Source organism: Lutra lutra, chromosome 17 (assembly GCF_902655055.1).
Source record: "Lutra lutra chromosome 17, mLutLut1.2, whole genome shotgun sequence".
Lineage (NCBI taxonomy): Eukaryota > Metazoa > Chordata > Mammalia > Carnivora > Mustelidae > Lutra > Lutra lutra.
In genome coordinates, this window is record NC_062294.1 from 56,423,158 (window position 1) to 56,485,203 (window position 62,046).

Below are 62,046 nucleotides of genomic sequence, written 5' to 3' on the forward strand. Positions count from 1 at the left end.
GGAAAGACTGTGCCGTGGGCGCTGGGCGTGCAGAGTAGCAAACACGGCCCACGCAGTAAATGGAGCCTTCATGACCGAGCCACCCAGCAGGGTCCTTGTGGCTGGTGGCTTTTCCCTGGGTTCTGCTGCATTGAGGCTCCTTGACTCGCTCGTCAGTCCGTCCGTCCGTCCATCCATCCATCTGTCCACTTCCAGTCAGCTTTCTGCCGACCCGTACCAATGCTAAATGACACCAGGGATGCGTCCGAGACCCTCCCCGGCTGAGGGGAAGGCAGCCACAGCCCAGGTCACAAATGACACTTCCGAACGCAAGTCCTCACCCCAAGAGGGCCTGTCATTGCAGATGTGCATCTTTCTGGGGGCTGCTTTCTAGTCTCCAGCAGCCTCGGTCCCGTGCGCACCCAGATGTGCTCGCTGGTCCCTGACGGGAGATGGCAGCTGGGACCTCACACCCTCCCTGCCGCCATCTCCGTGAGCCCATCTGCAAAATGGGGACAGCGACCGACCGTCTAAACAACAACATTGTTTGTTGAATTCCAGCTGACCCACAATTTAAAAAAAATAAAAGCAAACTGTAGGATAATATTCATAAATGACTCATCAGATGGCGATCACAGACGCAACTGTGCTGGAACGACCCCGGGCACTCCTTCAGGGCTGACCGCTGCTCTCACGGGGTTGCTTGTTTACGAGACCAGGTTCCTGCTGGAGGCTGCGGCCCTGCTCGCGGGCCTCACGACTCGTCCCCCAGTCTCGGAAGTTCCCCCCCAGAACTCTCATCCATCGCCATCGTCCTTGTCCTGTTTCCTTGTGATGAGGACTTTGATATCCAGTCGAGTGTGTGTAACCACAGTCCCCGTGCTGTACAGGACATCCCCATGACGGACTTTGTCCTCGTTAGCCCCTTTGCCCCTCCCCCACCACAGCCTCAGATCTGCTGTCTATATTGAGGAGTTTGGGTTGTTTCTATTTTTAGCTTTTTTTTTTTTTTTTTTTTAAGATTCCGCGTGTAAGTGAGACCATATGGTATTTGTCTTTCTGTGTCAAACTTATTTTACTTAGCACACTGCCCTGAGAAACACCCCGGTCTTCCTGAACCGCTCTTCATCCCGCGTGTGCAAGTGCTAGCAGACCGGCCGTCCGTCCGAGCACACCTTGGTTCCCGTCTCTCCAGGCTCAGAGGCAGGGACCCACGTGGAGCCCAGAGCTGCCATTGGGATTATTTTATCTTTGCCCCAAACATCAGAGCTAGATAAGATGCAGAGAGAAATCTTAGATGAACCTCCCGCAGGGGGTGGGTGGTACGACAGGGACAGCTGCCCTCAGCCCCCCTCTGGGGGAGTTTCCGGCAAAGTCGCCTGCCTGGATGGACTTGTCAGCCCGGATGGACTCCTCTGCCCATTTCCCTTAGCATCAAAAAGCCCCCCAAAGAATCTCCATCCTCTCCCACCGAAGCCCTAACAACCTTCCTTTTGTTACGCTGATACACATCAACGTTTCTTCGGGCCCTTCCTGCAGTTTCCCTGGAGGTCCCACATCCACGTGTAAATAAACCTGTCTTTCTCCTGTTAATCTGGCCATTGTCAGTTAATTTCCAGGCCCCCCAAGCACTGGACTCGGGCTGGAAGAGGAAAGTTTTCCCTCCCAACGTTTTCTAAGGAACGCCTTCCATCGCTTCCCAAACGGAGGGAGGGGGGAAGCCAAACCAACCCCCCCCAACTGCCTCAGTTCCCAGCCTTTTCCTATTCTGAGCTCTGGACCGAAGCCCCCAGCTAGGAAGGAATTCCATCTCCCCTCCTTACTGTTGGACCTGGAAAGTGGCAGGTGTCGAGGGATACTGGTTGAATGACTGAGATTCACAGGAATCACCAAGAGGGAGCTCTGGAACCTTAAACACAGTCCTTGCCTAGCAAATCCTCAAGAGGCAGAAAGATTTCTGCCCCACCTCAGTCCTCTCGGGGGTAGTGCGGTAATCCGAAAGGAGCTCCCTGTGGGGAACAGACCCGATCCCTGACCCGTGTCACTTTAAAAAAAAAAAAAAACACAACAAAACACTAATTTTGCATCAAGGCCATCAGAAGCTACTCTTAGGACGAATGCACCAGCCCCTGAAATTTCTTTTTGCAAAAGCAGCGAATCTTGTGGTTCAGGCCTGGCCGTCTCCTCCCATTTCCCAGACCGCCGTCAAACCCGCCCTTCCTCCTGGCTGGCTCCCCTCAGCCCTGTCGCTCCAGGTCTGCGTGTCTGATGGTGTGCACGCCAGCCGCTTTGCACCTCCCTGCCCAGCCAGACGCCCGGCGAGGACGCAGGTGTGCGTCTCCGCTGTCCTGCACAGGGACACAAGGTTCGGGTGTCCATGGACCCTGACGGGCTACCGTGCTTGAGGACGGCTGTAAGCTTTAGGACACACGAACGCGGGGCACCCAGTAAAACGTGCTCCACACTCCTTGGAACATCTGGGGACTAAAAACTAACAGCGGGGGCGCCTGGCCGGCTAAGTCAGTAGAGCGGGTGACTCTTGGGGCCATGAGCATGAGCCCCATGTTGGGCCTACAGCTTACTTTAAAAAGTGGTAAGAAAGAGTGTATTCAAGACAAATGACTAGGGATTGTTAGGAAGAGGAAATAATTCCAATAATTGTCTAGGACCCTTTTAGGGTCTGGGCCAAGACCTCCCCCAGCCAGGCCCCCCTTCCCACACATAATAAAAAGATGAGCAGGGGGACGCCTGGGTGGCTCAGTTGGTTAAGCAGCTGCCTTCGGCTCAGGTCATGATCCCAGCGTCCTGGGATCGAGTCCCACATCGGGCTCCTTGCTTGGCGGGGAGCCTGCTTCTCCCTTTGCCGCTGCCTGCCATTCTGTCTGCCTGTGCTCGCTCGCTCTCCTCTCTCTCTGACAAATAAATAAAAAAAATCTTAAAAAAAAAAAAAAAAAAAGATGAGCAGGGACAAATTTGACTGTGCACAGACATACGTGTGAGAGGCTCCCAAAGATACTAGTTAAGACTGTAAGGTGACCAGAGTAGGAGGGTTCTAGACCTTTTAGAAAAAAGTCATGAGGGCGCCTGGGTGGCTCAGTGGGTTAAGCCGCTGCCTTCGGCTCAGGTCATGATCTCGGGGTCCTGGGATCGAGTCCCGCATCGGGCTCTCTGCTCAGCGGGGAGCCTGCTTTGCTTCCCTTCCTCTCTCTCTGCCTGCCTCTCTGCCTGCTTGTGATCTCTCTCTGTCAAATAAATAAATAAAATCTTTAAAAAAAAAAGAAAAAAAGAAAAAAGTCATGAAGAATTGATAAAAGAAAGGGGTTTGGCCCTCGGGTAGTCCACAGGAGTGGTTTACACAGCCCCCTTGGCCTGCGGACCCCCTCTCTGGTGAGGAAGGTGGCTGTCCACCTTCTGGCTGCTGAGAGGCATCTTCACATGAGAAATTGATGTCCTGCTTTCAAGGACAGAGGAAGGTCAAAATGGCCTCCTTGCCCCTGTGGTCGCTCATGTCCCTTAAGCAGCATGCTGAAGTGGCCAGTCTTAGGGTGCTGCGTTCCAAACCCCTGCAGAGTCATGATGATGGCAGGAGTGGGGAGAAGATACCAGGCTCAACTGCGTAAGGAAGGCAGGGAGGGAGGTACAGACAAGGTGCAGAGGAAGGGGTCCGTGGCTGGGAAATTGCAGAGGGGGGCCACGGGAAGGGCGATCCTACTGGACTGGCCTCAGGCTTCTCCAGGAGGGTTGGCGAAGACGTGGACATCAAAGGTGGAGGATGAGAAACTTGATCAGATATCAAGGGTGTGAGAAGGTGACAGCAGGATTCCTTGTTAAGACCCGCAGGGCAGGCCCCAGACAGGTCGGGGCCAAGGTCAAGGCCTAGTTAGGGCTGGGGAGCGTCTGGGTCAGGATGTCCCCTCGGAGCCTGATGAAAAAGGCATACACGTCCCTGCTCTTTCTCCCCAAATCCCACAGTCCCAGGCTAATAGGACCAAAAAATGAGACAAATCCCAACGGAAGCCCTTTCTACAAAGTCTGACAGGATGCCCCAACCCAGCCATTGCCATCGGAGATACATGAAGTCTGAGGAGTCCTGGTGAAGACGGAGCATGTGGTCTCCTGGGTGGGAGCCAGGGCCCCTAAGGAAACTGAACGAACTGCAGCCTGTGGGGAGTAACATTGGTAATACTGGCTCTGGAACTGTAACAAATACCAACGCATTTATAGTAGGAGAAGTGGGCCTACAGGGTACCATGGGAACTCTGTTATCCTCCCAGGTTTTCTATAAATCTAAGCTTGTTCTAAAATTTAAAGTTTTGTTAAAGAAGAAAAAAAAAAAGTGCGAGGACCAGCCTGGCTCGGTTGGCGGAGTGTGAGACTTGATCTTTGTGAGTTCGAGCCCCAGGCTGGGTGTATGGACTACGTAAAGATAAAATCTTTAAATTAAAAAAAGAAAAAAGGTCTCTGGCTTGGCAAATTCCTAGAAATCCAGCGACTGGACTGGGAGCGTGTTCCATTCCCCACGCCCAACCCCCAGGGCTTAGTAAACAGAACTGAATTTGCCACTATTAACTGATGCGTGCCTACCCTTTGTGTTCCCTGGTATTCAAAATATTCCCTAAACCGGCCATCAAGTCTCATCCTTTGCAGGGGAGGAAGGTCTGCCAGTCTGCTAAAGCCGGTGGAAGGAGGAATTCCTGCCTCTGGTTCCCAGTCCCGTTTAGATCACCCTGCCCCGACGCCATCAGTCTTGGCCGTCCATGGATTCCTGAGCCCCCACAGATAGGACTTTGGGGGTGAGGAGATGGACGGTCACAAACGGTTCTTTTTTTTTTTTTTTAAAGATTTTATTTATTTATTTGACAGGGAGAAATCACAAGTAAGCAGAGAGGCAGGCAGAGAGAGAGAGGAGGAAGCAGGCTCCCCGCTGAGCAGAAAGCCCGATGTGGGGCTCGAACCCAGGACCTGGGATCATGACCCGAGCCGAAGGCAGCGGCTTAACCCACTGAGCCACCCAGGCTCCCCTCACAAACGGTTCTTAAGGCTCAACACCCACTTTGCTCCCAGCCCAAGATCTCAGATCATTTCCTCCTTTGTGATTTGTGTATTTTGAGCGTAAGATTCTGTCCCTGACCAGACTGTGGCCGGGCTCCCCTGACCTCGACCTTGGCCTTCGACCTTTGAGGCCTGCCCAGCCCAATCTTGATAAAGAATCCTGCTGTCACCCCACCCTTGGTATCTCATGATCCTTGATATCTGATGGAGTTCCGGTCCCGGCTCTCAGATATCCCCGTCCTCTGCACAGAACTTGAGCCCAGGTTAGGAGGAGCCCCATACCCGAGGTGTCCCTCTTACTAATTTCCACCCACTGTCCCCCTCCTTCAGCTCCTCGGCTGCAAATCCCCATTTCCCCCTGTTACCGTGGTCGTTGAGCTCAATCAGTGCACCCACCGACAGTCCGGACCCTAAAGGATTTCAGGACTTAAGAACATGACACCCCAAAACTATACCACTCTGCTCTGACAGATTGGCTTTTTGGAGTGAAAGACACCTGAAACACAGCCAATCCACAAAAAGCACTCCTTTTTTTTTTTTTTTTTTCTGAAAAGCAAGGGATGGAATTTCCAGATGAAAGACGTCCTCCCTCTGCAAAAGAAAGCCATACTGTTGTCTCACGGGAGAAGCGGGACTGGCCCTACTTCATGGATGGGGACGTGGAGGATGAAAGTCCCACAGGTGGTCAGTGCCAGAGCCCGGGTTTTTTGTTTTTTAAGATCATGGGGCACCAAGGGGGCTCAGTGGGTTAAAGCCTCTGCCTTCGGCTCAGGTCATGATCTCAGGGTCCTGGCATTGAGCCCTGCATCGGGCTCTCTGCTCAGCGGGGAGCCTGCCTCCCCGTCTCTCTCTCTCTGCCTCTCTGCCTACTTGTGATCTCTATCTGTCAAATAAATAAATAAAATCTTTAAAAAAAATTATTTATTTGAGAGAGAGAGAGAGAAAGCCACAAGCAGGCAGAGCAGCAGGCAGAGGGATAGGGAGAAGCAGGCTCTCCCCTGAGCAGGGAGCCTGACTCAGGGCTCGATCCCAGGACCCTGGAACTATGACCTGGGCTGAAGGCAGATGCTTCACAGACTGAGCCACCCAGGTGCCCCCAGAATAGCCATTTTCTGACGACATTTTGGTTGTCGGGCGAGAAAGTCAACAAAGCAATCACGGAGAAGAGCCAAACACAGAAGGAAAGAGTGTGTATTCACGCTTTTACAGCTGGGAGAACATTCCAGACCATTGCTGACCGAGCAATGATCGGAGCATCTGGGCAGAGCTGCTCTGTTGTGGCCGATTCTTAGAAAGGAATGAGCAGGACAGTATGATCACCGGTCTGAGGGGGCCCCTGGCCAGGGAGCATCTCTCTCTATAGTTCCAGGATTTTCCCTTCAGCTAAAGCATCTGGGAGACACAGAACAGGGAGCCCAGTTTCCGGGTCTGGGCTTGTCAGCAGGTGCAGGCATAAAGGGCAGAGGTCAGTGTTTGGCCTTGTCTCGGGACAGGGGAGTCGCCTGGGCATATGTAGAAGGGAGCGATTTACAGAGTCTTTTCCTGGAACCCGGAAGGGTCCGGAAGGGACTTCCTCACCAGTGCTGCTTTCAGGACGCAGGAAAAGCCCAAGGCTGGCCAATAAAACAAAAAAAACGTACACTTCATCTGAAGGTCACAAGGGTATTGAGGAGAAATCAAGTGGTATAAGGTGGCGGGATGGGGGTGGCAGGATGGGATCCTGAGGTCATGGACATTCTAAGGAAGGTATGGGGGGGGCGGGAGAGGGAGAGGCTGCAGCGCAGTGAGTGAGCAGACCCCAGGAGGGTCTCTGCAACAGGACTGTTAGAAGACCCCCAGACCACCTGCGGAATATCATCACTGGCTTCCTCAGATGAACACAGACGTCCAGGGACCTTGAGTGACCCTGGAGGCCAGATCCCTGCTGGCCCCAAGCTGAGGCCTTCTGGCTGATGACCACAGAAGGCACTTGCTTCAGCCAACTCCCCCAAACCAGGGGGCAGGACCACCACGAACCCTCCCATTCTAGCACCAGAAACCCCAATTTCCTACCAAGTCCACTACTCTAAGCCTAACCCTACCTCCTTCGGCCGGGGATTGCAACAGACTTTACAAGGCGGGGGTCATGACTGTTTTTTAACGTCAGCATTTTTCAGTTTAAGAGCAACCCCTGGGGTCCGGGGAGGGCGGTCCTGACATTACAAGTGCTGAGTTTCCTTCCCTAGGCCCTTAGGCACATCTGGGAGAGACCGAAACTCACCCCCTTTCCTGGATTTCCTAACAGCACATGGTATGCGAGCACCCTGAAGGAAATGGAACTTATCGAGGTGAAAACCAGCACAGAACTTGCAAAGATGCGTCAGAGGGGCTCCTAGCCAGCTCGGTCGGTGGGGCTGGACTCTCGATCTCGGGATCATGAGTTTGAGCCCCACAGACCCACAATGGGCATGGGGCTTACTTTAAAAAAAAAAAAAAAAGCCTCAGAAAATGTTCCACCCTGGGGTCATTTCACTCAATGCCCACCCCACCCTGAGCCCTTGTGCTTGTGAAGAACGAACATCTAAAATGTCTCCCAGGGGCGCCTAGGTGGCTCAGTGGGTTAAAGCCTCTGCCTTCGGCTCAGGTCATGGTCCCAGGGTTCTGGGATCGAGCCCACATCGGGCTCTCTGCTCAGAGGGGAGCCTGCTTCCCCCTCTCTCTCTGCCTCTCTGCCTACTTATGATCTCTGTCAAATAAATAAAAATCCTGAAAAAATTAAATAAAATATCCCCCAAAGTCTTCTGCTAGCTGCTCAGCTGGGGTTCCCAGAAGTGAAGGTTTGCTTATACTTTCCAAAGACAAAATGATCACAACACAGCACATTCACCAGGATTCCCCCAGTTTCTCAAGTGTCCCCCACATGTGACCTTTTTTTTTTCCCCCAATTGAGATTCACTGACTGAGTAAATACTTTGAGCCTCTGTGGGACATACAGCCCTGAACAAAACAGGAGAACGTTCCGCCTTCAGCAAGCTTGCCTTCTAGTCATGGAGACAGGGCCGTAAACAGACAAGTGGAGTCATCGGACCTATTATGGCCTCAGTGTGGGGGAAAGCATCAGGGATTGCTCCTCTAGAAATCCCACGGGAGGAAGCTTTCAGAAGGAGGCATGATTGGATCCGTGGCCTTGCATGGAGCCCTGGGGGCCACGTCCGGGCTCATGGACTCTTCTGCGTTTGCATGAGCTCCGTTCCCGGCCTCCTGGTTTCCATTCCACGGTGTGACTTCCTAACGTGACCGCACATTCTGCTGGTCCATGATGTTTCCTTGCCCTCTCTCTTCCCCACTCGAATGCAAACTCCCAGCGAGTCAAGACTCTGCTTCAGTGTTTCCTAGCCAGCACTTAGCCTTGCCAGCCCCCACTAAGTCTCCCGCCATATTAAGGGATGTGTCTCGAGTCGTGGGAGGTGCTGGGCACAGATAGGCATCAGGGTCGTCCTCTATGCTCTTCAGAAGCATCTCAGCTACTCAAGAAAGAATCCTTTCCCCATTTTTTCTCCCAAACCTCCTCCCAAAGCGGGACATTTCAATAAAGTGGCGGGATTCTCTCAACGTTAAAAATAGGATTATCGACCCTCCCCACCCCCGGGGCTGTAGGTATCACGCGAGCAAGAGAATGTGGGATTAGAGGGAACAATACCTACCTAAAAGGATTTCAAAAAACTGTTGGGATCCTCGAGGAAGAACCTATTCTCATTGGTAAGGAAACCATCCAGAGAGTGCTGAGCCCTGGGCGGGGAGGGTGTGCGTGTGGCGGGGAGGGGAAGGCTGTCTAGGGAGATTGTAATGACAACAAGGTCTAGTGACTTGCAAATGAAGATCTTCCAATTCCGCAGGAAGAATTCCTGATTAGGGAAAACTCCTGGATGTCTTCCTAACCTCACGCAAAGACCTCCACCTCAGGCTATCAAATCAAGTCTGTGGAATTTTTGATTCTTTCCATCAGGAATCCAAAAAAAACAAAAAACAAAAACAAAAAAAAACCCCAAACCCAAAAATCTTTAGAATATTAATTTGAGACTTAAAGTCAATACACCTGGAAACAAAGAAAGCGGAACACTGGAGGAAAAAATTAATAACAATGATATCGACTTGAGACTCAACAGATGTGTTAAATTGCCAAAATGCAAGGTTAGACCAAGGTTGGAATTGGCGAGTCAGAGGAAGGTGAGAGGGGTGCGTTCTCTTTCCTGTCTCAACACAAACATCACAAATCACTGAGAAAATATCAAATTGGGTCCTTTACTATCAATTTACTTAAAAGCATCTTTGCATCTTTAATGTTCCTTAAATTCAATTGCATTGACCACATTTATTGCCCTGGGGGGCACGGGGGTGGGGGGAGAATGCTTGCCGCACCTCTACCTTGTGTCAAATCCAGGACAGGTGTGGGGGTTGGGGGCAGGGGGAGGTGGGACGATGAATACGACAGACGAGCCATCGCTCCCCAAGAGCTATGCTTGAGAGGCAGGTAGAAAACTGGGAAGTAACCAGAGCTGGTCAAGAGCTTCATTAGAGCAACAGACAGAACTCGTAAGCAGGAGCACACGGTCAAAAAGGCACACAGGACATTGTCTCTGCAGTGCCCATGGGAACCCCTAGACAGGCAACTTATGGGGGTCAAGGGCGGGAGAAGAAAGCTGCCGCTGGCCCAGAAAGTCACAAGGACCAGGTGCGGTGATGGGAGAGAGCTTGCTGAGTTTGGAGAAACGCCTGAAGGTCCAGGTGTCCAGGTGTGGTGGGGGGCAGGGGGAGAGGACCAGTCCAGATCTGAATCTGGAGCAGGAGCCCCGTCCAATGCACGGCTCTCCAGCAACTCAACAAGAGCCAAAGCAAGAATTTGGACCCTGGACTTCTAAACCTTACTTCTTTCTGGCCCTTGTTTTCCCGGGGAAATCGCTGCATCTCCATGGTCCCGTCTGTCAACCGTCCACAGCCTTTGGAGGGTTAACTTGGATTCCTAAATGATGTCAGAAATGCCCGCACTCTTAGAGCTGCCCTCAGACAAGTTTGGGACGATTTTTTAAATTATCCTAAAATTTAGGGGTGCCTGATTAGCCCAGTTGGTAGAACATCCGGGTCTTGATCTTGGGGGTCAAGATTCAAGCCCCACATTGGAGGAGGAGCCTACTTAAAAAAAAAAAAAACCTGAATATTTTTTTAATTGAAAACGTCTAACTGTAGAGGATTCATGAAATTATGATAAAGCATTCTCTGTGTTGTCCTTCGGCCTTTAAAACACATTTTACCTATTGCTCAATGGCTTTGCTTATATATCCTAATTCCCCCAACCTCCCTTATCAGGTCCCAAGGACTTAGATACACCTCCAAGATCTATTACGGGAGAATTCCAGTAAGGCCTCTGACCTCAGCAAGATGCATGAATTAAGTAAAACGGCACACTTTCAAAAGTATCATACTTAAATGGTTGTAAAAACACGTTTTAAGATTTTTATTTAAACGTAATCTCTAGGGGCGCCTGGGTGGCTCAGTGGGTTAAGCCTCTGCCTTCAGCTCAAGTCATGATCTCAGGGTCCTGGGATGGAGCCCCGCATCATCGGGCTTTCTGCTCAGCAGGGAGCCTGCTTCCCACCCCCCCCTGCCTGCTTCCTCTCTGTCTACTTGTGATCTCTGTCAAATAAATATATAAAAATCTTTAAAAAAAAAAAAAGTAATCTCTGTACCCAACACGGGGCTCAGACTCAACAACCCTGAGATCAAGTCATCTGCTCCACCGACCCAGCCAGCCTGGCATCCCTAAGATACATTTCTTTTTTAAAGATTTTATTTATTTATTTGACAGACAGAGATCACAAGTAGGCAGAGAGAAAGAGGGAGGCAGGCTTCCCACCGAGAAGAGAGCCTGATGCGGCACTCCATCCCAGCACCCTGGGATCATGCCCTGAGCTGAAGGCAGAGGCTTAACCCACTGAACCACCCAGGTGCCCCCTTAAGATACATTTGAAATACTTTGTAACACACTGTTGGATTTAAAAAGCACTGAGGCCTGCTCCCTACACAGACGATTATGAGTATCCTGCAACATTGAGATGGAGTCATTTGAACAGCAATTACACGTCTGTGTGCTTATTGGCTGCGGGGGAGGGGGGGAACCGGCTTTTTTTGGGGGGGGGGGGGGCTCTGCAGCCTCGTGCTAATCAGTTCCTCGTCTTTAGGGCCGGGGATCCTTCTTCACCAAGAAGGGCTGCCCACGTTGGAGGATGCTTACAAGCAGTCCTTGACCCCCAGGCACTAAATGCTGGAAGCACTCTGTCCCCCCACCCAGCTGTAACAACCAAAAAGTCCCCCAGACATTGCCAATTGTCCCCTGAGGAGAAAGCCACCCACCTCTGGTTGGAAACCCCTGTTCTAGACAACACAACCCATGGTCTTCCTCATCCTCTCCCCACCCACCCCCCACCCCCGCTAGAGCTTAGCAAAGCCTGGTAAATCTTGTCAACTCCATAAACGTAAAACAGATCATACATAAGTGTTTGCTGAGTGAATCTGCATTTTCCCCAGGAGAGCCACCCTGCCCGGAAGGAAACAGTTTACCAGGTAAGGGAGTGTCTGACCCAGACCAGCTCCAATCAGAGGCACTCAGGTGGGTCTGGGCGGAGAAGGGGAGGGGAGAAGGGTCCTCCCCCAGGGATCTGGGGGAGAGTGGGCCATCAGCTTATATAAGAGCCCAGCAGCACGAGGGCCGCTATCTGCCTCGGAAAACGTCGTTTTTCTTGTATTTCTTTCTGTGAGTATGATCTAGCTCTTTTTGCGTCTTTCACTTTCGGCTTTCCAGAGTCTTCCCCCCCCCCCCCCCCCCGTTTTGTAGGTCTGAGGTTGTTGGAGGATTTAGTCCTACTTTCTCTTTTTCCTAGAATCTCCACTCTCTCCAAGCGCTTTCGTGTTCTGAGGGCTCGCCCTGTGGGCTGGTGTGGGGAGAAGTGGGTGTGAGTGCGGTTTTTTCTGGTGGTTGAGTGCGTAAACTCATGTTCTAAGTTTTTTGAACTAAAACCCATTTCTTTCAGAACTCCGGGCTGAAGGGTCAGAGGAAGAACCACATTAACTTGAATTGAAGGCTGTTGTCCCCTGAGAGTCCTAAGGTCCCCGTCAAAAAGCCTTTAAGTGTTTCTGTATCCCCGCTTTCCGTTGACTATATCGTCCTTCACTTTCCGGGCAAAGGTCTAATTTCGGTCTTGTCTGGTAAGTGCCTCCGCTGGTGTCTGGCTGTGCAGACTCGGTCTGTGCCACTCAAACTGTGGGGGCACTTTCTGTTCTGAGTAGGGAAGTGCCGCCATTTTTTGAGTGTCACCGACGGAGAATGTCTCGGAGCTGAGGGACGGGTCCCTGGCCGTTCTGAAGAGCCACGTGTTTGGGTGGAGGGGGCCGAGGTTCTGTCTCTGCAGGGCTCCCCCGTGGCACTCAAATGTGGAAGCACTCTTCGGACAACCCAGTGAAAAGTGCTACAATATTTGGGTGTTGCTGGAGGGCACCATCACGGAACCCCGATTGGGCCCTAGTCCCGGGCTACACTGGACTACCTCGTCAGTGGCTGAGTCCTTTGAGGGAGCTGGGGTTAAATGGGATTCATGCGGTTTGGGAATTTCCGGGGATACCTGGGTCTTGGAAATATTTCAGTGCATGTTAACCTACATCGTTTATTTCCATATTACCCTCTGTGGTGCCATGTGTGCTCATTGCCCTTCGCGGTGCGGTGACAGCAGGAGCAGATTCCCAACTGCTCACGCTGGGATACACAAAATGAGGGCACTTCCTGTTTTCCGTCTGGAAAGTGCTCCCATTTTTGTGTGTCCTTGTCTGAGGAAAGCAGCTGCATTCTTGGGCCCGACTGGGAAGCAAGGGCTCTTGGTGGGTGTACTCCAAAGGTGGCATCCATGCATTCTCCAGCCTCCAGTTCCAGGGTCTGAGCCTCGGCCTCCAGCCCAGCTGTCCCCACAGCCCACGTCCATCTGCTCTGCCCAGTTCTCTTAACTTCATGGGGCTTTTTTGTAACTTAGTTTTTTCCATAATCTGGCCCTTAGCATCTTTTAGTAAAACCTAGGATCGACTTCCCTTCTGACTTCACCTCCCATTTCGAGGTGTGCCTTTTCTGGCTGGCTGAAATTCTGCGGACTTCAGTCTTAACTATCTAGGATACAAAGCATGCTGCTTCACCTGGTGTTAAGGGCTCTGGGACACCTGGGTGGTTCAGTCCTCGGTGCCTTCAGGTCCTGATCCTGGGGTCTTGGTATAGAGCTGACTTCCCCTGACCAGGCAAGCCTGTTTGTCCCCCTACAAACTGATTGTTGTCCTCTTGTCAAATAAAATCTTAAAAACAAATCACGGTCGTGGTTTTTGCGTGAGGGAAGGGCCTGTCGTGTACAAGTTTGGGAAGCTAATTGAACCCCAGTATGGCCTGCAGCTGTCTCCATGGTCGTACCACGTGCTTCACCCCTTTATTAGAGTCCCCCGCTAGTTAAGCATGGTCCTTCCCGTAGTTGCAAGCTCATGGAACGCTGTTGAGATTGGAGAGAGGCCTAGCTCAGACTCCCGCAGAAAAAGGGCGCAGAATACATGGCTTGGCGGTTTCCCTCTGTGGGGGAAGGGCTGAAACTCCCTGCCGGGCCTCTGAAGCAGGCTGGCTTGAGCGGCTGTGCACCTGCATTTGTTGGATTCCCCAGGCTCCCTCAACTGGCTTCCCCGCCTTTGAGCATCCCGGGGTCTGCATGAGGACCTGCTTTTCTCCGAATTCTTGGTGTAGGGTTTGGGTTGTGACGTGTGGGGGTAGAGCGTGCTTAGAGGCAGCTGGTGAATGAGCAGCTGAACACGGTTACACAAAAGAGCTCGTTAACTGAGTTGCAAGTCAAAGTTAATGACAGTCGGAAGTTTCCAGTCTTCCAGACACCACCTATGGTTACAGTTGGTCATGATCACGATGCGAGGAGTGTTACTGCCCATCACTGGCTGGCGCCTGAGGTGCCCCGCTTCAAGTTCTCACCCAAAGCATGGTTACTGGGCGGCCTACAGTAGGTTAACCATGGCAGGGGTCCAGCTGCGATGCGCCTGCTTCCAGCCAGTGGCCAGAACCATGTGCGTGCAGAACAAGACAGATAGGGCTTGGGGCTGTGGGCGTTATGCGTCCTAAGGCACGCCAGCCTTCAGGGATCCTTGAATGAGGTTTCTCAGGCTTGCCCCAAATGTCACTGCAGTTCAGCACTTGGGTGTTTCAGAAGGACCCCTGGCTTCGCCTCACTCCAGCAGCTCCCGGCACCACCCCAGTGTCTCCTGACCTTGCAGTGTCCTGGGGAGGGAGGGGGTGCAAAACCACCCCCTTCTGAGAGTTCTCAGGGCCCTGTCCTAAGTTCTCCCCAGGACACCCACATTCCCAAAACTAACGCTCCAGGGCACACATGGATGTCCTAAGTCCCCAAGGGATTCATCCTGTGTGGGAGTTTGCAGACCAACATGTTGACTGGCGGGTCCCGGGATCGCCTTCCTCTGCCCCGCCAGCAGCTAGGATGTTCAGCAACCGATGTCCAGGTAAGGTTTCGTTAGCCGAAGGGCTGCCAGCCTTCTGTGGGTCATTTTGTTCAGGTCCATTCCAAACAACCTTAGGACACAGAGTGGGACACATTACTCCAGGGCACTGCTGCGACATTGGAATCCATCATACCTCTTGCCTTATTACCCTAAGTTTATTGACTAGTACTTTGTTGGAAACCTCAGATCCCATCGGGGACCAGGCTGGGCCTGACCTGTGCCGACCCTTTCAATCTGACAGATACTGAAGAGCCCGAGAACGTGCAGAAACCCATCATGAAGCTGGCAAGTGGCCAAATTAGAATAGGAAAGGAAGGCCACCTCGGCATTCCATGCTAATTGCATACATTAGTGCACGGAAGAAACGTTAGTAAATTTTCTAGCTGCTTTGTCCATCCCAACCATGGATCTCCATCACTGACCCTGACTCCCACCTCCAAGCCCCATCTCCTCCCTCCTTCTGAACCAGAAACCAGAAACCAGAAACCCGTCTCTCACCAGAGGACTTGAAGTTTGCAGCCAGGATGACTCAGCCCCTTGCAGAGAAGCCTGACACCTCCGTTCCCCAGGGCGTTGTGGATCAGATAAAGTTCCCTCAGGGTCTTGTTGACCTCGAGGGCGGAAGAAAGATCCTCACAAGCTTTGGCTGTGAGGCCACAGCTATCCAGCCTGTGGAAGACAAGGAACGGTGGAAGAAACCTAAGGAGCTATTTTGGGAAGTCTTGAGAGGGATTCAGGATGATGTTTTTAGGGGACCAGTTGAAGAGACAGCAGAGTAGCACCCAACTGAGAGGCATTCAAGGATGCTTGTCAATTCGCAGCTCCACGTCTCTAGGACACCCACTGATTTTGCAGTCAAGTACCCACTTCCTTTCCTGGTAGTTCTACCCCAATTTCTCCTTGAAACCCCAGTCTCAGCCCATCGGGGGTTCACACTGTCCTTAAGCTCAGGGTCCAGGCCTGAGTTGGTTGGTTGGTTTCCATGGCTCCAGTTACTATGTTTTGGTTGGACAGAGGACCCACCCAAAACCAGTGAATCAGAACCTTACTCAATTCCTGGAATTTTTCTTTCAGAACTTAGACCTGGTAAGAAGTCCTCTGTAGAGCTGCAGGTGTTTTGCCACCAGGTAGGATCAAGGCTAAACTTTTTCCATAGAGGAACCAAGGCAGGAACAAGTACGTTAGATAATAAACACCAAGACTCCAGACACCTAGATCAAGCCATGCCTGAAGCCATTAGTGTTCAGTTACACATATCAATAAATCCCTTTTTTTTTTAAAGATTTTATTTATTTATTTGACAGAGAGAAATCACAAGTAGGCAGAGAGGCAGGCAGAGAGAGAGAGGAGGAAGCAGACTCCCTGCTGAGCAGAAAGCCCGATGTGGGGCTCGAACCCAGGACCTGGGATCATGACCTGAGCCGAAGGCAGCGGCTTAACCCACTGAGCCACCCAGGCGCCCCTAAATCCCTTTTTTTTTTAAGGAGCCAGTATGAATTGGGCTGCCACCTGCCCAAACCGTATGCCTTCTGATTCTCTCTGACTTCCAATCTGCCTCCCATTGTGTTTCTTTCCTACATTCTCTGCTGTTAGAATAAGAACAGGTCACATTTACTGAGGGCCAACTGTGTGCTGAGCACCTTGCTAAGGGCTTTGTTTGCTTCATCATTTATTCCTCACAGCAACTGTCTGAAAGAAGTACTACCACAGCTGGGATGCTAAGTGGAAATATTTAATCTTGATTTGGCTGAGGCTGTGAGGCAGGAGATGCCAGCTTCGACAAGGAGGTACAAGACAACGGCCGCGAACTTGCAGAGGAAGAGGAAAAACCAGCTTGGGGCTGAAGAGCCACCCACATCACGGGTGCAGAAGGGTCAGGAGAGGAAGGTTAGGGTGAGACCCACAGTGGGGGGGTGGTGCTATATGAGGGGGTCGACCCTGATTCCATGTCAGGAGACTGGGCAGTCGGGGCACCTCCCAGGGGTCCCGTAAGAATTCCTACATGGTCCCCATGACAGAGTGGCGTTTGGATGCCGGCCAGATGGGGAGAGATACCGACATCCAGGGACCCCAGCAGCACAAATAAGAGGAAAGTGCTGTCCCTGAGACCCCATCTCTATGGCCACCTACCCAGGGCCCCAGATAATGGAGAGACTCAGAATCAACCACAACAGAAACAGACAGTCCTTCCCTCAGGGTGGGGGCCAAGCGGTTCCGGGGAGGAAGGAGGAGGAGGAGGAAGGGACAATTCACATTTGCCCAGAATTCACACTGGAGCAGACTGAGTTTTTATTCTATAAAGGTCACTGAAGAGCCACGCAGCTGCGCAAGTGAGTGTCGACAGAAAAGGGGAATTTTACAGAAAATGTTCACGGGCAAGGAGCCAAGAGAAAGGGAGGCATTTTATGTTTGCATCCCACAAAGAATGAACTCTTCCTCCGGGAGCTGTTTGTGGCTTTTCCTTCCACCTCTGGGGGCTCCTGGGGGTGTCTGCCGGAGCCACGGAGGGATGGCCGTGGGACGAGGATGCACCTCACCCGTCCCGGCGCCCCGGGCTCACCACAGTTTCTCCAGCCTGCAGGTGGGATGTCGTAGCCCCTCACACAGCGGCCACATGCCCGCGTCCCCCAGGTCATTGAAGCTCAGGTCCAGCTCCTGAAGGTGGTGGTTGATCTGGAGCACCATGCAGACACCCTTGCAGGCGGCTGAGCTGAGCCTGCAAATGCCCAGCCTGGAAGACAGGATGCCCAGAGCCCAGCTGACTCAGCCTGCAGACCTCCCTGGGGAGGGCTCCCCAGCTGGGCGCCCCCATCAGAAGAAGGGAGAAGCAAGGGGCAGGCAGAAGGAAGAGAGAGACCAGAATGGAAGGGGGGAGCGGGAAGGGAGGAAGACAGGACTGTTTGGAGTGAGCTGGTTATCGGACGGCTGTCGGAGCACGAGCATCCCCCAGCTGCTGTAACGAGTACCACGCTAGCAGCGCCCAGGGCAGAAATACCATCTCACTGCGCCGGGAGCCTGCTTCTCTCCGAGGCCCTGATGACCTGCTCCAGCCTCCGCCCCAGGGAGTCCTCAGTGTTCCCTCCCCTGTAGAAGCATCACCGCTCTCTCTGCCCCCATAGGGGCACACTGCATCCTCCTGCCTGTGCACTGTGTCCAAATGTCCCTTCTTCAGGAGGAGGCCTGAAGGCCACCCCACTCCAGCAGGCCCTCACCTGAACTAGTTTTTTGTTTTTTTAAGATTTTATTTATTGGGCGCCTGGGTGGTTCAGTCATTGGACATCTGCCTTCGGCTCAGGTCATGATCCCAGGGTCCTGGGATCGAGCCCCACACTGGGCTTCCTGCTTCTCCCTCTCCCACTTGTCCTGCTTGTGTTTCCTCTCTCCCTGTGTCTCTCTCGGTCAAATAGATAAATAAAATCTTTTTTATTTTATTTATCTATTTGACAGAAAGAGAGAGAGCTCAAGCAGGGGAGCAGCAGAGGAAGAGGGAGAAGCAGGTTGCCTACTTTTCCGACTGCGCCCGCCAGAAACCCGGGCGGTTTGTGATTCGGGACAGCAAGCAATGCCTAAGCCGAACTTCCTCTGCTCCTGGCGGCAGCGGCTGGGAGGGAAATGCGACATGTCCTACCATTGTTAGGAGACACCTGTGAGCTCCGAGGCCCCAACAGACAGATGCCATGCACCGCTCAAGGTCACAGACCTAGGGACACTCAGCCACCGTCCTCGCCATTAATGTAGCTGCCCTTACCGCTGGGAGACCATGTGGGGGCTTGAGAGGGTCAGAAGTGCCGTATTTCAAAGGACACCCCAGAGCTCTTCTGCAGGCACCCCTGAACTGTCCTTTGAGGGTGACCCGCAGGGTCTGTGTAACGTAGACGTCTGGCTGGCCCGCTGTGTCTGGACCAGAGGAGAAGCCCAGCCTCAGTCCGTCAGTACGAGCCACGCTTGGTAATTGGACCAATGCACTCTAAAAAGACTTGGGTTTTGTTTTGTTTTTATGCATCCTAAAATTTAATGGCAGAATAAATGTCTATGAAGAACTGAAAATCTGCTAAAACAAAAAGCAAAAGACAGACTCTTCCTCACAGTGGAGCATGTGACAAGCTACAGCAATTACAACAGCAGGAAATTAGATTCCAAGCCCAGACACAGGGAGAGCAGAGGATGGGGGAGGGGCACTTGGTTGGCTAAGGCGGAAGCGCTCGGGATTCTTGATATCAGGGTCATGCATTGGAGCCCCATGCTGAATGTAGAGATTACTTAAATAAATAAACCTAAAAAAAAAGAAAGAAAGAAAGAAAGAAAGAAAGAAAGAAAGAAAGAGAAAAAACTACAATATGTGGAAATAGTTTGCAACAGGACTGCCATTACAAATCAGCAAGGAAAGCATGGGCCCTTTATTAAACGGCAGCACAAAAATTAGAGGAAAAAAACTGAACTGTGCTTAACCACATATGTAGACACAAAGAAGAAAAGGAATACACCTGGGATAGTGTACTAGCAAAGTACTTTTTTTTTAAGTTTTTTTTTTACTTATTATTATTATTATTATTATTGTTATTATTTTAGTAATCTCTACGCCCAACATGGGGGGTTTGAACTCAAAACCCCAAGATCAAGAGTCACCTACTCTACTGACTGAGCCAGCCATGAATCAGGGGCGCCTGGGAGGCTCCGTGGGTTAAGCCTCTGCCTTCGGCTCAGGTCATGATCTCAGGGACCTGGAATCAAGTTCTGCATTGGGCTCTTTGCTCAGCGGGAAGCCTGCTTCCCCCTCTCTCTCTGCCTGCCTCTCTGCCTACTTGTGATCTCTCTCTCTCTCTCTCTCTCTGTCAAATAAATAAATAAATAAAATCTTCTAAAAAGAGAATGTAAATCATAGAAACACATATGGATTTGACCTCAAAACATAAAGATTAGAGTTTGATGAAAGCAACCACAGACGACTTGACAGATTGGTGACCCGCTGAGCAGACCTTTCCAAGGGCTGCCCTCAACAAAAGATTGATCCCTGACACAGGGAACATCTGGGCATGAAGACCAATGTAGGACACACACCAAAGACATAAATAGATTATACGAACAGGCAATCCACAGAATGGAGGAACCAAAAAAGTGGGTAAGCACAGGAAGAGCTACTGAACACTGAAATTCCACTTAAGAATGGTTTACACCGACCAGGGTTTTACAGATAGAGAACTGAATAACCATCCAGATCCCCGCAAAGTAGCTTTCCTAAATTGCGGGTGGAAGTTTAAATGGCCCATCTTTCTAGAGAGCTATTCAGAAGGGTTGCGATCTCAAGGATGCAAATTCAGGCTGAGTGTGCGACTCCGCTCCGGGGTGGGATCTCCCTGGGGCTCAGAGAGAAGGAACTGCAGGGGAGGGTAGGGGCATGGCTCCGTAGCCTCTGGGGCATACAGAGGAAGGCGGGCCAGGCAGGGCAAAGGAATGCAAATCAGTGCCTCGGGAGGTGTAGAGCTCAGTGGGGCTGGTGGGGGGAGAGGGAGCCAATGGCGAGATGACAGAGGTGCCTGCAGAAGAGCTCTGGGGTGCCAGAAGGAGATAGAATTCACGCACAGGTGTGTGTGGGTCCGTAGTGATACCAGATGCAGTGGAGAGAAGAAGGTGAAGAAACAGGGCACGTCTCCAAACGCAGCAACAGCAAGAGAAAGCCTGCTGTCCACAATGTCTTGAAAGGAAAACAAAACAAAACCAAAAAGCCTGAGGCTTTTGTGGGACAGACAGACTCTGCTTTAGGACTACAGAGAAAAATGACTTTCTTTTTTTCTTTTTCTCTTTATGATTTCATTTATTTATTTGAGAGGGAGAGCAAGAGAGAGCACCAGTAGGGGAGGAGCAGGACTCGATCCCAGGACCCTGGCCTGGGATCATGACCTGAGCCGAAGGCAGATGCTTAACCCACTGAGCCTCCCAGGAGCCCCCAAAAAATGATTTTCTGAAAATGAACAGCCCTCTGTGTTCTTTTTAATCCTTGGGTGTATTTATGTGTTCATTTATTTAAAAACATGTTAACTAATCTGGAATTAAAACAAAAACTTAATAAACTTAAACTTAATAAATAAATAACTTAAATAAATTTAATAAATTCAATAATAAATTTAATAAACATAATAATAAAATAATAAATATCAGGGTCATGAGTTGGATATTATAATAAATAATAAATTTAATAAATAAATAACTTAAATAAATAAAATAAACTTTAAAAAACTTAATAAGAATAAATAAAAATAAAATACACAAAGTTTCAAACACCCCTCCCTGAGCCAGGTCTTACACCAGCCATCAGAGCATGGAGCTGGCACAGCTTCTTCACTTTTGGAAGTGCACACCCATGCACACAAATGGCAAGTTTTAATGATGGATGCTGAGAAGCATAAGATCAAATTAAATCCTACAACTAGGAATCTAGACCTTATTTAGGGGTCAGGGAAGCCATGCAGGGGGAAGAAGTGTTTGTTTTTCCTCACAGATAAAACAGATGTCACCAGGGTGAAAGGGGGATCGGCAAAGCAGAAGAGCATCCCAGGAAGAAAAAAACGGCTTGTGCAAAGGCCCTGTGGCAGAAAAATCTTTGCAGCAGAGGTAGCTAGAGGCTAGGAAAAGAGGGGAGTGAGCATGACCCCAGTGAGCTCAGACATAAGAGCAAGGATTGCAGACTTGAACTCGGATGACGGTGAGCAAAACAAGACTCACCGAAGGGTCTGGAGCCTGCACTGGTGACACCTGAGGCCCTCGCACAGCAGCAGCACCCCAGGGTCCCCCAGGTCATTCAGGCTTAGATCCAGCTCCATCAGGCTATGGTTCACACTGAGGGTGGAGGCAAGGTCCTCACAGGCCGCTGCAGTGAGATGGCAAATCTTCAACCTGCCGGAAACCCAATTCAACACGGATCAGGGAGTGTTCTCCACACAGCGCCGATTTTATCCTCCCTACCCCCACTCGTAATGGTTTTCAAACAAACAACTCATTTTTTCTTAAACAGGCAGCAGCTTTTTTAATAGAAGTTTCTCCATGGAAAATAAACACAGGGTCCAAAATCAGATGGAAAGATGCCCATCCCCACTCATCATTCGGAAAATGCAAATCAAGACCACCCTGGGGTTCCATGTCACATCCACTAGGAGAGCTATTATTAAAAAATAATAATAAAGTTTTTTAAGAATTAAAAAAAAAAAGAGCCCGAAAATCACAAGCATTGGCAAGGACGTGAAGAAACTGGAAACTTTACGCACTGTCGGTAAGAGTGGATAATGGTACGGTGGCTGTGGGAAACAATATGGCAGCTCCATGAAAAATTAAAGAAACCATAGGATCCATCCATTCCACTTCTCGGTTAGATAGTCCAAAGAATTAGAAGTAAGGGCTCCAAGAGACTTTTGTATTCCAGTGTTTACACCATTATTCAAAATAGCCAAAAGGTAGAAGCAACCCAAGTGTCCATCAGTGGAGAAATGGGTAGACTGTGGTGTATCCATGCAATGAGAGGTCACTCAGCTGTGACAAGGAAGGAACCTCAAACACACCAACACATGCTACAATGTGGATGAACCTTGAAAAGATACTGAGTAACATAAGCCAGTCACACACACACACACACGCACGCACACACACACACACACACACTCTTTGTGATTCTACGTATAGGAGGTACCTACAGCAGTCAAGTTTGTAAAGACAGAAAGTAGAATGGAGGTTATTCGGTGCCGGGGGAGGAAGACAGGGAGTCCGTGTTGAACAGACACTCTCAGCTTTGCAAGAACTCTACACCTTGAAATGGTGAGATGGTGGGGGCGCCTGGCCACTCAGCTGGTGGAGCATGGGACACTTGATCTCTGGTTCGTGAGTTTGAGCATCCCATGTTGGGCGCAGAGACTACTTTAAAAAAAAACTAAGGGTGCCTGGGTGGCTCAGTGGGTTAAGCCGCTGCCTTCGGCTCAGGTCATGATCTCAGGGTCCTGGAATTGAGTCCCGCATCGGGCTCTCTGCTCAGCAGGGAGCCTGCTTCCCTCTCTCTCTCTCTCTCTGCCTGCCTCTCTGCCTACTTGTGATCTCTCTCTGTCAAATAAATAAATAAAATCTTTAAAAAATAAATAAATAAATAAATAAATAAAAGCTAAGATGGTCATTTTACGACACGTGTATTTTATTTTATTTATTCATTTGTGTGTGTGAGCAATGCCTTTTCTTGGCTGACATAACCAAGAAAACACAGAGCAACATTTCCATGCCCGTCGTGTGTGATTCCTCAACCTCTCTTGGATGTGACACCCTAAATTTGTAGTCACGTGTCCGGGGTTCAGTTAGAACCGCCTTCACTGATAGAAATATAGAGCAGGGCAACACTACTGTCCCTCAAAGATGTCCTCTGTTGACATTTAGCATAGTGTCTGCCTATATATAGAAAGGGAAGACAGGGACAGAGTCCTGATTTTACCACGTGAGTCCCTGGATTCAGCCGTGCTGGAAACCAGTATTTCCCTCTGGGCTTCTTGGTCACAGAGGCCAACAAATTCACTCTTATCGTCAAACACACTGAGATGGGGTGTCTGTCGCTGGCGACCACAAGCATTTTGGGGGAGGTTCTTTATTTTAAGGGGCTTTACGATGCTTGCCACTGATGCTTGCCACTGATGCTACTATCCCCTTGATGTTTATTTATTTATGTTTTATTCTGGTAAAATATACATCACATGACATGCCTGGCTGGCTTAGTCGGTAGAGAGTGCGATTCTTGATGGGGGAGGGGGGCTCTTGAATTTGAGCCCCACATTGAGCATAAAGCTTACTTTTAAAAAGTATATACAGGGCGCCTGGGTGGCTCAGTGGATTAAAGCCTCTGCCTTCAGCTCAGGTCATGGTCCCAGAGTCCTGGGATCGAGGCCCGCGTCGGGCTCTCTGCTCAGCGGGGAGCCTGCTTCCTCCTCTCTCTCTGACTGCCTCTCTGCCTACTTGTGATCTATCTCGCTGTCAAATAAATAAATAAAATCTTTTAAAAAATAAAATAAATAAAATAAATAAAAAGTATATACATAAATAAAGATATAAAACATAACATTTACCTGTGTAACCTTTTCTGTTTATTTAGGAATCTCTGCACCCAACCCAACATGGGGCTCGAACACACGTCCCCGAGATCAAAAGTCACACCCTCTTCCAACTGAACCAGCCCCCGTTTTAACCATTTTTAAGTGTACAACTCAGTGGCCCTAAGTACACTGGCAGGGCTGTGCAACCATCACCACCACCCACGCCCAGAACTTTGCATGGTCCCAAACACAGACTCCGCATAACTCCCCATTCCCGCCTGCCCCAGTCCCATGGCAACCAGGTCCTACTTTCCGTCTGGACTGGATTCTTCTAGGGGTGTCGTAAACGGAACCATATTATCTTTCTCCTTCTGTGATTGACTGACATTTCACTCAACACCATGTCTTCCAGTTTCATCCACGTTGGGGCACATGTTAGAATTCCACCCTTTTTTCTTTCTAAGATAGAATAATTTCCCATCATGGGGCTGGGCCATATTTTGTTTACCCGTGAACCTGTGGATGAACATTTGGCTGTTTCCACCTTTGGGCTCTTGCGAATAAGGCTGCTATAAACACAGGTGTACAAGTAATGGATGCATTTTCATACCATCCCTGCATATGAGGAGACTCGCATCTTTTTAATCTTTTTTTTTAAGGATTTTATTTATTTATTTGAGAGAGTGTGCCGAGGGAGAGGGAGAAACAGACTCCCTCTGCTGAGTGGGGAGCCCGATGCAGGACTCGATCCCAGGACCTCGGGATCATGACCTGAGCCAAAGGCAGATGCTTAACGACTGAGCCACCCCGGCGCCCCGGGAGACTTGCATTTAAGTCGGCCGCATGAAGAACTCACCGCAGGATCCGCAGCCGGCACATGCGGTGCTTCAAGCCTTGGTATAAGAACCTCAGACCCGAGCCCTGCAGCGCGTTTCCCGTCAGGTCCAGCTCCACCAGATGTTGGTTGATGCAGCGCATTTCCCGTCAGGTCCAGCTCCACCAGATGTTGGTTGATGCAGCGCGTTTCCCGTCAGGTCCAGCTCCACCAGATGTTGGTTGATGCAGCGCGTTTCCCGTCAGGTCCAGCTCCACCAGATGTTGGTTGATGCAGCGCGTTTCCCGTCAGGTCCAGCTCCACCAGATGTTGGTTGATGCAGCGCGTTTCCCGTCAGGTCCAGCTCTACCAGATGTTGGTTGATGCAGCGCGTTTCCCGTCAGGTCCAGCTCCACCAGATGTTGGTTGATGCTGAGCACGGACGCGACCTCCTGGCAAGCCCCAGCCTCCAGCTGACACTTCCTCAATCTCGGGAGGAAAGAGACGGTGAAGAGGGTGCCGTCTTGCTGTCCTCTATCCTGCCCGCTCATCCCCTGGGCCCTCGAATCACCCGATACGAACCCACACGCGTGTCACTACAGCTCACGGATGAACAAGACTTCATCATTTCCAGCAGGGAGCGTCCAGCCCCATGAGGCAGGGGGTACGCGAGGACCCTCCAGGGAAGGCAATGCCAGTGAGGCCGGAGCGCACCATAGCTCAGGGTGAGGTCCCTAGAGCCCCGCACCCTCAAGCAAGCTGTCAGCAAGCGCGTGTCACATTTCTGGGAGCTGCCGCTGTGTCTGGGGCTCACTACCTCTATGGAAAGGACAATAATCACACACTGCAAAGACCGCGTACTTGACTAGAGGGACAGGGCACACAGCAGGTGCTCGGACAGTGAGCTACTGTTGATGAAAACCACCCCGGGGAGGGGACGTCTAACTCAGGTTTGACACGCTATGCACAGTTAGGAAGGGCTCTCTGGGTCATCTGAGATGGTGCTCGAAGGCTGAGTAGGCATTCACGGTCAGGAACAGGACGAGACGCGCGGCAGGAGATGGTAGAAAACACACATGCTAGTTTCTGCCTCACCACCCTCTGTTCCCAACACAGGCTCCTGAAATCCCTGCATTTCCTATGTGACAAGAATGCCAGGAGAGTCTCTGGTTCTAATGGGTGGGCCACGTGGGGCCGGGCGCCAGAGAGACCGAGCCAGGATGAGAGGCAGGCAATGCGCAGCCCTGCCCCCCACCGTCCTCCAGAGTGGGGAGGGGCTGGGAATGGAGTTAATGATCTTTGGGCCACAAGGGGAAGGCTCCATAAACTCATAACACCCCCCCACACACACCCCCACACGCCACCCCCTGCCCAGAGCATACAGCTCAGAGGTTCCAAGCTGGTGAACACGTCCACGCTGGGAGGTGACGTGCCCCAGCTCCGTGGGGCAGGAGCTCCCGCTCTGGGACCCTCCCAGACCTCACCCCATGGGGCCCTCCTCAGGCTGATCATCTGCTTCCTTCGCCATATCCTTTACAAACCCATAAACCTAAGTGTTTCCCTGGGTTCTCTGAGCTGCTCTAGGAGAGTAATCAAACCCGAGGCCGTTCAGAAGCCAGGTGACCACAGGGACTTGTAACTGATCTGAAGCTTGGGGGGGGGCAGCAGAGGGCAGTCTCGGGGGGACCGAGCCGTCACCTCCTGGCAGATGGTGGCAGAATGGACTTGAACTGTAAAGGAACTGTAGGGCGCCCCACTGGGGTGCAGAGTTCCTTGCTGTGGGAAACTCCACACATTTGTGACCAGAAGTGTAGGGAGTGAAGCCAGCCCCCTGCCCAGGGGATGCTGGGGGGCTTGTCTAGGGCAGTGGCCTTGCAGTGAGAGGGGCAGAGACTCACTGGATCACCTGCAGCCTGCATCTGGGATGCCGGAGCCCCTCACAGAGCAGCCTCACGCCCGGCAGCCCCAGCCCGTTGCAGCTGAGGTCCATCCTCGTGAGAGTCCGGCTGGCCATCAGGGTGGCCGCAAGGTCCTGGCAGGCAGAGCTGGTCACACAGCACCTCTTCAGGCTGGGAGGCGGTGGGGAGGAGGGGAGAAGGGCCAGGTCACCACGGTGGTGATTCTGCCCCTTGTCCTTTGTCTCTCCCCTTCCTTTGGTCTACACCTATTCCCCCTCCTTTTTTTTTCTTTTTAAAGATTTTATTTATGTATTTGTCAGAGAGACACAGCGAGAGAGGGAACACAAGCAGAGGGAGTGGGAGAGGGAGAAGCAGGCTTCCCGCCAAGCAGGGAGCCTGACGGACGTGGGTCTCAATCCCAGGACCCTGGAATTATGACCTGAGCTGAAGGCAGACACAACCGACTGAGCCACCCAGGTGCCCCCTATTTCCCCTTTATCTAAAGTAAAAGAAAGGAGATCAGGGGGCACCAGGGGCCAGGGGAGAGAGGGAATTGGAGAGTGCCTGCTAAGGGCTAGGGTGTTTGTTTGCCCTGTGGGGAAAACTGCCTGGAGTTCATGCTGACGTTGGCACAGTGCATACACTGAAGGAAAAACACCACTGAAGGGCGCCTGGGTGGATCAGTGGGTTAAGCGGCTGCCTTCCGCTCAGGTCATGATGCCAGCATCCTGGGATGGGTCCCGCATTGAGCTCCCTGCTCAGCAGGAAGCCTGTTTCTCTCTCTCTCTGTCTCTGCCTGTCACTCTGTCTGCTTGTGCCTTCTCTCTCCCTCTCTCTCTGACAAATGAATAAATAAAACTTTAAAATATAAAAAAAAGAAAAGAAAAAGCACCACTGAGCTTTCCAGCCTGTCAATGATATGTCAATAAAAGAATCAATAAAAAATAAATAAATAAAAGCAACAAGAATAACGTAAGATGTCCCAAGGCACCCACCCGCCTGTGGAAGCTTGCCCATCACGTCTGTCCCTGAGCCGCAGGAAAGTAAGTCTGATGGCACTGACTCGAATGAGCTGGTGACATATATAACGGAAGTTCTTGGCGTGGTTCCTTGCACTTGACACAGGTTCAAGAACGCACAGTATTATTTATTATTATGTCTTTGGGATCCAGCCCATGTTCTGCTCACAAAATGGTAGCTTGCTTTTCTGGGCCTCCATCTCTGTGTCCGCCCTTCAGGACGCTCCCCACAGGAGCAGGGCTGTGCTCTGGGTCAGGATCCACACACTCCTGGTTCCCTCAACCGGCTGTCATCTAACTTCTGGAAGCCGAGCCTTAATAGTGCCACGTTTGGTAACAAGGTGGTAGAATATGCATAACGTAAAATTTACCACCTTCACTTGTTGTTTTTGTTTTTGTTTTTAAGTAATCGCTGCCCCCAGTGTGGGGCTGGGACCCAGGAACCGGAGGTCAAGAGTCCCCTGCTCCTCCCACTGGGTCAGCCACGCGCCCCTGGCACCAGACTGCTTTAATTACTGCGGCTTAGTGCACTCTGCTTTGAAATCAGGCAGCGTGATTGGAGGTAAGAAGCCTGGAAAGGAAGAGATACAATAAGAGAAGCGGGAGGTAATGAAGCTGGGCTTTCTGCTGTCTGCTTCCGGTAGGCATGGGCTGAGTCGTGTACCCCCACATTCATTCATACACTGAGATCCTAACCCCTGTATCTCGGAGTGTGCCCGTTTTTGGAAATAGGGTCTTTAAAGAAGTAATTAAAATGAGGTCACTACTGTGACCGGTGTCCTTACAAAAAGAGGAAAGGACACAGATAACGCAGGTGTGAACGCACAGGGTGGAGACGGCTGAGGGGAAAGCAGCCCCGCCCACACCTGGACCGGGGCCGAGCGGCCCCGCCCACACCTGGCTCTGGAGCCGAGCGGCCCCGCCCACACCTGGCTCTGGAGCCGAGCGGCCCCGCCCACACCTGGCTCTGGAGCCGAGCGGCCCCGCCCACACCTGGGTGCGAACTTGAGGAAATGAATTTCTGTTGTTTAAGCCCCCAGTGTGTGTGCGGTGCTTCGTGAGGGCAGTGAGAGCGAGCACCACCGCGGGTCTTTCTGACGCAGCCCCCCTGCCCCGCGAAGACTGGGTGCAGGCCCGCCCCGACTCACCTCAGGTTCTGAAGTTTGCAGCCGGGCTGTCTGAGCCCCGGACACAAGAGCCTGACGCCCCGGCTGCCCAGCGCGCTGCGGGACAAAACCGGCTCGGTCAGGTTGCGCTTGGTGCTCAGAGCGCCGGCGAGCTGTTTGCTGTAGGCCTCGGGCAGCAGGTTCTTTTCGGCTCTGCAAGGAGGGACACAGGACAAAGCCGCGTTGTTCCCCACGCTGTGCAACGACTGCGTGCGGACTGTGTCACCTCGGGCTTGAGGAAGCATCTGTCATCTTTCTTACTTTTACAAAGTGGGCTCCGCTCCCCACTCAGGGCTTGAACCCCCAACCCTGAGATCAAGAGTGCCACACTCCACCAGCAGAGCCCACCAGCCCCCCACTCCTGCGTGTACTTTAAATATCCCACTGTAGTCATTATTATTAGTTTTCAAGAGCATTAGCAGCCAACTCAGGGCAGAAAATGTTGGGGCTTTGCTTCTTGTGGATTTAACACCAGGGAGCCCTTCTCTCCCCTCTCTCCTCTTCCCTCCCCCGCCAGCAGCAGCAGCCCCCAGGAGCCTGCCAGAAACAGGAACCCCGCTGCATCAGACATTCCCCGGGCGGAGGGTGCAGCCCCGAAATCTGTTTCCGACAGCCTCCCGGTGCTCTGCTCACGTTCCAGAAACACAGATGAACCTGGTGGCTTTGCGGTCTCTCCCTTTCTTCCCAGCTAACGAATGTACAACGCTCTCCCTGAAGATCCAGAGCCGGAAGTACGAGCCTGTGGCCTGGGAGCTGAATTCCTCCAATAATTTCTCAATCAGGAGACCTCACACAAAACAGGGGTTTCTACACTTTCTTGAAAAACCAAGCCCAGCTGCACAGGGACCTCGTGAGCAGGAGGCTGCCACCAGGTCCCAGAGCTGGGTGCGTGATGACCTTGTTCCACGAAACCTGAATGCGCCAGGTGGCCCCCTGCCGGCATCTGATGCCGATCTCCCCCGAGCATGGCCACTTGAAACAGCACAGTCGGCTGTCTTCTGGTTCTGGAGGTCAGAAATCAGAACGGGGTCTCCCAGGGCGGGCGTCAAGGCAGACTGTTTTCCTTCCAAAGGCCTCGCATCCCTTGGCAGGTGGATCCTGAATTTAATCACACCTGCCAAGTCCCTTTTAACCTGGGAGGTGACATACTCACGGATTCCAGGATTAGGGCACAGGTGTCTTTGGGGGTGGGGGAATTATTCCGCGCCCCCCTCCCCCACTCTGACTTCGGCAAGCATTTCCATTTGTGGTTCCCGCTTTCGAGAGATTAGAAAGTGTGTATATTGGTTTCTGCCCCCGGTTCCTGGCACAAACCCCCTAAAACCTTAATGATTTCCTAAGTGGTAAGAGCACTAGGGCCCGTCTCTTGTTCCAGCACGTGGTCTCTGACCCCATCCCTGACCCCCAGGGCTCTTAAGTCCTTTGGACTCTCTGGGGGACAGGAGAAGCTTTTGCTCTCCTGAGGAGACTCAGGGTGAGCCTCTGGGTTCGACTGGTGGCCAGAAAGACCGAGGTATAATTAGAAGCTCTTCACTTTCTGGTGAATTTTGGGAGATACTGCAGTTTGGAATCTCTAAAGTCTTATGACAGTCCCTTCCTCTGAATCAGCCTGGGATGAAGAACAGGCTGACTCACGGCACAGGGCATGACATGCGGCCCACGAGGCCTCCTGATTTGCTTCCAGTTACACGGTCTGTCTTAGAACCCATGTTTAGGGTCTTTCTTCTTTTAAGTAAACCTCTGCGTCCAGTGTGGGGCTCAGGCTCATGACCCCAAGATCAAGAGTCACATGTTCCACTGACTGAGCCAGGCACACCCCTCATTTCAGAGATCTTTCATTTTGTTTATTTTTACAGATTTTATTTAATTTTTTTTTAAATTGTATTTATTTATTTGACAGGAGACAGCGAGAGAGGGAACACAAGCAGGAAGAGAGAGAGATAAGAGGAAGCAGGCTTCCCGCTGAGCAGGGAGCCCCATGGGGGGCTCGATCCCAGGACCCTGGGATCATGACCTGAACTGAAATCCAGAGTCAGATGCTTAATGCACTGAGCCAGCCGGGTGCCTCTCAATTTCAGAGATCCTTTAGTGTAGCTCTCTCTGTAATGACAAGATAACGTTGATTCGAAATTCAGCCTGATGTGCCCTCAGATGGCCTTTCAGTTCTTCACAAATTGTTTTTATCAGAGTGGATGAGAGCTTCCTGCTCTGGTGTAGGCTCCCGGGCATATGTGAAAATTCAATAAACTGTGTCTGCTTTTCCCTGGAATCTGTCATATGTCAGTTTGATTCTTAGGCCCAGCCAGGGACCCAAAGAGGGAAGAAGAGAATTTCCCTCCCCTACAGCTCCAAGACAGACCTGATCAAACACGTCAGTCCATTAGCCTCCCCCACACTTCTGCCTTCCCCCAGTTAACCTCCGGAGAAACGCAGTGTCCTTTTCCTTTGTCTTGCCACTTCTCTAAAAATGTATTGCACTTTTTTTTTTTTTAAAGATTTTATTTATTTATTTGAGACAGAGACAGAGAGAGTGCAAGAGCTCGTGAGCAGAGAGGAGAGGCAGAGGGAGAAGGAGAAGCAGGCTCCCCACTGAGCAGGGAGCCTGAGCTGAGCTCCGGGATTATGACCTGAGCTGAAGACAGACACTTAACCCACTGAGCCACCCAGGTGCCCCTAAAAATGTCCTGATCTTGTGTTAGGATGCTATAAAATTCCAGATTCTAACAGCCTTTTGAGTTACTCATCTCTGGGGACTCCCAAGTGTTAAGTGAGAACAACCAATAAACTTCCTTTTTTTTTTTTTAAAGATTTTATTTATTTATTTGTCAGAGAGAGAGAGGAAGCACAGGCAGACAGAATGGCAGGCAGAGGCAGAGGGAGAAGCAGGCTCCCTGATGAGCAAGGAGCCCGATGTGGGACTCGATCCCAGGACGCTGGGATCATGACCCGAGCCGAAGGCAGCTGCTTAACCAACTGAGCCACCCAGGTGTCCCTAAACTTCCTTTTTTTATGCCCAATGTGGAGCTTGAACTCATGACCCTGGGATCAAAAGTTACATGCTCTACTGACTACACCAGCCAGGCACCCCAGAACTAATAAACATCTAATAACGTCTTTGTTCTTCTCTGTTACTCTGTATTTTGGCTGTTTAATTTACAGGCCTCCATGCCAGACCTAAGAGGGTAGAAGGGAAAAGGATGATTTTCCTCTTCTATTTTAGTGACATTCAACTCTTCACGTCTACGATTACTCCTTGCCAAAAAGCCAAAAGAATCCTCTGAGCTTCCTTCCTCCATCCCCCCTTCAAGCTCCCCAGCCCTCCAAATCACTGTCTCTTACACCACTCTGTTGTATTTTCTTTATAACGCTTCTCCCTATCTGAAACTACCCAAATGATCAATTTTTTTTTTTGCTTGTTTGCCTGTTCATTTGTTTACTGTTCATTGTCTCTCTCTCTCTTCCCATTAGGATGTCCGGGCTTGCAGGGGCACTGCTGGCCTACTCCACTGTCTGCGCTTTGCAGAAAAGCACCCTTGATAATATTTGTCAAGTGGATATGCTCTCCTTGACCGGGGCCCCAAATGAGTCCAAATGGGTAGTGTTTAGAGCAAGACACTAACCTGGACAGTGCTGACACTTGGGGCCAGACCATCCTCTGTGGTGGGGGGGCCATTCTGGGGACTCTGGCCTGCACCCCCCAAATGCCACAGCAACCCCCATCTCCTCTAGCTGTGATGACCCAACATTTCTGCAGATCTTGCCAAGTATCTCCTGGAGTGGCGGCCACGTTAACCCCAGGTGAGGACATGGACGTGGTTGAAAGCAAGAACTTGGAGAGTGAGCCCCACCGAGTACTTACGACTGTACCGGTGGCATCTGGGGCCCCGAGGCCCATCTCCCCGCATCGTCCTCATCCGTGCTGTAGGCGGCCCCATGCAAATGCAGCACCAGGGCGTTCCTGCAGCTCTTCACGCAAAAGGAGGCGATCAAGTGCTCCATCCTGGTGGCCATGTTGCTGACCACCACCACCTGGAAGGGGCTCAGTGCCTGCTGGATGAAATCCTCCTCCTGGATCTCGTAGAGGCAGCTGAAGAGCTCCAGGGAGCCCTGCTGCAAAGTGGAGCCCTTGCTCTGAGCTTTCCTTCGGATCCACCGCAGCAGCTCTGCCTTGACGTGAGGCGAGACCGTCCAGCAAAGGCTCTTCTCCACGTAGCTTCTCGTCTCCTCGTTCAGGAGTCCAAACAGGAAGCGGACGGTGAGGGCCAGAAGCTCCGTTCTGAAAACCCATACTCCGCCAGCAGCCTGGCCACAGTCTGCTCGGGGCCGGCCCCCGCCTCCCCGGGATCCAGGAGGTAGTACATGGCAGCGAAGAATTCCTGGAAACTCAGGTGGATGAAGCTGTAGAACTTTTCACAGTTGATATCCTTCTGGAAGATGTTCATGTTGAGGAAGGAAGACACGTCGGCCCCATCGAGGCCGTGCTTCCGGAGGTCCCGCTCCTCAAACAGGATTTTCTGATTCCAGAGGCCGTCGGCCGCCAAGGAGCACAGCCCTCTCTGGTTGGGCGGGGGCTGGAGGGTGGGGCTCCCAGGCTTGGGCTGCATCAGACTCAGGAGGTAAAGCATGTATACTGCGGTCGTGGTCCTGGACGTCTGTCTTAGAAGCCCCCCATCCTCCAGCTGCTGCTTGAGGCAGGTGCAAACAACCCAGCACACCAAGGGGACAAAGCACAGAGTGAAGAGGGGCTCGTTGTCCCTCACGAAATGGAAGACTTGGGCAGCTTGCTCTGCGTTGTAGAAGTACTCCTTCCTCTCTGCCTCTGAGAAGCCCAGGATCTCCACATGCCTGGGGTGCTCCAGCCAGCGGTGCAGTTTCTCCAAAGCCGTGGGCCTGGTGGTGATGAGCACCGACAGCTTGGGCAGCAGCTTCTTCCCAATCAGGCTGCAAAGGAGAAGCTCTGTGGGCCGCTTCTCCTCCCAGCAGAGGCACCAGGGGCCCCGAGGGTCGTGGAAAGAGGGTTTTAGCTCATCAAAGCCATCAATGATGAACAAGAGGCGCTCAGGGACTCGGACAAGCTCCTGGAGGGGCACGCTGGGCTCAGGCCAGCAGCTGAAGATGAGGTCTTGGGCGCTCTGCTCGATGGTGCTCTGGTTCATCTCCCTGCAGTTGATGTAGAAGACGTAATCAAAGCTGTCCTGGAAGAGCCTCCCGTCGGCCCAGTCCAGCATCACCTTGTGGGCGAGCATGGACTTGCCCATCCCCGCGGCTCCCTGCAGGACCACGGTGCGCGGCGGCTCCGGGCGCTCTTCGTCGGGCTCGAAGAGGGTCTCCAACTGGATGAAGCTGGCCTGGTGTCCCACGGTTCTCGCCGGTCCCCAGCCTGTGTCCAAAAGCTTCTGCTGGGCCCACATGGGATTTGAGTGTTCCTTCACCAGGAGGAGGCGGGTGTACCTGTGGCTGAGGTTGACGCATTCCCCTAGGCGCGCATTGCGGTCTTCCATCAGCCGGAACTTCCTGCGCACGTAGTCCCTGTAGGTTTCCCGGGGATCTAACCCGGAGGAAGGAGGGGTCCGTGAAAGAATCATCAGCAACGGTTGACCGACTCATGACTTAAAGCAAACCACGGTCTACTGCCTACTTGTTCTAAAGTATCCACGGGAGGGTTTTCTGGATGGAGCCTGGGAACCTTGGTACTTCTCTAAAAAGATCTCTCCCCTGTTCTTGGGAAGTGGAGACTAACATGGGAACTGTCCTTAGCCAAGAGTATTCATTCTATCCTTGCTATTCAAACAGTGGTGCACGCCCAGGAGCTGATGGAAGGCCACGAGGGCACCTAAAGAACATGTCAATCCCAGCCACCGGTTCCCTGGGGTCCTCCTGGTGAAGAGACACTGAAATCCCCTGTGGGCTCACAAGGAGAGGGCCGGAAATGGGAACGTGAGCCCCAGTCCCCACCTACTGTGTCAGAAACTGCATTCCTAACAAGAGCGCTGCATAATTTACAGGCACGTTTAAGTCTGAGAAGGCTGTGCCGCCAAGTTTTCTGTGCCCGCTTTAAAAAAAAGCCAGAAACGTTATCTGCCCCAGAGAACTTATCCCTCCCATAAGTCCCGTGCTTGAAGTCTCTTTGGGAAATCGACTTGGTATAGAAGTGAATGCCTAATCTAGAACAGGAGTGTTCAGCCGGGTGACAGTGTCCTCCCTAGGGGATTTCTGGCAAGGTCTGGAGATATTTTGGGCCACAGCAACTGGGGGATGGGCGGGTGGGGGCAGGCTACTATCCTCTAGTGGGTGGAGGCCAGGGAGGCTGTTCAAAATCCTGTAGTGCCCAGGACACCCCACAATAAAGAATTATCCAGCCCAAACTGCCAGGGGGCCGCGGTGGGGGAACCCTGATCCAGACTAAAATGCATCCTGTCTTACTTGGATGTCAGCAGAGGCTCATACTATCTGCCCAGAGGAAGGTGAATGAAAGATCGCAACGTGATCCCAGGACTCTCTCAAAAGGAATGCACGTTCTCTTTTATTTTCAATTGTAGTAAAACATACATCATCTAAAATTCAGCATTTTAACCCTTTTTTAAGTGTTTGACGGACTCAGTGACATTACACTGCATTCACGAAGTTGTGCAATCATCACCCCTATCCATTTCCGGGACTTTTCCGTCATGCTCAACAGAAACCCTGTGCCTATGAAACACTAACTCCTCATTCCTCCCCCTACCCCAGCCCCTGGCGGCCACCATTCCACTTTCGGTCTCATGAACGTGACTACTTTAGGCTCCTCATGTGAGTGAAATCACACAGGATCTGCCATTTTGTGTTGGCTCTTTTGACTTGGCCTAATGCTGTAGCAAGTATCAGAATTTCTTTTCTTTTTTTTTTTTTTTTTTAAAGATTTTATTTATTTATTTGACAGAGAGAGAGATTACAAGTAAGCAGAGAGGCAGGCAGAGAGAGGAGGAAGCAGGCTCCCCGCCGAGCAGAGAGCCCGATGTGGGGCTCGATCCCAGGACCCTGGGATCATGACCCGAGCCGAAGGCAGAGGCTTTAACCCACTGAGCCACCCAGGCGCCCCAAGTATCAGAATTTCATTCCTTTTTAAGTCTATTATTCCATTGTATACAAACAGAATACATTGTATACATGTGGAATACATATATATACACCATATTTCGTTTATCCATTCATCTGTTGATAAAGATATTTCATTAGCTCTCTTAATGTGTACTAATAAATATTGAGGTGCCTGGGTGGCTAAGTTGGTTAAAGCCTCTGCCTTTGGCTTGGGTTGTGCTCTCGGGGTCCTGAGCTCAAGCCCCACATTGGGCTCTCTGCTCAGCAGGGAGCCTGCTTCCCCCTCTTTCTCTGCTTGCCTCTTTGCCTACTTGTGATCTCTGTCAGATAAATAAAATATTTTTTAAAAATTAACACTTCTAGGCTCATAAATACACCCATTGTCCTTCCCTTTTGTCAACTGTGATTCTATATTAATCGAACAAAGATAACTGTGACAGTAATGTTTGGATTTTGTAAAATTCTTTGTCTTCTCCTGAGAAAGTGTTCTTATTTTGAGACACAGAACATTAGGAAAATAGAAAAGCTTAAAATAAGGATGAGAACAAAGAGGGAGTTACGATATATTGGCCCTGTGCTATGCCCCGTGCCTTCAGGCGCCTTGAAAGGTGTCCAGAATCATTGGCGTTATTGTTGACAGTGGCGCTGCCTGTCCTGCAGCCCATACTCACTTCTTCCTTGCCAACAGTCCTGACTCTATTAAGGTAATGGGTGCTGATCCCTTGATTCCAGGAATGCTGTCCCTTCACAAGCCCCAGAGGATGAATGTTGGCTCAACCAGTCATGAACAATCTCATTCCCTGTTGCCAGTGGCTGGTCTGGGAATGGGCCCCAGTCCCAATCAAGAAGGTATATGGGGATGACCACTGGGAAGGGGGAAGCTTGTTGAACAGATGTTTTCCTGAAGGAAACGATACTCTGTCGAGGAAGAGAGCCTTCCGTCTCTTTTCTCCCTAGCTTGGAATTCACTTGCATGGTTTGGCTGCCATCTTGTAACTATGAAATGGCAAGTGTCAGGACAAATGAACCAGCAAGAAGTTGGGGCTTTGACAGTGTTGTTGATCTACTACATCAATCAACTCTGCAACCACCCCACCCAAGATTTTTTGTTATATGCAAACATTAATTTTACACGTCCCTTTTTTTTTTTTTTTTTTGGCCTGATGGACTCTGGTGGATAGTCTGATGCGTGTGGCCTTGTGCATTCTACGAGATACGTGCCTGACAGCTTACCTCTTATTGGAGCTCCAGGAAAGACTTCGAGAGAACATGCTGACTGGCTTCCCAGTGAGGACGGGCCACCAGGTGCAATATCTGGAAGAGACATTTTAGGAGGTCAGCTAGCATCTACCGTGCACACCTGAAACCAACATAACTTGTATGTCAATTTAAAAAATAGTAGTTACCATTACATCAAGCTGTGCATATAACTCCGCCCACCCCCGCCGCGAATGTTTGGCGGTCTCCTCACATATGCATCGCTGTTGAAAGCATTCATGCTTCATAACTTGCTCTCCTTTCTGGGGGCCCATCATGGTGATTGGCACCTCCATCCACCCAAGAATTCCCCCAGGCAGGAAGGTGTGAATCAGCTTGGATTCCCTCCCTCTCCTTCCATCCTTGGCCATGTCTCATCCAGCCACCCGTCCATCCACGCACCCACCCACACACCCACGTATCCATCCAACCAATACACATACATTGGCCACCAGCGTTATCCAGGCAAATTTTGCTAGCACTGGATACACAGTAATAAACAAGGGCTCTGCTCCGTGGACCTTACATTCTAGTGATGTGGGGAGCTGAGCACATAAAAAAGAAATATTTCAGAGGTGCCTGGGTGACTCCATCAGTTAAGTGTCTGACTTTGGCTCAGGTCATGATCTGGGGTCCTGGGATCCAGACCCATGTCCCCTGCTCCGGGCTCAACGGGCTCAGTGGGGAGACTGCTTCTCCCTCTCCTTCTGCCCCTCCCCCTGCTCATGCTGTGTCTCCCTCTCACATAAATGAATAAAATCTTTAAAATAAAATAGATTAAATTAAATAAACACTTCATGATAACTCCAGATAATGATGAAAGTTTACTTAAAATTGAAGAAGGGGGGGCGCCTGGGTGGCTCAGTGGGTTAAGCCGCAGCCTTCGGCTCAGGTCATGATCCCAGGTCCTGGGTTCAAGCCCCGCATCGGGCTTTCTGCTCAGCGGGGAGCCTGCTTCCTCCTCTCTCTCTGCCTGCCTCTCTGCCTGCTTGTGATTTCTCTCTGTCAAATAAATAAATAAAATCTTTAAAAAAAAAATTGAAGAAGGGCACACAACAGAGTGATTAAAAGTAGTGTTTGAATTTGGGTTGCCGGGAAAGGCTTTTCTGGGGATGTATTGTAGAATCAGAGATTCCAAGAGCTTCCTGGGCATCTCTGAACTCCACAGGACCCTGAAATGTGAGCCTAAGTGTGAGTTCTGGTGCTCTGACCAGGTATAGTCCCATCTAGTGGGACAGGCTCCCCAGCTGCCTAGTTTTCCCTGTAAAGGTAGACCAGCGGCCCCCCACCTCATCCCCATCTCCTAGACCTTACTCCACCTCACCTGGTCCTCATTCTCAAAGGTTCCAGTTCCCTGCTGGCCAGTGAAATCAAACAAGTCAATCTCATCCTTTTTTCAGGAATCACAAAGCCCCCATGCTCCTGTGTCTACAAAGCCTGCCCCCTGCAGCCCCTGCAGATTCACTGTATTCCAAGAGCAACCCTAGGAGACCTGCACGGTGCCTGGGGTCTCCTCCCCTGGGCTGAGTGCGTGCTCCTGCTGTCAGTCTCATCTCTCCTGTGTTTGGTGTCATGTGCGCAGCCATCTAAAACCATTTAGGGTGGGATATCCCTCCTTCATCAGTGGGGTGAATGGGGGGTAAACAGAACAGAGTATAAGACACTTAATCCAAGATCTGAGTGGCAAGGGGCCAGATACTTGAGTAAAGGTGTTTTTTTTTAATTTTTTAAAGATTTTATTTATTTTTTTGACAGAGAGAGATCACAAGTAGGCAGAGCAGCAGGCAGAGAGAGAGGGGGAAGCAGGCTCCCCGCTGAGCAGAGAGTCCAATGCGGGGCTTGATCCCAGTACCCTGACATCATGACCTGAGCTGAAGACAGAGGCTTAACCTACTGAGTGACCCAGGCACCCCAAGCAAAGGTGTTCTAAGCAAAAAAACCAAACAAACAAAAACCAAAAACCAAAAAACAAACCAAAAACCACATCAAGTATAAAGGTCCTGTGGACACAAGAGAGGAATAAAGTTGGAGTGGAATGAGTTTCAGGGTAAGTGCTGGCTGGGTTTGGAGAGAGGGGCTCAGCCAGATCTTATGTGAGCAAGTTTGAAGAGTTTGGATTACATTCCATTCACAACAGTCAGCCTTTGGAGAATTCAAAACGAGGGAGGGGAATGATCTAATTGACGGTTGCACAGATTTTTGTGCCTGTAAGGAAGGAGCTGCGTGAGCTGGGGGAGGGGTGGGGGTGGGAGGGGGTGGGAATCAAAGCACACGTAGGGGCCCTTACCCAAGTGCAAGGTGGGTTACCCACTGGGTGGCAGCAGAGGGAGGCCTTGGAGCTGGAAGTCCTGGGATTTGCCAAAGACCGGATGTGTGAGGTTTCGGGAAACTAGGACTAAGCAGTTGAAGCTAATTGCAAACGATGGAAATCAGACTTCACATGCATTAGGATGGCTGCTTTAAACAAACACAACAGAGGGGTCCCCCGCTGGCTCAGCCGGTGGAGCGTGAGACTCCTGATCTCAAGGCGGTGAGTTCAGGCCCCACAGAGGGCATACAGATTATTTTCTTTAAAAATGAAAAAAAAAAAAAAAAGACACAAAAAGCTAGAGATAACAGGTGTTGGGGGGGATGTGGGAAAACTAGAACCCTTGTGCGTAAAATGGGGCAGCCCCAATGGAAAACAATGTGTTCCTTAAAATATTAAAATAGAATTACTATTTGATCTAGCAATGTCACTTCTGAGTACATACTTAGAAGAGTTGAAAGCAGAGCCTTGAAGAGCTAGTTGTAGCCCCATGTTAACCACCGCGGTATTTACAATAAGCAAAAGGGAACAGCAGTCCCGGTGCTCGTTGAGAGATGAATGAATTAAAATGAAATGTGTGTGTGTGTGTGTGTGTGTGTGTGTGTGTGTGTGTGTGTGTCTGTGTGTGTGTATTCCACAGTGGAATATTATTCAGCCTTTAAAAGGAAGGAAACTCTGACACCTGCTACAACATGGAAGAGTCTCGAAAACATTAGGCTTCAGGCACCAGGTGGCACCTGCCTTCGGCTCAGGTCATGATCCCAGAGTCCTGGGATTGAGCCCCGCATCCGGCTCCCTGCTCAGTGGGCAGCCCGCTTCTCCCTCTGCCTGCCACTCCCCCTACTTGTTCTCTCTCTCTCTCAAATGAATAAATATAATCTTAAAAAAAAAAAAGACATTATGCTAGGTGAGATAAGCCAACCACCGAAAGACACTCTATGATTCCACATCTATGACATATCTTGAAGAGTCCAAAACTATTCATTTATAATAGTTATAGTTTGTTATGTGTATTTTACCACAGTTTAAAGAAAAAAGCCGTCAGTGGATATTACAGCTGACAAAGACATCAGAGAGGTCCATCTCAGTGTTTTCTGAAGCGTGCCATGAACACCACCCACATCCAAATGCAGATTCCTGGTACCCCAAACCTGCTGGTCCTGGATGCTCCCGTCCCAGCAGGACGTCTGGACCGTTCCCATGCATGCCTAACATTCGAGAACCACTGAGCTGCTCCAATCCCTTCTGTCTTACTGATGAGGCAACAGAGGCCCGGAGAGATACACTGGTTCTCCAGCACCACACAGCTGAAAAAAAAAAATGAGCTTCAGACCACAGGGCCGCCCTTCCATGAGTCGAAAGGACACAGTCTGCAGAAAAGTGCTGGCCAAAGTGATGCTGGGGAGAGGTTTAGGTATAACAGGAGAAGGAAGGGGGCACGCAATATTTGTACATTATTTGAATCTCCTATAAGAAGTATGTAGAACTTCTAGAAGTCCAACAATTCTATGAGATCATAAATGAATTCATTTATCCTTTTTTCTTTATTGCTGAGAGTGCTTTGACTTTCATAGGTGTCCTTGAGGGAAGATGGAATGCCATCTCACACTCCCGCAGTCCAAGGCCTCTGCAGTGTTCTCGGGGGGATGGAGACAAGGAGAGTAGGAGCCATGTGAGACCATATCTGAGGGGGCCTCTTGTCATCAGGCCTCACCCGATGAATTACAAGTCAGTGGGCATCCCACTGGGAACTCCAGATCAGCCCTTCCGGGAGTATTTACACAACCCAGAGTAGCAAATGCTACAAACCAGGGTCTCTGTTTTCTCATGTGCGCCCCCTCCAACAGCAGCTGGCAGGCGCCGCAGGTCGCCTGAAACACTCTGCATGGTTTATCCCAGGAACTCTCCCCTGGGGCACACCTTGTTTTTCTGAGCCTCAGTTTCCTCACCTCTGTAACAGGGGGGGTCATAATCATCTCTCTCACACAGCACTTAAAGCACCGAGCGCAGGGGCGCCTGGGGAGCTCAGTGGGTTAAGCCTCTTCCTTCTGCTCGGGTCATGTTCCCAGGGCCCTGGGATGGAGCCCTTAATCGGGCTCTCTGCTCAGCAGGGAGCCTGCTTCCCCCTCTCTCTCTGCCTGCCTCTCTGCCTACTTGTGATTTCTCTCTGTCAAATAAATAAATAACATCTTTAAAAAAAAAAAAAAAAAACAACACCCAAAGGGTCCTTGTGCACCATGGACGCGGTATTAGAGGAGGGAGTGCGTGGGAGCAGCCCCGAAAGTATCTCACAGGGCGGGAGATACAGGAAGAGAAATCGGAACGCTGCAGAAGTCAGACAGGTTGAGCACACGGGGCAGGCCCAGGGGTAGGAAAGAACTCGCACACCACGTAGTGCCTCCATGGTTCTGATGGCGAAGCAGGGATGTTCCCGGCAGAGCGAGGGCGTTGGGGGCAGAACGCAGTGCAAGCCAGGCCAAGGGCAGACGCGGGACCCGGGTCTCATGCACACCGAGACTGTTGCCAGGGAAAGGGCCCCCGGCGGCAGGCCGCGACCTTCTTACCCCTCACCAGGTCCTCTCTCAGTCCTCTCTCCCACAGGTCCCGCCGGCTGATGCGCTGAAAGAGGCCCAGTGCCAGCGCCCAGGCGGCATCCTGCCCGCAGTGCGCCACCAGCAGCTGCGCGGTGTCTAGGGGCCCCGCCGTCTCCAGCCGCCCCCAGGGGATCCTGCCCGCCTCTGCCTCCGTGCCCAGGTACAGCTTGAATTTCTTCAGCTCCGTGGCCTCCAGCTCTTCCAGGTAGGCCGAGAGGCGACAGAGGCCGTGACTGACCGGGGCTTGGGGCATGGGGGCCGTCGTGAACCTCGGAGGGCAGAAGCCAGAGGCCTGGGCGTGTGGGCGCATGCGGAGCGTTGCCATGAGGCCCTCTTGCCTGCGCAGAGCCAGGGGCGAAAGTCCTAGGGTTGAAATAGAGCTTCCTCCCCTCACAGGTGACGCCCGCCTGGGGCCACGAGTCACCAGGTCAAGTCACCAGGTCGTGGGTGTTCCCTTCCAAGAAGAGGAAGTTGGGCAGATTAGGAAATCCCAGGAGCCATTCCACCATGAGAAAGACTTTCACTTCTGCTCCCTCTTACCAGCTCCTTTGGCCAAGAGCCACACTCCTAACATAATCCTTCCTGCTCTTGGTGTGCCCGTGCCGTGCTCCTTTGGATTATAATGAGACTAGCTACTGCCCCTTCTCGTGGGATCCTGTCTGTTGGTGTCAGATGTGCGCAGAAAACCTGCCACGGCAGGTGGCCCTGCACCAGAGGAGCAGTGAAATGTGGGCAAATGCGAGCAAACCTCCCTTCTAGGGAGAAGCATGAAGCTCTTTACCTGCAGGGACTGGCCGTTTCTCTTTTCTTGGCCCCAAGACTGACCTATACCTACCACTGTGTGGTACACAGGATACTGGTTCCCAGAAGATGTCTGTGTCCCAATGCCAGAACCTCTGAAATGCTACCTTCCATAGCAAAAGAGGCTTTGCAGATGTGATTAAATGTAAGGCTCTTGAGATGGGGACGTTGCTGTGGATTGTCCAGGTGGGCCTGGTGTCATTGCAAGGAGGCCCAGAGTCAGAGGCAAGAGAGATGGAAGCAGAGGAAGGAGTGATATGATGCATGTCTGGCTGGAAAAGGCAAGGCAATGGATTCTCACCTGGAGCTTCTGAAGGAGCAGCCTGCTGACACCCTAATTTTAGCCCCTTTCCGAACTTCTGACCTCAAAACTAAAATAGTCAGTGTGTGTAGTGGGGCTTTGTTATAGCAGCATAAGAAACTGATACAGACCCTTTTGTCTGCATTGGGTTGGACCAGGAATGAAAAGAATATAGATGTAACCAGGGCTAACAGGCTCACAGCGAACTTGTAGGGAAACAATGGGAGGGGCAGGGAGGAAGATGGAGGGCTCATTCCTTACTGCAGCATAACTTAGCCAAAACTGACCAGTGTAGGGATTTCATGATTTGGGGAGGGCAGTCAAAGCAGCACTGATTGCTTCGGTTAGGATGCCTTGGGCTGAAACTGGGAATCCTAATTTCTTTCTTTCTTTTTTTTTTTTAAGATTCTTTTTTTTTTTTTTAAGATTTTTAAAATTTATTTGAGAGAAATTGAGAGCATGAGAGGGGAGAAGATCAGAGGAAGAAGCAGGCTCCCTGCAGAGCTGGGAGCCTGAGCAGGACTTGATCCTGGCACTCCGGGATCATGACCTGAGCTGAAGGCAGTCACTCAACTAACTGAGCCACCCAGGCGCCTAGAATCCTAATTTCAATGTCTTAAACAGTAAGGAGAAGCAAGCCGCCACTACAAGAAATAATACAGATTAATCCTGTGGGCATAATGTTAAGCAAGAGAACCCAGATATTAAAAAGCATGTTCTTCATAATCACATTTGTATGAAATTCACAAACAGGTAAACCAGTGAACAATGTTAGGAGTTATGGTATCAGTTGCCTTAGGAAGGGGGTCCAATTCAGCTCCAATAGTTCTGATTGCCATTTTCTTCCCAGCAACTAGAATAGTGCCCGAAATGCTATAAATGCGCCCATTACATTTGATGAGCTACACAGTGAATGAATCATGCATACATATAACATTTTATGTGACCCCAGATGGAGAGATTACCTAAGGGAGGACACAGTATTTGGAGAAAAAAGAATATATGTATTTGGTTCAACTACTTGGAATGAAAATGAGACCTTAAATCTATATCCAGCTTAGGAGTAGTGCAAGCTAGATCATCCTGTGTAAGAAAAGAAATACAGAGAAAAAAGGTGGGAGGGGGAGGAGAGAGTGGGGAAGGGATTCTGTGAGATGATAATTCGTTCCTCACTTGCATATGAAAATTGTGGAATGCTTGATGGGGGAGGAGAACTCTCCTGGACACTGGTGAAGGGATTTTTGAAGTACTATTATTGGTCTGGATTGGCTGGGAAGATAATAATTGACATGAAGCAGGAGACAGGGAATTAGGAATGTCGTTCCACCAGGAATCATAAATATGAGGGCTCCCATTGGTAGCAGGGAGTTGGTGAGTGTTTTTGTGCATGCCAACAACGTGAAGAAGGCAACTGGGGAGTTCCTCCTGACTTGCTGGGGACAGCAGTGCAATGTGGAGACCCCCCAGGAGTCTCTCTCCTCCACCCTGTGCCCTGCCACCTCACTAGCAGTGTGCCCCTGGAAAAGTCACCTTACCTTCTCTCCAAACCTCTGAAGGCTCAGCAAAGGAATGAAGAAATGGGACGCAGGACAAGTTCTTATGTAACTTATGTAAAATGGGAATCTCAGAGGTGAGGTATTGGGCTCTGACCCTCAAATATGACCTACTTCTATTTTCCTACTTTCACTAACTACTGTAGCCTCCACGAGTCTGCCCGTCCAACTGCAGGGATGGGAAGAATGGGACAGATATGCTCAAAGGGGGAGGAGAGGGATTGTGAGAGCCAGTAATGCTTTCTGGACTCAGAATACAGAGGCACTCAGAATACACAAAGAATATAGCTTTGGAGGAGGTTATTTAAAGAGTGGGATTGGGATTAGTGATCATTGCTTGGTACAATCTCAAAATCTCATGATTTTGAGTGCTTGTCAAACTGTAATTGTACATGAATCACCTGGGGATCTTATTAAAATAAGGATTCCGATTTAGCAGGTCGTAGATTCTAAATTTCTTTCTTTTTTTAAAAGAAGATTTTATTTACTTATTTGTGAGAGAGAAACAGAGAGAGAGCAGGGGCAGGGAGGAGGGGCAGAGGGAAAGGGAGAAGCAGGAGATCCCAGGACCCTGGGATCATGACCTGAGCCAAAGGCAGAGGCTTTAACCACTGAGCCACCCAGGGGCCCCAGACTCCATGCTATTCTAAGAGCAGAGCTGGATATGGGGCTCAGTCTCACCACCCTGAGATTGTGACCCGAGCCAAAATCAAGTTCAGATGCTTAACCAACTGAGCCACCCAGGCACCCCTTGATTCTACATTTCTAACAAGCTCTCAGTTGATGTTAGCACTGCTGGACCAAGTCCTCATTGGCAAGGAGCCAGACTTCTGTCAAGATTAAACCTCTGTATGGGGTGTCTGACTGGCTCAGTGAGTTAAGCCTCTGCCTTTGGATCAGGTCATGATCTCAGGGTCCTGGGATCGAGCCCCACATCGGGCTCTCTGCTCAGTGGGGAGCCTGCTTCCCCCTCTCTCTCTGCCTGCCTCTCTGCCTACTTGTGGTCTCTCTCTCTGTGTCAAATAAGTAAAATCTTTAGAAAAAGAAAAAGATTAAACCTCTGTAAAAATGTCCTCAGAAGGTCTTGACCTAGAACAAATATGAGGAAATAAATAAAAAGCATTTGTATAAATGAGAAAAAAAAATGGGTTCACTTTGGATTCTCCAAAGCTATGGAGTTGAGAGTTTCAGATGCCAACAGTGTCCCAGATGCTATCTGGGTAACGTTGGTTAAAAGATCGTTAAGCCCCCAGCTGTGTACTGCTGTTGAAGGTGCCAGAGAAAGCCACAAAAGATGAGCAAATTCTCTGACTTTATGGAACTTACTGCTTAATAGAGAGAACAGACACAAATAAATAAATACACATTTGAATTTGAGATCATGAAAAACACTATGAAGGGAAAAAATACAGGGAAGAGAGTTCAGGAAGCCTTGCACAGGACACGGTGTGTGAGGTGAATCTTAAAGGATGGGCAGGTTCAGCCATGGAGGGGAAGCACACCTTTGCAGGCATAGGGACTAGATTGTGGCAGGAGGGCGATGGGAAGTGGCTGAGCTGTCAGGTGGGTCTGGCCTGTGGAAGGAAAGCAGGAAAATATCAGATAAAGTAAGAGACAATACAGATACAGGTCAGAAACACCTTGAGTGAGGCTTGGACTTTATCCCTAGGGCAATGGGGAGCTATGGAGTGTTCTTTTTTTAATTGAGGTAAAATGCACACTATGTAACACTGGTCATTCGAACTACTTTCAAATGTACAATTCAGACACATTAAATACATCGGCAGTCTTGTGCAGCCATCACCACCATCTATTTCTAGAACATTTTTCATCCCAAAAGGAAACCGCAGACCCATTAAGCAAGTCATTTCTCCCACCCCCAACCCCTCACAACTACCTACCTACTTTCTCTCCCTATGAACTTGTCTCTTCTGGATATTTCATATAAATGAAATCATATAATACGTGACATTCTTCTATGTCGGGTTTTTTTCACTTATATACATTTCAAGGTTCATCTATGCGATAACACAAATCAGTACTCCATTCCTTTTTATGGCTATATAATATTTCACTGTAGGGCATGGGTGGTTTTGAGCAGGGGAGGGATGGTGTCAGGTACCCCCCCTTTTTTTTAAGATTTTATTTATTTATTTGACAGAGATCACAAGTAGGCAGAGAAGCAGGCAGAGAGAGAGGGGGAAGTGGGCTCCCCACTGAGCAGAGAGCCCAATGGGGGGCTCGATCCCAGGACCCTGAGATCATGACCTGAGCCGAAGGCAGAGGCTTAACCCACTGAGCCACCCAGGCGCCCCATCTAAAGGAATATCCTTCAGGGCCGTTGTGGAGGATGAACAGAGGGAGGCAGCTTGGAGTTTGAGAGAGTAAGGAGGAGGCCAGCTAAAGTGCCTGGTTGGCTGAGTCTGTAGATCACGTGATTCTTGATCGCAAGGTCATGAGTTTGAGCCCCACACTGGGTGTAGAGCCTACTTTAAAAAAAAAAAAGAGGAGGAGGCTGGAGCCCTGGTTCAGGGGCCCGAGTGGGGGCAGTGGATATGTTTGAGGGATGTGGGGGTAAGCAGCGACATTCTAAGGCAGGGGGAGAAGGGAAAGATGATGCTAACTTGGGTTCTTTATGGGTTAGAGCTGAGCTTTCTTGAATGACTCACTAGCTGACGCCTCCCTCCCCACTACTGTCACAGGAAGAGAAGGATTTCTAAGAATGCTGAGGGGAAGGCAGAGGAAAGCCGAGTCTGTAACTATTTTATACATCCCCTTTCAAAAAAGCCCTGATTTCTCCAGGGAAGGAAGAGAACTGGCAGTTTCTGGGGACTTGTGGAGCACACCATTATTTCTACACAGGAATGAATCCATCCCAGCCCCTGACTTCAAGGGTCCCAGAGTTTAAGGTCAAGGAAAGACTTTTTTTTTTTTTTTTTTAATGACAGTCAATTCAGAAAACACTGAAAATGCTTCCTGAGACAACTTTTTTATTTTAAAGATTTTATTTATTTATTTGGCAGACAGAGATCACAAGTAGGCAGGGAGGCAGGCAGAGAGAGAGGGGAAGGCAGGCTCCCCGCCGAGCAGAGAGCCCGATGTGAGCCTTGATCCCAGGACCCCGAGACCACGACCTGAGCCGAAGGCAGAGGCTTAACCCACTGAGCCACCCAGGTGCCCCAAGACTTCTTTCTTGTCAAGAAAATATGATTTTTCTGGTTACAAAACTGCCATGTCTTTATTTCAAAATAGTCTAGTGTGTTAGTAAGTGGAAAGACACATAAAGATGTTAAGAAACTTTTAGTATTGGGGCACCTGGGGGGGTGCTCAGTTGTTAGGCGTCTGCCTTCAGCCTGGGTCGTGATCCCAGGGTCCTGGGATTGAGCCCTGCATCAGGCTCCCTGCTCAGCGGGAAGCCTGCTTCTCCCTCTCCCACTCCCCCTGCTTGTGTTCCCTCTCTCACTCTCTCTCTCTCTCAAATAAATAAATAAAATCTTTAAAAAAAAAAAAAGGAAATTTTTACGGTTGTCATGCCTGGCACCAGGGTTTATGTTAAGGGGAATCTTTTTTTTTTTTTTTTTTTTAAGAGAGTGAGAGTGAGTAGGGGGCAGGAGGGGAGGGGCAGAGGAAGAGGGAGAGACAGAATCTTAAGCAGGCTCCATGCCCAGTCCAGAGCCCCATCCTCGGGGTTCAGTCTCACGAGCCTGAGATGGTGACCTGAGCTGAAATCAGAAGTCGGAGGCTCAACCAGCGGAGCTACCCAGGTCCCCAGAGGAGAATCTCGATGAGCAAGTTGAAAGAGAAAGATGAATGTCAGGAGCATTAAGGGGACACACTTCTGTAACCAGAAGAGTGGGACCCAGATGCTAAGTGGGTGTCCTTAGGTTGGGGAAAAGGGGAATGACAGAAGGAGGGGCTAGAGCAAGTCGTACCCACCAGAGCCCTTGCAAATACTTTAAAAAATATTTTATTATTTAAATTTTTAAAAATTATGTTCTTTTAGCCAGTATACAGTACATCATTAGTTTTTGATGTAGCGTTCAACGATTCATCAGTTGTGTGTAACACCAGTGTGTTACACGTGCCCTCCTTAATACCCGTCGCCTGGTTACCCCAGCCCCCTACCCCTCTTGCCAACACTTTTAACAGTGATGGATGTTCTGCAAACTATCATTTTTTAAAAGTTTTTAAATTTCTTTTTAAAGATTCTATTTATTTGACACAGAGAGACACAGAGAGAGATGGAACACAAGCAGGTGCAGTCGGAGAGGGAGAAGCGGGCTTCCTGCTAAGCAAGGAGGCTGATGTGGGCCTTGATCCCAGGACCCTGGGATCAGGACCTGAGCTGAAGGCAGACCCTTAACAACTGAGCCACCCAGGCACCCAACAATCATTTTTTTTTAAATTAATTTTTAAGGGTGCCTGGGTGGCTCAGATGGTTGAGTATCTACCTTCGGCTCAGGTCATGATCCCAGGGTCCTGGGGTTGAGCCCCACGTGGGCTCTTGCTTCTTGGGGAGACTGCTTCCTCCTCTGCCTCTCTCTCTCTTTGTCTCTCATGAATAAATAAATAAAATCTTTTAAAAGTTAATTAATTTTTAAAATATCTCTGCCATTTCAGTGAAACAAGTCTCTCCATCCCTCCACGAAATCTTCAGTAAAGTCTGCTGTTTTCAGGAATGTTTTGTGTGAATGGATTTCCCTTGAGTCTTGTTTTTTGGGGAACCAGAGAACCCGTGTGTGAAATAATACTTCCTGTAGGCAAAGGGAGCCCTAGAACATTATAATCCTTCCACCATTTGTAGACACTTTGCCAGAGAGCAATGTACTTGGCAGAGGCTCAGGAGAAGTTTCTTAGATCATCAGGGTCAAGGACGCTAACATCAAGGTTAAGAATATCACCCACCGTCCAGATAGGGCTGCTTCTAAATATGACAGAAATAACACATTTCATCATTTGATTGGGTGCGACATAAATTTTGATGACTTATGCAACTTAGTTTCGGTACTTACCTCTCAATTCCACTGTGATTTACATAAGTAGGTTTTATTTTTCCCACATAACACAAAGCTGGAGGTCAGCAGCCCAGCTGCTCACTCTCAGGGACCCTGGCTCCCTCCTGCATGTGTCCCCCACTCCGTCCCTGGCATCTACTCTCATTGTCATTCTTGGTGCCTCATCCTCAGATGGCCACCACAGCTTCCAGCATCCCAGCCATGATCGGGGCAGACGTCAGTGGGGAAAGCGTGCAATCATTTTATCAGGAAGAGCAAACTCTTGCTAAGAAGACTTACATTTCACTGGCCAGAACGGGTCCCCTGACCCCTGGCGTAGAGTTCAACAGGTCAAAGACTTCTCGTTATGCTCTTCCACCTCAGTCCGTTTGGTCCTACCATACTTCCGGATCAAGACTGACCCAGTCCCCAGTTTCTGAATCTAGTATCAAGGTGGTCATGATGACAGACTCTAAAATTGTTGTCACGAAGGGTTCAAGCCCGCGATGGTGTTGCACTGGAAAGACCACAGTCCTGGAGGCTGAGTGTGAATTTTGGCTCTGCCTTGTGCTAGCTCTGAGACCTTGGGCAAACCACTCCCTTCTGCAAGTTTCAGTTTCCTCCCTGAAAAAACGGCGTAAGAACATCACCTCCTTCTTAGTACTGGTGTTAAGAACGAGTGAACGACATGACATATCATTTATACATGTCAGGTGTTCGTTTTTGCTGGGACTGATTCTTTTTCTTTTTAAAGATCTTATTTATTTATCTGAGACAGAGAGAGAGAGAGAGAGAGAGAGAGAGAGAGAGAACACAAGCAGGGGGAGAGGGGCAAAGGGAGAAGAAGGACGGGAAGCAGACTCCGCACTGACCAGGGAGCCTGATGCAGGGCTCTATCATAGGGCCCTGGGATCATGACCTGAGCTGAAGGTGGATGCTTAACCCACTGAGCCCCCCAGGCACCTCCAAGTTCCAGCTTTTAGGCCCCTTATCCGCTGGAAGGACACTTACTGCCCTACGAGGCGACTCCTCCAATTTGGGGTCCACTGGGGCCTGAAGAAGCAGAGTGACCTGCAGGCCATCATTCAGCACCCCAAAGCTGTCGAGTTCTCACTACTGCCACTGCCAGGGCCTCTCCATCCGGCGGTCACAGTCACAACTTCACCAGGGCCTGTGCACAGGAGTTGTGAAACTTCCTCTATAGCTAGCTGTGTCCTCACCCACCGGCTCTGACCGCAGACCCTGGAGGAAGTGCCCAGCTGTGCGGGGTCCACCCCCACGGGGCTGGGGACGGTCTTCCGGAGCCCTCCAGGATCCCCCCCCACCATTTCTGCCCTCACCAACCGGGCAGAGCAGGCCACTTGCTGAGGATATTAAAACCCAGTAGAGCGAGGCACTCAAAGACAATCTGTTCTGTTCCTAACACCTCCAACCACGTCACGCCTCTCCGCTACAAGCTCTCCTCGAATGCAGGAGGAGGACATTTTGCAGAAGTTAGCACAGTGTGGAATTCCATACTGTCCTCGCCCAGTTAGTCCACGACCACCAGGGGCCCACCGGTTGGCCAGCTAATCCAGGTTTGTTCCAGGAGAGCTGGGGTGAGGTCTGTGCTGGGGATCAAGCTCTGGGAGTGGAGAGTGGATCCCCCCACTTCTCCCCAAGTTCCAAGATTCCCAAACTGCAGTCTCGGAAATGCCTTCCCCATTCTGTCCCTTTATTTGGATCTCTGCACTCCCTGCTCTGCTCTGGGAATCTGCCTTTGGAGCCAAGTGAGTAGGGAAAAGCTTGCCAGGGTGATGTAACACAGAATCCAGAATCCACGCAGCTAGCTAGGACAGGCCTGTCTTTCTCCCCCAAGAGAAATATGTGTTTGGCACTAGGCCAGCAGGTGGCCCATTTCCAGACACAGCACCAACCAGACTGCTGGATGCAAATGGCTTCCACACCCCCAGTCTAGGGTGGTCGCTGCTGCTCTCTCCAGACCCCAGGCAACAGGATGGAAGAAAACAAATGGAGAGTGAGCAATTTCCCTAGGAAACCATGCGCCATTCATTACACAGATCATCCCCCTTCTACCCCAATGCTCCCAAGTAGTCACAGGACCAAGGTCGTGGTGGTGTGGTGGGGGGGTGGTGCAGGGGATGGCACATGTCTCTAATGGGCCATCAGGTGCCCAGATCAAATTCAAAGTGTTCTTCTGCTAAAATAGAACCTGGGGAGGCAGAGTGACTAACAGCCTCCAGCGTCATGCCAGAAGGTTATGTTTTCCGAAGCAAAAAAGCAGATTTTTTTCCCATCTTCCTTTCTCCTGGAACGCACAACTATAACCACAGTCAGCGCTTAAACTAGCGATTTTTTTTCCCTCCCTATTGAAGTGGGGGGGGAAATTGCCTTCATTGGAAAAAAAAAAAAACCAAGAAACCACGAAGCAAGGAACACGCAGTCATCTGCAAAACTGATATGTCCTGAGCTTCTTAGAAGAAAGCCTTCTCCCCGCCATCAGCAAATCCCTGCACCAGCTCACTGCTCAGGCAGCAGACGGAGGGGCTCCCGGGGGGACCCTGTGGTGGTGTTGAGGTCTGAGGGGGTTCAGGGACGCGATGGGGCAGCTCCCGGAGCCGAGGGAGGCCGCCAGGATGCGGGCAGGGCAGGCCACCGAGGAGCCCCAATGAAGGCGAATGCAGGGCAGTGCCAAGGATGCCGCTGCAGGTCAGGCTGGCCTCCAGGACGGGTTGCAGGGGCCTGGGGTTGGCTGGCCAGCAGGGGGAGCCCAGCCCCACAGGCCGCAGAGCCTGATGGGTAAGTGTGCAGCTGGGGAGGGGGCCACCTGCGTTTGAGCCGGCTCTGCAGCTGGCCTGCATCTCCCCTGGTCGGATAGTTGTTGTGTGTTACATTCATCACGTGCACCTTTATCATGGACTTTGTTCACTGTGTGCAGACTGGGCATCCAGGCCCGCCTCCACCTCGCGGGGCCGGCTGGCCGGGCCATGCTCTTGTAAGACATCCGGGAAGGCGGCCATGGGTCTTGTCTCCTGCTTTTTTTTTTTTTTTTTTAAGATTTTATTTATTTATTTGACAGATCACAAGCAGGCAGAGTGGCAGGCAGAGAGAGAGAGGGGGAAGCAGGCTCCCTGCTGAGCAGAGAGCCCGATGCGGGGCTCGATCCAAGGCAGAGGCAGGCTTTCTTTCTTTCTTTCTTTTCTTTCTTTCTTTTCTTTCTTTGACAGAGATCACAAGTAGGCAGAGAGGCAGACAGAGAGAGAGGGAAGCAGGCTCTGGGCTGAGCAGACAGCGCGATGCGGGGCTCTATCCCAGGACCCTGAGAGCATGACCTGAGCCGAAGGCAGAGGCTTTAGCCCACTGAGCCACCCAGGCGCCCCTGTCCCCTGCTTTAATAAAGCCACTTTTTGGGACATGTGGGTGGCTCAGTCGTTGAGTGTCTGTCTTCAGCTCAGGTCATGATCTCCGGGTCCCGGGATGGAGCCCCATGTTGGGCTCTTGCTTCTCCCTCTGCCCCTCACCCAAATAAATAAATAAACCTCACTCAAATAAATAAATAAAATCTTTAAAAAATAAATGAATTAGCCTTGGGATGTCTGGGTGGGTCACTCAGTTAAGTGTCTGCCTTCAGCTCAGGTCAAGCTCCAGAGTCCTGGGACCAAGCCCCCTGCTCAATAGGGAGTCTGTTTCTCCCTCCCTATGTCCCCCAGGCTCCTGCTCTCTCTCAAATACATAAATAAAATCTTTTTAAAAATGTCTGAATTAGCAGGGTGCCTGAGTGGCTCAGTGGATTAAGCCTCTGCCTTCGGCTCAGGTCATGATCTCAGGGTCCTGGGATCGAGCCCCGCATCGGGCTCTCTGCTCAGCAGGAAACCTGCTTCCCCCTATCTGCCTGCCTCTCTGCCTACTTTTAATCTCTGTCAAATAAATAAATAAAAATCTTAAAAAAAAATCTGAATTAGCCTTGGTTAAAATGAACAGATACCCTGCACCACACAGGGATTTGATGAGAAGCCTTGAAAGGAAGGTGTGTTTGTTGCTGGGGTGCTCGGAAGACATAATTGCTGATGTGCCCTCTCTCGCTGCGTGAGGACACATGGGTGAGCGAATGTGTATGACCCAGTGTCCGGGAAAGCAGTGGTCGAGGGTCTGTGATGTTATGATTTATAATAAGAGATGACCCACACTCTCACTCCCTCTAACTCAGCAACGAAAAAACAAAGGTCCCTATCAGTGGAGCCCAGGAAGAAAATTCGTTGATTCAATAAATGCATACTCCAGACTTTTTAAAAAGCATCAAGCCGGGACGCCTGGGTGGCTCAGTTGGTTAAGCAGCTGCCTTCGGCTCAGGTCATAATCCCGGCGTCCTGGGATCGAGTCCCACATCGGGCTCCTTCTTGGCAGGGAGCCTGCTTCTCCCTCTGCCTCTGCCTGCCACTCTGTCTGCCTGTGCTCACTCTAGCTTCTCTCTCTATGACAAATAAATAAATAAAATCTTTAAAAAAAAATAAAAAGCATCAAGCCATCTTATCCAAAATGTAGCGTGTCCTCTAGTCCCACCTCTAGTAAAAAGTGCCTTCGTTTTATTGCGAGCAGAGATATGATATCAGCAGAACTGACTCCTCAGTCCGTCAGGCTGGTTTTAGGAGCAATTCTACCAGTCAGAGTTAGTATGAAAACCGACTGGGACCAGTGCTCGCCCCACACATCTGAACATACTCAAGAAAGTTAATGGACACAACGCAGGGCAGCTGGGAGTTATCCTTCACAGCTGAGCACAGTGGGGGCGAGTCACATAGGTAATGGTGGCTGAAAGTCATAAACAATGTTATGTATATTTGTATGTTTATGTATTTATTTGTCATCTCTTCACCCAGCCTGGGGCTCTGACTCACAACCCCGAGGTCAAGACTCACATGCCCTTCCCGGTGAACCTGCCAGGCGCCCCACACACGATGTTAATCTTAAGAGTCGAATTTATTTATTATAAAATAAAATAAATAATAACATAAAATAGATAATGACATAAAACAAATAACAAAATGAAAATAAAGCTATAAAATAAAAAATAAAAGATAGTTAAACATTAAAAAATAAAAAATAAAATTTAAAAGTAAAATAATAAAAAACAATAAACCAAAATAATAAAATAAAATGAAATGAAATGGAAAACAAAAACCCCTGAGCTCCCAAGGACAGTGGCCCCCAAATTCGGGATTATGTCCCTAGAGGCCCAGGAGGTGGGGGCCCCCGGCTGGGTTTTGCAGGCTGACCTCTGACCTCCGCCCGCGGCCGCAGAGGGCCCGCACCCGCAGAGGGCCCGCGCCACCAGCAGAGGGCGCTCCGACACAGCAGATGCCCCCCGGCCGGCTTCGCGCGGGGAGCCGCAGCCAGGTGAGCCGGCCCCGCCCACTTGCGAAGGCGTCTCCGCGGGGTAACCTGAGCGGCAGCTCCTGGAAATCCTCCGTGGGCAACGAGGCGGATGAGCAAGGTAAGCAAGGTTCCCGGAACAGGAGGAAACACTAAGGAATGCAAATGAAAGCCTGCTTTGTTCTCAGGCAAAACGGAGGGGGATCACCTGTCTCAGGATGCCTGGGGGGCAGCAGGTGACACCCCCTCTATTCCCCAGACCGTCTGCGGAGGAGACTGTCTTCCAGGATCCAGCTCCGAGGAAGGTCACAGGTATTTTCAAGGCCGCTGCATAACTTGGTGATTTAAAGGCACCGCAAGCAATTAACGTGTTTAAAGAGCAAGCAGGGGAGGGAGGCAGACCCGGGGAGGGAAGGGGAGAGAGAGAGGAAGAGAGCGGAAGCTGGGCGAGCCTCCCTTCCGTGGGCTAGTCCTGGCTGCACCCCGCAGCAGGCAGTCCCCCCTGGAGACTGATCACCCAGGGCATGGTTGGGGAAAAGGGATGGGGTTGTGTCCCCCAAATGGTTTTCCCCAGATGCAGATAATCCCATGGAGTCAGGAAGACAGTAGTAGGGAGGTTTGTGCGTCCTGTTAGAATGCCTCAAGGAAGCAAGATAAGACGCTGGCCAGCTGTCACCGTGACCCTCCCCATCCGTCCCGCCCCGGGCTGAGTTCCCAACACACTGTAGGCAGGCGCAGAATATTTGGCAAATGGTCGTGCTGGGGTGCTGGCTCATTTGCAGCTGGGTCCGTTGCACAACGCGTGGGGGAAACCTGCCGCCAGACCCGAAAGGACAATGCATCTTCCCAGATGCTGACAGGTGGCTAGGACGTCCTCCTCGGAAAACACACCATCCCCAGACAGCGGGGCTCTTCTCTTGTGCCTGACCTAGGTTTAGCTTCTGGGGTATTATTTACCCAAATGTGTATTCACTGAGATCCTGAATTTCAGGCTAAGCTATCTCACTTTTTTTTTTTTTAAGATTTTATTTATTTATTTGACAGAGAGATATCACAAGTAGACAGAGAGCCAGGTAGAGAGAGGGAGGGAAGCAGGCTCCCTGCTGAGCAGAGAGCCCGATGTGGGACTCGATTCCAGGACCCTGAGATCACGACCTGAGCTGAAGGCAGCGGCTTAACCCACTGAGCCACCCAGGCGCCCGCTATCTCACGTTTTAAAGAACCGTCACAGTCTGTTTCACTGTGTGCCAACAAGAATAGGTATTACGGGGGAGCCTGGGTGGTTCAGTGGGTTAAGACTCTGCCTTTGGCTCAGGTCATGATCCTAGGGCCCTGGGATCGAGCCCTGCATGGGGCTCTCTGCTTCAGGAAGCAGCCTGCTTTCCTTCCTCTCTCTCTGCCTGCCTCTCTGCCTACTTGTGATCTCTCTCTGTTGAATCAATAAATAAAATCTTTTTTTAAAAAAGAAAAGAATAGGTATTACGTTTTGTCAAATGCCCCTTAAGTATGTCTGGGGATGGTCACAGGATTCTTTCTCTACTTCTCTGTTAAAATGATAAATTACTGATGTCCTGATCTGGGTCATCCCTGCACCCCCCACTCAGCCAAGATGTATTTTCGTTCCTTTGTTTTAACACATTGTTGAGTATCCTTCGCCTACCAAACCACTCTCTCCTGGAACACAGCCTTGCAGTCGAAACCTTTGATGCTGATCTAATTTTTTCTCCCTTCTAAGTCAACTTGATCTATTGCTCAGATGTCTAAAGAATTGTTTTCTTCTTTTTTTTTTTTTTAAGATTTTATTTATTTGACAGACAGAAATCACAAGTAGGCAGAGAGGCAGAGAGAGAGAGAGGAAGGGAAGCAGGCTCCCTGCTGAGCAGAGAGCCCGATGTGGGGCTCGATGTGGGGCTCGATCCCAAGACCCTGGGATCACAACCCGAGTGAAGGCCGAGGCTTTAACCCACTGAGCCACCCAGGCACCCCAATTGTTTTCTTCTTAAAAAAAAAAAAAAAGCCAACTAGTAGTTTTTCTAGAAGCTGAGGACTGGTTTTGGTTAGTTTTTTTATTTTTTTATTTTATTTACTTAGGGAGGGAGCACAAGCAGGGTGCAGCAGAGAGAGGGAGAAGCAGACTCCCCACTGAGCAGGGAGTCCAGTGCAGGGCTTCATCCCAGCACCCCGAGATCGTGACCTGAGCCCAAGGCAGATGCTTAACAGCTGAGCCCCACAGGCGCCCCTCAGCTGGCTTTTCTAGTTACATCCTGGGCCTTTCCGTTTGAAGGCCCAAATCTTGAATTTCAGGAAAGTTTTTTAGATTCTGGCCTTTATTCTCCATCTCCCTCCCTTGCTTTGGATTTTCTTCTTTAGGTCTCACTTTCTGGGGAGTGGTCGGCTACGAGCCTTTATATCTGGTTGTTTTTCTTCTTCTTCTTCTTTTCATACTCAATTTCACCTACCATGTGTTCTGTGGGTCTGTTCATTGCTATTACAGTTCAGCTGTCATTTTTAAAATATCTTCTTTTTCCCCCCCTTTTTTTTTCAATTTACATCTAAAATATCTTCTTCAACATTTCTAGTCCTCTCCTGACCCTCCTCGGTGCCTCTTGGGGCATCTTCTGAGATTTCCCTGGGTGATATCCTCATCTTCTCGGTGTGATGCTGTGATTTTGAATGAGACGTCCATCTCTGGCTGAGCCCCGTGGGCTTGCATTCGGGGTTCATGGGCACGCTGGCCACCTAGTGTCCCTGCAGATGGTGTCCACAGGTATCTTCCTCTGCCGCGTTTGTTGTTAAGGAAGGAGTAGGGGGAGAAGATTCAGAAAGGAATCGTTGAGGCCTTTCTCTGCACATATTTTGTATTCCTTGAAGACGTGCTCAGGCTTGGCCGGCGTGCATTCATTCACTCACTCATTCGTTCACGTAGCTCTTCATGCCCACTGGAGACAGAGCTGTCCCAGGTGCCTACCCGATCACGTCCACAGGGATGCCGGCAAGCTCACGAGGTGCAGGGAGAAGCGGGCAGCAGATGCCATCCTGCTCAGCAGAACAAAACAATTACTCATGTTTCTCATCAAATCAAAGACTGGGGAAGAGGAATATAAACAGTTGGCACACAGAACCCCTCGCTTCGTTCCACTCGTTCCAGGGCTGTCATCACGCGCCTCTCAGGCAGCCCAGGCTGGAGCCCGCCCCCGCCAGCGGGTCCTTCTGCAGCCGTCCTCCAGCACGAGGCCCAGAACGCCAGAGGTCTCAGGGAAAAGTCCCCTGGACTCGTGAATCAGCTGCGGAAAAAAGAAGCTCCTTCGGTTTGTTCTCAAGCAGGGTTTCTGAGGCCCAGCAGAGCTGGAAACGGGGGCTGAGTCCTTCTGTAGCCGGTTGTGGGGGGAGCTGCTGGGCTTACAGGTCTGGCCTCTGCCCCTGGGTGTCGGCAGCTGCCTCCCCTTCCCCTAACAGAGACACCCAAAACTGTCTTGGGACACTGAAGTCGTGGGGTGGGGGGTATAAAATCATCTCCTTTTATTCTGTGTTTTTGATGCTTTGACATATTGGGGTCTGGCTGACCCTGGAGGGACCGCCCTATTCAGGTCTAGCTGATTCCTAGAAACAGCAAAGTGGCATGTGTCTTTCCTATGCAGACGCCCCCTTCATGTCCCCTCTTCTCTGCCCTAGTCACCAGGGGCCAGGCAACCAGGATACCCCCTAATGGCCGAGAGCCCATCCTAAATCTGTACACCCTGCCTCCCCCTTTCCTTCCCATAGTAACCCCCCGTCAGGCTCTTGGCCATGCTTTCCCCTCCCTCTGCCTCCTCTTGGACCCTGGTGGCGTGGGGTGGCGTGCCTTGGGGTGGCGTGCCCCCTCCTCCTGGGATCTGGGAAAGTAAAGTACCTGGGCTGTTTTTACTATGGGCAGTTCTGACAGCAAACCACACCCACAACCAGTTCTCCAACTTTCCAGACGCTGAGTGTCCAGTGATTCACGTCCCTTCTGACCCTATGAGTTAAAGCTCCCACCAGACTGCCCGCCCCCTTCAGATGCCGGCTGCAAGTCCCAATCCACCCCCCATACTTCTGACCAAATGGCCATAAACCAGGGGTTCCCACAAGCCCCCTCCTCGGGTTTGACAATGTGCTGGAATGACCTTCAGGACTCCAGAAAGTGCTTTGCTGATAACCTGATCATTATCAAAGATACCACTCAGGTGTAGCCCCACGTAAGAAGAGATGCGCCAGGGCGCCTGCTGGCTGGGCTGGTAGAGCATGCAACTCTTGATCTCAAGGGGTGAGTTCAAGCCCCACACTGGGCATAGAGTTTACTTAAAAAAATAAACAAAATACAGTTCACAGACCTGTACCCCTGGAGCTAATAATACATTATATGTTAATTAAAAAAAAAATTTAAGCAGGGACACCTGGGTGGCTCAGTTGGTTAAGCGGCTGCCTTCGGCTCAGGTCATGATCCCAGTGTCCTGGGATCTAGTCCCACATCGGGCTCCTTGCTTGGCAGGGAACCTGCTTCTCCCTCTGCCTGCCTCTCTGTCTTCCTGTGCTCGCTCGCTCTCTCTCCCTCTGTCCCTGACAAATAAATAAAATCTTTAAAAAAAAATTAAGCAAAAATAAATAAATAAAATACAATACAATCTCCTAGAAGGACCCGTGTGCCCAAACTCAAACACCTGTATAAAAAGAGATGCATAGGGACGCCTGGGTGGCTCAGTTGGTTAAGCGGCTGCCTTCGGCTCAGGTCATGATCCCAGCGTCCTGGGATCGAGTCCCACATGGGGCTCCTTGCTCGGCAGGGAGCCTGCTTCTCCCTCTGCCTCTGCCTGCCTCTTTGTCTGCCTGTGCTCGCTCACTCTCTCTCCCTCTGTCTCTGACAAATAAATAAATAAAATCTTTAAAAAAAAAAAGATGCATAGAGCAAGGTTTTGGGGGGGTGCCCTCTGAGGGCTCATCACCCTCCTGGCACCTTGATGGGTTTGCCAACCCAGAAGCTCACCAAACTCCATCATTCAGGGTTTTTTTTTTTAAGATTTTATTTATTTATTTGTCAGAGAGAGAGAGAGAGGAGCGAGACTGAGCACAGGCAGACAGAGTGGCAGACAGAGGCAGAGGGAGAAGCAGGCTCCCTGCTGAGCAAGGAGCCCGATGTGGGACTCGATCCCAGGACGCTGGGACCATGACCCGAGCCGAAAGCAGCCGCTTAACCAACTGAGCCACCCAGGTGTCCCCATCATTCAGGGGTTTTATGAAGGTTTCATCACATAGGCACGATTGATTAAATCTCTAGCCATCGGTGATGGACTCCACGTCCAGCCCCTCCCCTCCCCGGGGTGCAGGCTCCAATCCTCCAGCCACACCTGGGTGTTGGTGGCAGCCAGCCCCCCTGTTGAGGTCAGGTAGAGGCCATCAGTCAGCTCCCCAGCATGCAAAAGACACCGCTCCAGAGAGCCCCGGTGTGTTGGGAGCTGAGTGCCAGGAACTGCGCATGAAGACCAAATATTAGAACAAAAGATGCTCCTGTCCCCCCATCACTCAGGAAATCACAACAGTTTTAGAAGCTGAATCAGGAGCCCAGAGAAAGCCCAGTTATAAACTACGTTTTCTTTTCTTTCCTTTTTTTTTTTTTAAGATTTTATTTGTTTATTTGTCAGAGAGAGAGAGAGAGAGAGAGCAAGCGCAAGCAAGGGGAAAGGCAGGCAGAAGGAGAAGCAGGCTCCCGGCTGAGCAGGGGGCCCAATGTGGGGCTCCATCTCAGGACCCTGGGATCACGATCTGAGCCGAAGGCAGACGCTTAACCGACTGAGCCACCCAGGGAGGAAGCCCTAAATTATGTTTTCAATGGCAAACAATTGCCCTGATCTGTTGGCCTCACTATCCCTGAAGAATAATAAAAAGTCTTTTTTTTTTTTTTTTTAGTTTTTTCTAAATCCCAGTTAACTTGTTATATTAGTTTCAGGTGTACAAGATAGTGCATTCATACAACACCTGGTTCTCATCACGACAAATGCGCGCCTACATCCCCATCATCTGGTCCCCTCCCCCACCACCCCTCTGGTGACGGTCAGTTCTCTACACTTAAGAGTCTGTTTCTGTTTGTCTCTCTTTTTTTCCCTTTGCTTATTTGTTTTATGAGTGAAATCGTATGTAAAAACCTCCATTTTATTTGTTTGTTGACTCATTATTATTTTTAAAGATTTTCTTTATTTGATGGAGAGAGAGAGAGAGAGAGCGTGTGCCCAAGCAGGGGGAGCGGCAGGCAGAGGGAGAAGCAGACTCCCCACAGTGCAGAGAGCCTGACCTGGACCTGATCCCAGGACTCCAGGGGATCAGGGATCATGGCCTGAGCAGAAGGCTGATGCTTAACCGACTGAGCCACCCAGGTGCCCCTATTTATTTATTTGTTTGTTTAAAATGTTTTTTTTTTTCCTTTTTTTTAAAGATTGATTTATTGTGGAGAGAGGGGGTGCATCGGGGAGGGGCAGAGGAGACCATCTCAGGCAGACTCCCGCTGAGCTCGGAGCCCGCCGTCACCACCCAGACATCATGGCCTGAGCCGAAATCAAGAGTCAGACACTGGGACGCCTGGGTGGCTCAGTTGGTTGGGCAGCTGCCTTCGGCTCAGGTCATGATCCCAGTGTCCTGGGATCGAGTCCCACATCGGGCTCCTTGCTCATCAGGGAGCCTGCTTCTCCCTCTGCCTCTGCCTGCCATTCTGTCTGCCTGTGCTTGCTCTCCCTCCCTCTCTCTCTCTGACAAATAAAAAAAAAAAAAAAAAGAGAGACACTTACCTGACTGAGCTGCCCAGGTGCCCCCAAAACCTCTATTTTAAAACGGGGCAAAACTGCCTCCCTCTGGGTACCATGGTTCTAAACCTCATCTGTTAAATTCATTTATTTGTTTTATGCACAGAATAGCTTTGCAAGTAGGAATAACATTGTTCCAAGTTCTAAAATAATCTCTGCGGTCATTTTTTTTTTTTAAGTTTTATTTACTTAAGTCCTCTGTACACCCAACGTGGAGCTTGAACTCACAACCCAGGAGATCAAGAGTCTTGTGATGCTCTTCTGACTGAGCCAGCTGGGTGCCCCAAGGCTGGTTTAAATTTGTTGGCTTTTTTTTTTTTTTTTAAGTAATCTCTATGCTCCACGTGGGGCTCAAACTCATGACTCAGACCTCCAGCGAGCCGGCCAGAAAGCCCTGTTCTGCAATCTTCTTCTTCTTTTTTTTTAAG

The 62,046-nt window shown here is 50.5% G+C and overlaps 1 protein-coding gene across 1 annotated transcript; it reads right to left on the bottom strand.

The window, feature by feature from the left end:
* Window positions 1-14,589: 14,589 nt before the first annotated feature.
* NLRP12 (NLR family pyrin domain containing 12) lies at window positions 14,590-42,103 on the bottom strand. The gene is given in 12 exon segments (XM_047711597.1): window positions 14,590-14,677; window positions 15,106-15,276; window positions 17,168-17,338; window positions 21,328-21,498; window positions 24,517-24,619; window positions 24,896-24,963; window positions 26,373-26,543; window positions 28,540-28,710; window positions 32,417-32,822; window positions 32,825-34,105; window positions 36,868-36,948; window positions 41,764-42,103. Coding segments are annotated over 12 exon segments (3,222 nt in total).
* Between the last annotated feature and the right edge of the window lie 19,943 nt (window positions 42,104-62,046).